The 58819-nt window shown below is 42.8% G+C and overlaps 1 protein-coding gene and 1 pseudogene across 1 annotated transcript; both read left to right on the plus strand.

Annotated features, from left to right (window-relative positions):
* The first annotated feature begins 26160 nt into the window (after positions 1–26160).
* On the plus strand, positions 26161–37460 carry LOC136457154 (uncharacterized). Its single transcript, XM_066457198.1, has 11 exons — positions 26161–26407; positions 28363–28519; positions 28701–28901; positions 29059–29181; positions 29342–29379; positions 29465–29579; positions 29660–34132; positions 34944–35063; positions 36124–36231; positions 36314–36456; positions 37057–37460. The coding sequence occupies exons 2-11, from the start codon at positions 28442–28444 to the stop codon at positions 37286–37288; spliced, it is 5631 nt and encodes a 1876-aa protein (XP_066313295.1). The 5' UTR covers positions 26161–26407; positions 28363–28441; the 3' UTR covers positions 37289–37460.
* A 1545-nt stretch (positions 37461–39005) lies between these two features.
* On the plus strand, positions 39006–43484 carry LOC136457157 (CBS domain-containing protein CBSCBSPB3-like; annotated as a pseudogene).
* The last annotated feature ends 15335 nt before the right edge of the window (positions 43485–58819 follow it).

Below are 58819 nucleotides of genomic sequence, written 5' to 3' on the forward strand. Positions count from 1 at the left end.
GAAAAAGACCACAGAGTGGAAACTTCGCCTCGTCGTCCTGCCCGTGCGATCCCACAAGTCTGACGCCCGTACACCGGTCTCCTCGCGACAAGAGGAGAGAGCTCAAAAGGAAACCTCGCTCCCATGATTCGTCCGCCCGGCGGCAGTTTCGTGATACCACCGATCTCGCGCGGCCATCATCGCCATCGTGCGGGCGCCCTTCTCCTCGCTCGCGCCCTCGCTCCATGCATGGCCGGCCACAATCGTCCGCATCTGTCGCGCCCCCATCGTCGCCCTCAGCTCGCCGCATCGCCGTTCCATGGCATCCCCTTCCCCCACCCCATGGATCGGGCGACGCCCCCAACCACGCGACCTTCCCCCACCCCGACACGTGGCCATGGTGGCCCTCCCCCACCCCGACGACGGCAGCGATGGCCTTCCCTCACCGTGACGGATGGGGCAGCAGGAGTCGATGGGCCGGCGGCGAGCGTCGTCGAGGCCGGTCGCCGGGTATAAGAACAAGCCCAAGCTGGTGGTCACGCGGGACGTGGATCCCGCGGCGGCCATGCGGCCGCACATGCTCGAGATACCCAGCGACGGAGCGCGCGCCGCCGCAACATCGGGATCTACGTGCTTGTGGGGACGGCCACCGTCACCGACGTCTCACTCCGCCACCCGGGACAAAAAGGAGCCCTTCTGCTTCCTCTGCCACATTAGAAGGTGAGGCATGTGTGGTTGTATTTTTAATTTATGCTCAGTGTACGATTAGTCACCGATTTAATATCCTTCGGTCCTCCAGTGAATCTCTCAATATATGAGTGTCGAGTTTCATTCGTTTTCAGTGTTTTCAATTTCAAAGAATGAAAATGCATTTGCCCCCTATGTTGGTTTTGGTGTATTGATGACATCCAAATTAGGGACTAATGTGATCTTAATGAGATATGTTGCAGCTATTAGTCCCATGAAAGATTCAAAGAGTTGATAAAGATGAAATGGTATCTCTCAATTCTTGAAGTTGTAAAGACGGACGAACTTAAAACGATCTCCAAAAGTTTTAATTTTGTTTTTGAGTTTAGGATCCGCCGCACTATAAAGAGGGATGCAAGTTTAGTTGGTCTGAGGAATATAGAGTGCTCAAGCATTTAAATAAAATCAAAAGAGTCACTCTAGCACTTCACGAGCACATAGAATAATTTTCTGTGACTTTCGATGTCGAAAGTTCCAACGTAAGTCGGAACTCCCGACAGTCGGAAGTCCCGACCTAAGCCAGGAGTCCCGGCACCTGTGCTTCTGACTGCTCGCTGTCTGTGCACGTCGGAAGTCCTAACATTCACCGAGAGTTCCGACCATCAGAACTCCCGACATTCGCCGGGAGTTCCGACACTGACCTGACTCAAGTCGGGAGTTCCGGCATCAGCGGTGCTGGCTGTTTGTTTAACTGTGCACGTCGGAAGTCTCGACGAACATCGGGAGTTTCGACCATCGGAAGTCCTGACGTTTGCCGAGAGTTCCAACACTGACTTTCACCCGTGGACTTCTGACCCGTTGTGAACAGTGTTTTATGTTGATGTCGGAAGTCCCGGGATCTGCGTCGGGACTTCCGACGTAGATCTAAACGGTTGGATTTTCACTTGGAGTATAAATACTCCTCTCTTTACTTCTAACCGTTATGGACTCATTTCACAGTTGACTCACTTCGTGCTGAATAGCTCCTAAGCAACTAAAGCACCTCTCTCCTTCTTCCTTTGCTCTAATCTTCGATTCCCTTAGTTTTTGAGTGAAAGGAGAGTGGATTAAGTGAGAGCATCACTTTGGAAAGCTTGAGCACTTGATTTCTTCGTCAAGCCGGTTGTCTTTGCGTCTATTACTCTTAAGGCTTTGCCCCTAGCCGGCTAGATGTTGCCCAAGAGCTTTTATCTTATGGAAGAGCCTTGGGAAGTTTGTATCACCCTTCGATTTCTTAGTGGAAAGCTCAAGTGACCTTTGTGGTCGCTTTGAGAGAGGCAAGGAGGTGGAAAAGACTCCGACCTTAGTGGTCACCTCAACAACGAGGACGTAGGAGCTCCTTTGTGGGGTTGTCAAACCTCAAGATAAATCCTTGTGTCCCGCGTGCTTGTTGTTGTTGTGATTGCTTAAGATTACTTGTATGTGTTTGTCTCTTTGTCTCCAAAATCTCCATTTTAGGGTTTGGACTCGATCTATGGTTTGGAGGCATTATGGCGTTAAGGGAGTGACCCAACATCTTCACCAAACCACTAGGAAGTGAGGTTGTAAGATTATTTATCTGCAAAGTTAAATTTGGCACTGCTTTTGTAGTTCACTTAGGCGTCGAGACTGCTGACGTTTGCGTTGGAACTTCTGACAACGTCGGGAGTTCTGGCCCAAACGTTGGGACTTCCGACAGTGGCTGACAGATTTGAACTTAGCATTTATAATAAATTTTTAGATACGCCTATTCACCCCCCCCCCCTCTAGGCATTGTTAGATCCTTTCAATTGATATCAGAGCAAGGTCTTCTCTTTGCGTTTCACCACATGAGAAGAAACAATGTCGGAGACCGACAAGATGCAAGCTGTTACCATCGAAATGGCCAAGAAAATAGCTGAAGAGTTGATGAGTACTCAAGTCAAGCTCTTTCAAGATGAAATGAAAAAAGATGCAAGATGAGATGAGCAAGTTGAAGGAAGAATTGAGCTAGAAGGTTGATGATGCAATAAGTGGCAAGAATGATATTAGTGACAAGAATGAAACAAACAAAGATGCCGCTAGTGATATTGGAGCCGATGAGCATGCTCATGGAAAAGGAATATATTCACACATGAGTTTTGACTATGGACAAATCATGAAAGGTTCAACACTACATACTCCGTCCGTCAATATTGGCAAGCCACCTCACTTTGATGGAACAAGATACACCGATTGGTCTTACAAGATAAAGATGCATCTAATAGCCGCAAGACTTTGGGAAGTTGTGGATGTTGGTGTGATGATTCCTACCGATGAAGATAGAGAGATAACTCCGGAAGAAGTGCACAACCTCCATCCAAATGCACAAGTCGTAGCATTGCTTGTGTCAAGCCTAGCTCCGGATGAGTTTAGAAAAGTGAATGGAATAGAAAGTGCAAAGCAAATTTGGAATACTTTGAAAGTATCATTTGAAGGAGATAAAAGTGTGAGAAAAGGCAACATAGAGTTACTTCATGGTGAATTGGAAAGATTTGTATTCTTGCAAAATGAAACAACACAATCCATGTTTGATAGGCTCATGGCATTGGTCAGCCGCATAAGAGCTCTTGGTAGCAACAAATGGGATGACAACAAAGTTGCTAGAAAGATGTTGAGAACCTATAGAGCCAAGAACAACATGCTAGCGTCCATGATCATGGAAAGGCCCGGTTATGATGAGATGACACCTCAAGAAGTTCTTTCAAAGCTCAAGCATCATGAGTGTCTAGATGAAGATGCAATCAATGCTCACAATCAAAATCCTAATGCAATGGGATTCAACAAGAGTGCCGCCCTTAAAGCAACTCAACAACATGAAGGTCAAGTTTCAAGTCAAGAAAAGAAGAAGAAAGAGAAGGATGATTCCTCAAGTGGAGAAGAAGATTCCGATGTGGATGTTGCATTTGTGATTAGAAATCTTAGAAAGTTTATGAAGAAGAAAAGCAACCGCAAGACCTATGGTGATGATAAGAGAAGGTTCAAAAAGAGATTTTGCTATGGATGTGGTCAAGTTGGTCACTTCATAGCCGATTGTCCTAATGAGAAAAAGAAACACAAGTATGACAAGGATGAAGATAAGAAGAACAAAGGCAAGAAGAGAGGTGAAGCTCATCTTGGGAAAGAATGGGAGTCAAGTGATAGTAACTCAAGTGATGATGAGAAGAAGAAGAAGGGAGCCGTAAACATCGCCATCCACCACTCTTCTTCACCGACCATGATCTTCCTCGACTCAACTTCATCACCAAAGCTCTTCTCCAACCTATCTTCACCACCGAGGCTCTTCTCCAACCTCATCGACAATGACTACTATACACCAACTTGTCTCATGGCAAAAGGGGAGAAGGTACATACTACACCCGTTTCCTCTAGTGATGAGTATGATAGTTGTGATGATAACATAGAAGAAATTGAAGTAACCATGATAAAGAAATTTGGTAAAAAGTCCTTCACTAAAATAAAAATGCTAATGAAGAAACTAGAGAAGAGGAATAGATGCTTAGAGTTACAAGGAGATATAATTACTCAAGAGAGAGAGAAAAACCTTGCACTTAAAGCATCTATTATCGAGGAAAAGATGAAGGTTGAGAAGTTAACCATTGAATTGTCTTTAGCCAATGACTCAATTGGGAAATTGACTAAGGAACATTCCTCGATTAATGATCAAATAGCTAGCCTTAAGAATGAAAAGAGTATAGCTCAAGAAAGCCTCACAAGCTTGAAAGAAAAATATCAAAATCTTGAGCTAAACTATAGTACTCTTTGGGCTAGCACTTCAACTTCTCCTAAGGCAACTGAAGTCTCTAATGTCTCCACTAGTGATGGTTGTAAAAGATGCTATAAAATTAATGTAAATGCATATGCAACTAATCTTATTGAGTTAGAGAAGAAAAACAAGGAGATTCATAGGTTGGAGATGATATTGAAGAATGGGTGTAAGTGTCAAAAGCAATCTAACAAGACTATATACAAGTCATCAAGGCACCCATCAATCAAGGAAGGCATTAGCCACAATAAGTATGATGGAAAGGCAAATAGAAGGAATATAATAAATGGTGTGCCTTGTATGAAGTTCAACAAGGGTGTTGCTCTTGATGAGCTTATATGTAAGGCCAACAACAAGGTATACATTCCAAAGATCCAACCTACAAATACCAAGACAATCAAGATAAAGCAATCTGATGTCCTCAAGCCACAAGCACCACTTCTACGGTGCTATGCTAGTGACTATATGTGTTGTTAGGGCAAGGATGGCAAGATTGTGGTTAAGTATGTTGGTGCCCAAAAGAGAAAGAAAATTATGAGGAGTGTTTGGGTGCCCAAGTTTTATGTGACTAACCCCTTAGGACCCAAATCTTTTTGGGTACCTAAAACAAAAGCTTAATTTGTTTTTGTAGGAATATTCCTTCGGTGGAACAAGTTGGGTGTTGGATAGTGGATGTACCAATCATATGACCAGAGAGAAGGACATGTTCACATCATTCCAACCAAGTCATGATCAAAGTGGAAATATTGTGTTTGGTGACAATGGAAAAGGTGAAGTACTCGGTTTGGGTAAAATTACAATATCAAATGATAATTCTATTTCCAATGTCTTACTTGTGAATTCGTTGAGATACAATTTGTTGTCCATTTCATTACTTTGTGAGATGGGTTATAATTGTCTCTTTACGGATAAGGGTGTGGAAGTCTATAGAAGGGAGGATTCCTCTATTGTATTTACAGGTCATTTAAAGGGAAAACTCTATCTAGTTGATTTCACATTAAATAGAGTAAATCCCAAGACTTGTTTAATGGCAAAATCTAGCATAGGTTAGTTATGGCATCGCCAACTTGCCCATGTTGGGATGAGGAACTTGGCCAAACTTCAAAAAGGTGAACACATCCTTGGACTAACAAATGTTTCTTTTGAGAAAGATAGGATTTGTAGCGCATGCCAAGCGGGAAAACAAGTTGGAGCTAAACATCCCATCAAGAATGTTGTGACAACAGAAAGGCCATTGGAGTTGCTTCACATGGACATATTTGGACCCATCGCTTATATAAGCATTGGTGGTAACAAATATGGCTTTGTAATTGTTGATGATTATTCTTGTTTCACTTGGGTATTCTTTTTACGTGAAAAGAGTGAAGTCCAAGGAATCTTCAAGAAGTTTGCGAAAAGAGTCCAAAATGAGTTTGATGTCAAAATCAAAAGAGTTAGAAGTGATAATGGGATGGAGTTTAAGAACACCAACATTGAAGAGTTTCTTGATGAAGAAGGAATCAAGCATGAGTTTTTGGTTCCATACACTCCACAACAAAATGGTGTTGTGGAGAGGAAGAACCGAACGCTCATAGAAGCCGCAAGAGCAATGTTAGATGAGTACAAGACTCCAACCAACTATTGGGCAGAAGCGGTTAACACGGCATGTCATGCCATCAACCACTTATGTCTTCAAAAGATAAGAGAAAAGATCGCCTACAAACTTATAACCGGTAAAAAGCCTAAGGTGCACTACTTTAGAGTTTTTGGATCCAAGTGTTTCATACTTAACAAGAAATCCAAAAGTTCTAAGTTTGCACCAAAGGTTGATGAAGGTTTCATGCTTAGTTATGGTATTAACGAACATGGATATTGTGTTTTCAATAAAACCACCGGTTTGATTGAAATTGCGGTAGACGTGACTTTTGATAAAACCGACGGCTCTCAAAAAGAGTAAGTCAATGTTGAGAATGTAGGTAATGAGGAAGCCCCACATGAAGTAATCAAGAAGCTTGCTATTGGTGAAGTAAAGCCCATTGAAGACGAAGATGAAGACCATGTTGTGCATGATGATCTTGATCCAACCATTCATCATGTTTCATCAAATGAACATGGTGAAGCTTCTGCAACAAGAGATAGTCAAGATGGGAGATCAAAAGAAGCACAAGGTCATTCTCATGAAGATGGTGTCAACAATGGAGAAAGTAGTGAGGTCAACCCTCCACAAGCTCATGATTGTGATCTTCCAATCGATCATGACCATGATGATGATGATGATGGCCCTATCCAAAGATCAACTCAAGTGCTGCATCCTAGAGTGCATCAATCCATTCAACGGGATCATCCTGTTGATAACATATTGGGGAGCATTCGACGAGGGGTAACTACACGTTCCTGTTTAGTAAGTTTTTGTGAATATTACTTGTTTGTTTCTCCTTTAGAATCTCGTAGGGTGGAAGAGGCACTTGATGATCCAGATTGGATGATAGCCATGCAAGAGGAGTTGAATAACTTCACTCGGAATGAAGTCTGGTCCTTGGTGGAAAGACCCAAGCAAAATGTGATTAGAACCAAGTGGGTTTTCTGCAACAAGAAAGATGAGCATGGCATGGTAACAAGGAACAAGGCAAGGTTGGTGGCTCAAGGATTCACTCAAATTGAAGGCTTGGATTTTGGGGAGACCTATGCACCGGTGGCTAGGCTAGAATCAATTCGTATTCTACTTGCCTATGCCGCCCATCATGATTTCAACAACCACCAGGCTTTGAAGACCCCAAGTATCCAAACCACGTCTACAAGCTCGACAAGGCGCTCTATGGGCTCAAACAAGCCCCTAGAGCTTGGTATGATTGTTTAAAGGATTTCTTACTCAAACAAGGTTTTGAGATAGGAAAGGCCGATGCTACTTTGTTTACTCGCAAAGTCAATAATGATATCTTTGTTTGCCAAATATATATCGATGACATAATATTTGGTAGTACTAATGTGGCTTTTTGTGAGGAATTTAGTAGGATTATGACAAATAGGTTCGAGATGTCCATGATGGGAGAGTTGAAGTTCTTTTTTGGATTTCAAATCAAGCAACTCAAGGATGGCATGTTCATAAGTTAAACCAAGTACACTAATGACATGTTAAACAAGTTTAACTTGGACAAGGCCAAGCCCATCAAGACACCCATGCCAACCAGTGGACATCTTGATCTTGATCAAGGAGGAAAGGACATCGATCAAAAGGTATATCGCTCCATGATTGGATCACTCCTTTACCTTTGTGCATCTAGGCCCAATATTATGCTTAGTGTGTGTATATGTGTAAGATTTCAAGCTAATCTAAAAGAATGTCATTTGATGGCCGTTAAGAGAATTTTTCAGTATTTAGTGCACACTCCTAATCTTGGCTTGTGGTATCCTAAGGGCTTCACTTTTTAGTTACTTGGCTATTCCGATTCGGATTATGCCGGTTGCAAAGTAACCCGAAAGAGTACTATCAGAACTTGCCAATTTATTGGTTGTTCCTTGGTGTCTTAGAGCTCTAAGAAGTAAAATTTCATTGCTTTGTCCACCGCCAAAGCCGAGTATGTGGTGGCCAGCGCTTGTTGTGCCTAATTACTTTAGATGAAGCAAACACTAAAGGACTTTGGATGTGAGTTAACCAAGATTCCACTTTTGTGTGACAACGAGAGTGCCATTAAGTTGGCAAACAACCCCATAAGCCACTCTCAAACAAAGCACATAGACATCCGGTATCATTTTTTGAGAGACCACAAAGCCAAAGGAGATATCGCCATTCATCATGTGAGCACCGAAAAACAATTAGCCGATATCTTCACAAAGCCCCTAGATGAGTCAAGATTTTGTGCTTTGAGGAGTGAACTAAATATCATTGATTCTCGTAATGTGGCTTGATCCCTTGCACACACATTTTGTTTGATCTAGTTAGGAGAAAAGAATTGTGAAAACATTGTGTGTCACTTTCAAAATCTATTTTGTAATTTTCATGAGTGACTATTGTTTTGTATTGGATGAATGAAATCTAGTCACCCGTGAAAATATTAGTGTCCATCATATTTTTACCCCACATGGTAGAGCGAGTGCAGGTTAAGGTGTTTTTCTGTTTCCTTGCATCGAAAGTCCCGACATTCGTCGGAAGTCTCGACAGCCAAGAGTCCCAGCTCGCGTCAGAAGTCCCGACCGCTGGAAGTCCCAGCGTACGCCGAGAGTTCCGATGCAGATCTGACTGCGCCGAATCCGTTACCCGACTCCTTTATAACCGGCCCAGTCCTATTTTTTTTACTGTAGTTTCTCTTCCTCTCCCGACGTCGACGCCGCCTTGGCTCCTCCTCGCGCCGCCCCATCGCGCCCTCCCCTTCCACCGCCGCCCTACCTCGTGCTCTGGCCTCCTTTCTTCTTCCACCGCCGTCGGAGGTCTTGCCGGTAGTGCCGATCGCCCTCCCTCCCTTCCACCACCCATGCCCTCATTTTCTTTGGATTGTGGTGGTCTTGTTGTTGGTGTGGAGGAGATTCCATTAGTGGAGGAGATTGTGCCCGTGGATTTGTTCGTCGACGACTGCGATTCATTTCTTTTCATCTCTTCCGTTCTCGTTTCAAGGTACTACCATGGTGTTCTAACCCTAAATCCAATGTACCTTATGTTTTGCCTCTATTCTTTCTTCCTCTCTACCCCTCTATCTCCCTTGTTTGGATGTGTGTCGTGATTTGAAGCCCCATGAATGGGATGGTCACCGTGTGCGCCGAAAGTCCCGATGACCGTCGGGAGTTCCGACCGTCGGAAGTCCCGACGTACACCGGAACTCCCGGCTGTCGGAAGTCCTGACTTCTGCCGAGACTACCGACCCTATGGTGACCACTCCATTCCCGTTTCTTCACTTCTTGATGTTCATTCACCACTCCTTGTATTGTTTCTTAGTTCCTTTTTGTGTTCTACACAGTCATGGATGGTGGTAATAGTCCTTCGTGCCATTGGGAAAAGCGTTCCAAGAAGACTCAAGATCGTGCCGCTGTTCCCAAGCCACCTGGCCGCACCAAGGCATCTTACTCATGTGGTGGTGCTGGTGGTTCCCGTGGCCATGGCCGTGGCGACCAGGGGTCATCAGCCATCGCTCCTCCTCCTGCTCCTGCCCCTCCTCCTGCTCCTGCTCCTGTTGGGGCTGAGTCGATGGTTGATGAAGAAGAGGAAGTGTTGGACCATGCCGAATGCACCCTTGCTGTTCCACCGCTTCACACCCCGACTTGAGGTCCATCGGGGACATTTTAGCTTGTTCCATTCACCGGTGTGTCGTCGGTCATGAGGGAGCCCTCCATGGCTCCAAATTTGGCTGGTGGATGGACTCCTCCCCTTTTAGTGAATTATCGTCACCGAGTCAAGGACATCTGGTACAACAGAGGAAGGAACCTGTATGTAGAGGATGAGAAAGATCTCCGCCTTGAGTATCATTTCTGGCACCTCTTCCATTATGATTTCTATGATTCCATTCTTTATCGAAAGTTTTTGACGAAGGAGCCATTGGTCCTTCAGATAAAGTGCATTGATGCATATTCTCTTGGTAAGTACAAGGAACCCAGCTGGAGCAGATGGTTTGAGATATACAATTAATGGGGCTATCCTACCTGCTAGAGTTTCGAAAGAATTGGAACAATGAGTTGATTTATCAGTTTTATGCTTCTTATCATCATGAGAGAGACCAGACCGGTGCTGTGGACATTATTCATTGGACCACAGAAGGCAAGCACTATAAGGTGGACTTCGTAAATTTCTCTCGCCTTCTAGGTTTGGGTCACAGCGACCGGAATGCGAATGAGTTGACTGAGTATGAGGATCTTGCTTTGGAGGAATATCAACACATGTATCTTGAGGGTCACAGAGCTGATGGACAGACCATATTTCTAAAGCCATACTATTATGTTCTGAACAACATCTTGAGACAGATATTGTATCCGAAGGTAGGTGACTCCACCTTCCTTCGTGATGATTCACAGAAGGTGCTTGTGAGATTTGGAGATAAGTTTGAGAAGTTCTCCATCAGCCGCTATATATGGAATAAGATTCATGATGCTACTGAGGATCCGGTAAAGCATCTTCCCTATGCACCGTACATCATGCATATCATAGAGCATGTATCCAGCATTCGTTTTCCCTATGACTCTGAGCATAAGGTCCTCAAGATATCCAACAAGACCTCTATCATTGCTGCTAGAGAACTCAAAGAACAAGCTAAGGCAGCCCGTACTAGAGGGAAAGGTCCTTCATGTTCTCGCTCTCACCGTGGTGCTACCACCACCACTACTGTTGCTGCTCGCTTATCCAGTGACAAGCCCCTCTCTTCGTCCTCCTCCAAAAAGAAGCCCAGCAAGTTCAAGTTTCTAATGACCTACATGTTTGGATAGTGTTGTGCTAGTGCTCAGTGTGAGCATGACATGCAAGAGAGGCTATATCGATTGGAACAGCAAGCAGGCATTGTATCTTCTCCTCCGCTACCATTTGTGCCTCCTCATGATCTGTTGGCTTTATACAGATTGCGGATCAGCTTTCACCAGCATAGAGGGTAGCTATTGAGCAGGTTGAGCATCGACATGGTAGTCCAGCTAGGACTATCATGCTTGAGGGACGCCGTGTTGCTTTGGAGGAACCTTAGCCTTAGGGGGAGCCACAGCCAGCAGAGCAGACTCAGGAGGGAGAGCAGGCAGAGGAGACAAAGCTGGCACCATAGCTTTGTTGCTCTAGTCATACCCGTACCTAGGTGACACCGAGGCTAGAGACACATCATAGGGGTTCTTGTCTGCCTCCTAGACCATATGGTCCATCTCCAGTGACTCATCTATATTTGAGGACTGCCACGGCCAAGCAGGTGCAGCAGCTTAGGTTTGTGTAGTTCGAGGAGTGGTTCCTACCTAGGAGGGATGAGCGTGCATCAGAGGGCTTCTACACACCACTATAGAAGGATTTTTATAATGCATATCTTAACAGTGGGGTAACATTAAGGTCTTAGAGGATTTGTTCTATTGAGGCCATTATAGCAGCAGCTGGAGAGTAGATTTGCCCTTACCTATCTTACTTGCTAGGGCTGATAGACTTACTCGGACGGATAGACAGATATGTTCCATCTTGGGTTTGAGAGTTCTATGCTACACTTTGGATTGACCCACAGCACATATTCATTCACTTTGCTTTCAGAGGCAGAGATTATAAGCAAATAAGCTTTAGGGTAAGGGAGATTCTTAGGCTTTAGGAGCAACCCATCTGGCTACATGAGGTGTGCTATGGTCAGACAGCGCCTCCTAGATGTCCACATGGCGGTCTTGTGCCTTCTACTGATTTGGTCCACCATTGCTTCACAGAGCCATTCAGCGAGGGGTTGAGCAGGACACCTAGTGACCTCACTCCTAAAGCTAGAGTGCTTGATGCTATCATGAGGAGGACCCTACTTCCAAGGATGGGATATCATGAGGGGTTGACTTGCATTTAGTTATGACTACTGAACTCTCTAATGCAGCGGACTATATTTGATATTTAGGATCTCTTACTATCAGAGATGGAGGATACTATTGCAGAGGGGTTCAGAGGTCAAAGGTAGCTACCATATGCTCACTAGATTATATTCTTGATTCATAGGGCAGTTATAGTGAGGCCTCCTAAGATGTTGATAGAGTATTCTAGTGCTACTACGGAGTTTCCAGCTTATAATATGACCCAGATGCTCTATGACAACAGGCCAAGTGCATCTAGCCAGTCACACCGTCGCCCAAAGGTGCCTGAGACTGTAGCCCAGCAGGATGAGACCATCAGGGGTATAGCAGCTATAGAGGAGAAGGAGCTTGATGCTCAGCAGGAGGGGATGGTCGAGGGTGACCCAGTGATAGTTTAGATGACGACTACCAGGATATCCCTCAAATGCCTCCTCGACGTTATGACCATGAGGCCGGTAGCTCCAGTTCAGCTCCACCTGCACCATAGACAAACCCCGCTCTACTTGCTATACTTGAGCGGATGAGGCAAGATCAGGCTCGCTAGGCTCAGAAGACCACTGCTACATTTGCACAGTTCCAGGCCAGATAGGATGAGTTTTAGCGACAGCAGCAGGTGATCCAGCAGCAGCAGCTCCTCATGCAGCAGTAGTTACTTAGATTTATACAGCATGTAGTTACTGCTATTGGGGCTCCACCACCACATCCTTCACCCTAGATCAGTTAGCCTGCCACCACTTCAACTACTCCAGCTTTATAGCCCAGTGGGCTTCAGAGTCAGGGATAGCCAATGACATAGTTTCCTTCACCTACAAAGCAGGTGTCCTAGTGGTTTGTCTCGCTAGTGCCAGCCTTGTAGTTCTCACCTCTTTAGATGGGCTTCACACTAGCTCAGACTTCCTCACTGCTTGTGCCAGATACCTCAGTCTCTAAGAGCCTTGGTGCGACCTTTAGTGAGTTGATAGGGCAGCCTACTCTGCCATATCTATATGTCCATAGTCCTTCCATAGTTGCACCTATTACTAGGACTACAGAGATGCTCCTTTCTTTAGTTGCATCATTAGAGTAGTCTGCTATAGTTATACCTGTAGAGTCACAGGCCGCACCAGTTCCTGATCTGACCCAAACCACTTTAGCATCGCTTCCAGCTACATATGGTAATACAGCTCAAAGCTCAGGATCAGATGATGATGGCACACAGTTCCAACTCGCTCCTCGCACCTCCACGCCTGACTCATCCGCTATAGCCCCGCCGACCGACCCTTAGGTTTCGGTGTTTGACGCCAAAGGAGGAGAGGGATTAAGTATGTTAGACTTAGGGGGAGTCTATCTATTATATTTGGTTTTTTATGTGTGATACACTATTATGCATTCATGTGTCTACTTTCATGCATCGAACTATATTTATGTGATAGTGGTATCTACGTGATCGTGATATTCATGTGATATGTGACATGTGTGCTCTCTACTTTGAATTTTTTATATGTCATATCACTTGTGTTATGCTCATTTGCTTTGCTTCCATGTTTAACTCCGATGCAAATGAGCTTTATTACTTGTACTCATGCTTATTTCATATCTATTGAGTACATCATGTTGGCTTGGGTCATATAAGCTTGCCTATCTCTTTCGTTCTTATTGTCAAAAGCTTATATGAACCAAGCATGTTGAAAACCTTATCTCTTTTACATACTCGAGGTTGTATTGTCATCAATCACCAAAAATGGGAAGATTGAAAGCATCTAGGCCTCTAGTTGGGTTTTGGTGATTAATGACTACGTGATTATTGTGACTAACATGTGTTTTACAGATGCAATTAAGTTAGGTCATGGTAATGGCAATTGATTAGGCAATCATGGTTGTCATGCTCCTGTGATGGAAATCGTTTTGGTTTTCAAAGGATGGACGACAAGGTTAAGGATGGACTAGTTCTAAGTGTCATTTGGTGCTGAAGAGATACTTAGAGTAGTTTAGGACTTTGTTTTTCCTTTGACCATACTATTAAGGGGGGTATGGATGGGTAGCTTGATCTAGGTAAGTCTAGTGGGTTAGGTGTGGTGCACACTTGTCAAATCTAACACTAGGTAGCTCCTAAAAGCCCTTAGATCAATTGGAGTAAACTTCATTCACATATGATTGCCAGTTGGAAGTGAATGGAGGCTCAAATATTGATCGAACGATGGTTCCAGTGTGACCGAACGCTGGCGTAGAGTTTGGTCAGTTCATTTGATCAAGGTGAAGTCTAGATGCGACCAGACGCTGAGAGGTGAGTGACCAAACACTGGGTGTCAGAGTCTGATCAACTCCAATAAGGTTCTAGAGAGGGAGAATCCTGATCGAACGCATCCGGTTAGTGTTGACTAGACACTGGTAAGGTTCCAGCTACTAACCGAACATTGAGCAGCAAAGTGACCAGACGCTGGGTTCTAGAATCTGGTCAACATCAGTAAGGTTCTAGAGGGCAGTTTTTGTGACCGGACACATCTGGTCAGTGCTGACCAGACACTGGCAGTGTCCGGTCACAACTTAAACTGTACAGAGGCGGGTGAACCGACCAGAGCATCCGGTCACCCCACAAAGGTACATAACGGGTTGTTTTGAATGAGAGGTTATAAATACTTCCTCTATGCACTCAAGGGATTATTTTTGCTCATTCCAACAGCTGAGAAACACCCTTGAGAGTGCCAAAAAGAGCAAGGTCCTAGTGGGATGATTGAGATTTGAGAATCCAAGAGAGAGGCCTCATTAGTGAAAGCAAGAGTAGCAAAGTATGCATCCACCCTTCTCATTAGGCTTGTCGTGGTCAAGTGAGAGTTCATGCTTGTTACTCTTGATGATTGCCATCACCTAGCTGGCTTGGTGGTGATTGGGAGCTTGGTGATCATTCGACGGAGCTTGTGGATGACCCAACTCAAGTTGTGAGCGGTTGTAGATGATTCACCACGACGGAGTGTTGAAGAATCAACCCATAGAGAGCACTTGATCCTTGCATGAATCAAGGGGGAGCTACACCCTTGTGTGGGTGCTCCAACGAGGACTAGTGGGTAGTGGCGACTCTCTGATACCTCGGCAAAATATTGCCGTGTTCCTCCTTCTCTCTTTACTTTAAGCATTTACTTTGAGCAATTCAATTCATGTCTTTACATTCATAGAATTGCCATGCTAGAGTAGGATTGTAACATAGGTTGTTAAACTTTTGTGTGTTTGAACAATAGAAACTCTTTCTAGGCACAAGGGGTGAAGTGGGCTAACTGTAGAATTTAATTATTGCAAAGAATTTTAGAATTAGCCCAATTCATCCTCCCTCTTGGGCATCTTGATCCTTTCAGACGGGTTCCCGCCTGGCCTATGGGGGTAGGCAGACTTGTAGGCACTAGGCGACACTAGGCGGTGCTAGGCGTGATTAGGCGGCGTGGAGGCAGACACACGCAAAATTGCCGCACCGCGGGCAAGCGGGCACGAGCGCGCGAAGATTTCCCTCCTGGAATTTGCAAGCGCGCGGAAGGATAAGAGCGACGTGCGATTTCCCTCCTGCCATTTCCCCTCCGTGCGGGATGCACTCCTCCAACCGAGCTCTCCCCTCCCACCGGCCTTGCTCCTCCCCATAGTTCCCGTCGGTCGTGCTCGTCCCTGCCTAGAAGTTCATCCTCGCCGACGCACCCCTATCGTGGTCCCGCCTAGAAGGTTGTCATGTTGGTGCACCCCTCCCGCTCCAAGGTCAGTCCCCTCCCCCACCGGCTGCTCCCCTCCCCTGCTCCTCTCCCCCCCCCCATCGGCTATTCCCCTCCCCTGCTCCTTTCCCCTGCTGTCAGCAATACTACTAAAGTATTCTATTCTGTGAATCTATGATTGCCTAAATGTTAGATTGTTAGTTGCCTAAATCTGTGATCTGCTCCTCTCCCCTGTTGTTAATTGTGTTTTGCTCTGAATGCCTACTCTGAATGCATGAATGCCTAGATGTTATTCTAAATGCCTAAATGTAGGATGTGTGACTGAATGTTTTAGCTAATTTGCTACATGTATGTATTGGTATTGCCTGAATGTTCACTGAACTGTGATCTATGAATGTATGCTCACTGACTTGAATGTAGGATATCGACAACAGAAGCTTTACCTGCACTTGAAACTAAAATTGAGGGAGCGAATGTCCTAAAAAGGAATTCGAATGATGTCGAATGGGAATATGGGGTTCTTATTGATCCTGCCAACAAGGACAAGGTGAAGCGCAAACTCTGTGACAAGGTGATGCAAGGAGGGATTTATCGGTTGAAGCAGCATGTGACCCATGAATGAAAGAATGCGACGAAATGCAAGGCCAGAACATCGAAGGCTCTGGAGGCTAAAGAGAAGTGCAAGAAAGCACTAAATGATGCAAAAAGAAAGAGGGAGGAGAAGATTGTTCGTGAGCTAGAACTTAGAGAGGAAGTGAATGTTTCTCGGGTTGGAGGTGGAGAGTTAGAGGAAGTCACTTGTATTGGAAGTTCCGAGCCTCACAAATTAGGACCCATTGACAAATGAACACGTGCTATTGATCCTAAAGCAACCAAATCTGAATCTTTGACTCAATAGAAGCTGAACAAGGAACTTTGGAAAGAAAGAACACACGAGGTGCATAAATATATTGCAAGATGGGTCTATACACATGGTAATTTCCTATTCTATGTTTATATTTTAGAATGCATTAGATGCTATTATGGTTGTACTGAACACTAATTAACCTTCTTTTTTGTAACATTGGCAGTAACCATTCAATGCATGTGATAATGATGAGTTCAAGCAAATGTGTGAAGCAATTGGACAATTTGGGGTTGGACTTGAACCTCCAACTTAGTATGATCTACGAGAGAGATTGCTGGAAGAAGAATATGCAAGAACCAAGAGTTTGCTGTAAGAATGTGAAGCCAAGAAGATGAAAAATGGGTGCTCTATTATGACTGATGCTTGGTCAGATAGGAAGAGGAGAAGCATAATGAACATGTGCATTAATTGTGCTGATGGAACTAGTTTTATCAGCTCAAAAGAGATGTCAGATGTGTCACACATAAGTGAAGTCATCTTTGAACTAGTGGACAAAGCAATTGAAAAATTAGTCCAGATAATGTGGTGCAAGTAGTAACAGACAATGCCTCTAACAACATGAGAGCAAAGAAGCTATTGCTTCAGAAGAGACCATAGATATTTTGGACCTCTTGTGCAACTCACACAATCAACTTGATGCTCCAAGAAATTGGCAACATGGTTCAGTTCAAGAAGGTGATTGACCAAGCAAAGCATTCACCATATTTATCTACGGGCACACAAGAACATTGGAATGCATGAGATACTTCATAGAGGGGAAAGAGATAATAAGGTTAGGAGTGACTAGGTTTGCTTCAACCTTTCTCACTTTGAACAGCATACAAGAGAAGAAGGACTAGCTAAGAAACATGGTGCTTCATAGTAGGTGGGACTCATTGAAGGATGTGAAATCAAAGAAAGGAAAAGATGCCACATCAATTATATTGAATCCAACCTTTTGGAAGGATGTCAAGCTAACATTAACTATTTTTGAGCCATTGGTCAAAGTTCTCTGTTTGGTTAATGGGGATGTGAAGCCATCCATGGGTTTCATTTATGGAGAACTACTAAAGACAAAGAGAGTGATGAAGGAGGCCTTTGGCAATAAAGAGTCTCATTTCAAGGCGGTAATTGCTGTTATTGACAAGAAGATGAAAGGAAGACTTGATTCTCTATTGCATTTGACAGCTTATTTGCTGAATCCACACTATAGTTATGCTAACCCATCAATCTTTTATGAGCCCACAATAACAAAAGGATTTATTAGTTGTGTGGAGACTTTTTATTATCATGATGAGGATAAGCAAGATCAGGCTGTCAACATTGAACTGAAAAAGTTTTAGAATAGAGAAGGACCATTTAACAAGAAGCTTGTAAGGACTTTTGAAAACTTTGATTACAACCCAGGTAGAGGTACTTGTTATTACATGATTGTTTGTTGTTTTCATCTAACAATAAATTTGTTGTAACTACTAACTAATAGAGGTGTTTTCATTTATTTCAGCATCATGGTGGCAGCTATATGGAACTGAAACACCAGCTTTACAGAAGATGGCTACAAGGATCCTATCTTTGACATCAAGCTCTTCTAGTTGTGAAAGAAATTAGAGTGGGTTTGAAGGGGTTAGTACCTATCTGGTGTCAACATTTCAGCAGCATTTCAATTAAATTGCAGACCTGAAAATGCTCTTATTTTTAATTTATAGATACACACTAAGAAGAGAAATAGGCTTACTACAACCCGCCTCAACAAATTGGTCTATATTTAATTCAACTCCAAGCTGATTAATAAGAAAGAAAAGATCAAGTCAAAGAAGATCAGTGATGTTATCTTGTCTAATGATACAACTGAAGCTTAAGGTTTTCTACATGAGAATAGAGATGATTGTGCATTAGTTGTCTATAGCAGTGAGGAAGAGGAGATGGAAGGTACATGGATACCTTGGTCTATTATTGGAGATGCAGTGGGAGCAGAAGAACAAATTGAGCGGCGTAGAAGTGCAAGAGTGAGACAACTTTATGAAGGAGAAGAATTTGAGTCCGAAGAAGAGTTTGATGAAGATGGGATGATTATGTGGAACCCTATTGAAGAAGAAAGATAATATGGTAGTGGGGCTTTTTTACCATGTCATGGTTTATCTTTTATGATGCATTCATGTATGTCTTAAACCTATGAATTGTGCTATGTGATTGTGTTTTTCTTCTTTTATGAGAACTATGTGCTCTCTGAACAAGACCTTTATTTATGAATTGTGTTGTGCAATTGTACTGTTGTCCTGTCCACTTGTTTGTGCTTCAAATTTTGTAATTACTAGCTGCTGATATGGTCTGTTTATGGATGGGAGATGGCTGAAATCATTCAGATAAGTGTCAATTTGCTATTTTTCTATTTTTTTTGATGAACTGCTTGCTGTCTATTAAGTATTTACAAGTTGTCAATCCTTGCTGTAGGAACTAGGAATAAGCTGTCTATTGATTATTGAGCCTAAGCCAGTAAGCCACTAAGGTATGTCTACTTCCCTCTCTTTTATATACTGTATTCAGCTACTCTATGCTTCTATTTAACTAATTTACTCAACATTTTTTGCTATATATATATATATATATATATATATATATATATATATATATATATATATATATATATATATATATATATATATATATATGTTGTGCGCTAAATTGGCAAAATGCCTAGAAAAACACCTTGAAACGCCTAGGCTGGCATAGGCTAGCCTAGACGTTAGGATAGGGGTCAGTGCGCGCCTAGCGCCTTCTTAAACTTTGCTCCTAGGGCCGTAATAGCAAATGCTCTTAGGTACAGGTTGTTTGAAGGGAAGGATTCCATAAAAACAAATGCTCATAATAGCAAAATGATATATGGGCTTGTTAGAGAACAATTTGATCAGCTTGATTTTTTTACTATGTAGACATATAATTTATCTTGTTTGTTTGCATACAAGTATAAGACCTAAACATGTCTACGAGCTTTGGTGCCTTTGATGTTTGAATTCATTTTTCTGTAGATTTAGGAAAGCCTAAATGCTCGCTATCGTTTCTTGAGATGCTTATTAGTGTTGCCTGAGAAGAGATTTCAGAAGAGAAAAAAGTCCACAATAAATCATCCTAGGATCGAGCTTACAATGGTAAGCCAGTGGAGAGCTCTAATAGCAGGATTATTTGTTGAGATTATACAAAAATTGCATTGGGCCCCATGTTGGATTATTTGTAAAGATGAATTATAGGACTTCAAAATTTTGAAATATAAAGATGCCTTATTTTGTGTAATGCCTAATATGCCATTCACATTTTATACTGATGTTCTTTGGCCATTAATATCTTTTGATAAAATTATCTATGTCATAGGAGTTGCATCACAATTATCCATGTCTGTTTTAGTTGTTGACTTGTTGTATTGGAATATTTTGCACCTGTTACAATGCACGAACATGAACCTCTGGCGTATGGCTATAGGGGTGCACTGTAGAAACGTGGCGGCGCGCGTGCCCCATGAGTTATCTCCTCCCTCTTCTTTCTTTCCCAAATCAGCATAGGCACAAGTATGGCGGGGAGGGGGCGATTTGGCCAAGGGAGCATTCTTTGGCTATAATGGATGGGATCGCGAGCTTTACCACCCTTACACCACAAGGATGGTTTTAATCTGTCTCGTGGAGGTCAATAGTGGGTCGGCCATGAGAGTGCTCGTTCGGCGGTCGATGGCTGTTAGGTGGAAGACGATGGTGAAAATAGTGGGTCCAGTATAGACTTGTTCCAAATGCGTGCGCACGGGTACAAGGGGACTGCGATTGACTCAACCGCGCTCTCATTGAAGTAGTGATGGCCTACATTGATGGAAACTACGATGCACGTGAGCTCAAAACTTGACTATTTCAAATGCAGTAGGATGGGCTAGGACCTCTGACACGGTTTCTGTGCCCAACGAGTGCAAAAGCTAGAGGAGAGAGATAGATTCAGTAGGAGCTCGTTTCTAGGACATAGGTGAAGCACAAGGCATAGTAGGTGCTCTAATGGTGGTGGCGAGCACTCGAGGAGAGAGTGAGCAAATGCATAGATGTCCGGCTTGAGAGAATGGAATTGAGGGCAGCACGTTCGGGGGATAAACATGAGCTTGGCAAATTTCATGTCATGCTGGCTGTTGACTCCACATTCCACGTTAGATCTAAGGGCCAAATGAAGATGTATGGATCTATAGTGAATCACTTAAAAAGTTTATGCTCTTAAAAGTTAAATCTAAAATTTATGGACATGAAAATCAACTTAGAGTTGATGGACGTATTTGAAACCCCACATAAGTTAATACTAAATTTGTTGAAGCCTTATGTAATATTAAATTTCCAAACATCATGCTCCAAGTATCATTTTTTGAATAACAGTACAATTCATGTTTAACTTATATTATTGTGATATTATTTCGTTCCCGTTGCAATGTACGGGCATTATCGTGACGCTGTGCTCTCCGTGACTGAGTTAATTTCACGAGCTTTGCTTTTTGGATTAAATATCACTTTAACATCGGTATTTAATTTCACACTATTGTTATTTTATCATGTGATCGTGTGTTTTTAGTACAAAAGTTTAATTATTCTGTAGCAACGCATGGACATGCTACCTAGTCTGAGAAACGTGCGGGAGAGGAAGAGCCGGAGGCGGCGAGCTGTTCGTATTTCTTCCATGATCATATAATGTAGTTGATTTACAGGATTTGTTCCATGATCATATACAGCCTGTTTGGTTTGGAGATTGGATCCGCATGGGTTGGTCGTGCACCGGCTCGTCCGACGTTTTTTTTTTTTTTTTTTTTTTTTGCGGAACAACCTCGTCCGAGAGATTAGCTGCTGTTGGTTCACGGAAACACCGCATGTGGAATAGCTTCACGACGGGACGAGTGGATGACATGCCGCAAACCAAACGTCTCAGCTAGGCTCGGATTTTGGATCGGATGATTCCAGACTGCTTCGTGACTTAAACCAAACACGTTGATAATGTAGTTGTTGTGCAGTACTCAAAATTGAAATTAAAATTCACTGGACGGTGGTAATTATGTACGGAGTAGTTTATACATATTCCAATTCACTAAATACATACTAAAATTGCTAGGGTATTGTAGTGGGCATAAACAGCGGTTGGGCACAGCAGCATTAAGTTTGCTTATAGTTCATTGATTTGGTATTTCGTGCATTGTGCCTAAAATTCAACTACTTGTAATAAGTGATCAAGCTACTGGTCCTTCTACCTATATGCATGAGCTGGTTTGAGTTGATCTCTGAAATGAGGTAGTCCTAAACCGTGCTTTCAATCTTTAGTTACTTCTCTTCAGTGGTGGATCTAGGATTATGTCTAAGGGTATGCCTCCAAAAAAATTTGATATACAATTCGATAAAACTATTTTAGTAATTCGGTAATAATTATAAAATTGACAACATGATTCGATATATATGCACTAAGTAACACAATAAGGCTTAAATTTATGGATTAGGTTCAAACCATCCACTAAATATAGTCTAAATAGTTCAAAAGCCATGCCGATAATTAAAATATAGGCATAAAAGAGAACCGGAAACTTACAATGCTATTTTTTTACTATTTTATTCGATGTTTTCGAAGGGACATAAATGTCTTGATTATATCATCTTCGTCAACTTCAAAGAAAATATCCCACTCAATGAAAGTGACTAGACAATCATCCAAAAGACTATCTCCCATCTTATGTCTTAACTTTGTTTTCACTAAATCAATCACAGAAAACACCCTTTCAACATTTGCCGTTGCCACGGGTAGAAGCAATCCCAATTTAAGGAGCTCATAAACCATACCATATACTTTGTGCCTCCTTGTTTGAACAAACTTAACCGAGAGATCAATAATATTGTCTAAACCTTTGAAGCTATCATTCTGTCTAATGTCATCAATATAATTTTGTAGCTGCAATTCAAGTTTGAGCAAATTATTATTTGAGAACTCTTTTGGGTAGAACTTATCTAGTCTACGTAGCTTCTGTGCATCAAAGAAGCAAATGAATTGGAAGGACTGGAGGCTGACATACAAGACAACAACTCCATATTAATCTCGTCAAACCGATTATCAAGTTCTTGACTTATTTGATCAATGACATTAATATATACTTCTCTTCTGAAGTGACATTAATAAATATAATTTTTTTGTATATAGTTAGGTGGCTTATCAGCCATGGTACAATATTTTTCTCTCACAACAAATCGAAGAAAAATACTTTTCAACCTGGCTTTTCAACGAAGCGAACATGGCCTAAACGTAAGATACCTTAACTTGTACTATGCTATATGCTAGAATTGTATTCTTTTGTAGATAGAGAGAGTACTAATTATTAGTAGTGATGAATTAACTTATTCAATTCCACCGACCAAACAAAAAAGTTTAAAAAAACAAGCGAGGACATGGGCTACCTTATTCTCAAATAAAACAACATCTGTACCTAATGTACAAGCTCTCGTTGAAATAGTTTCAATGAAAAACTTATTAGGAGTCAACAATTGTCTATAACTGATTCCAAACAATTAGCTATTAGAGTCGTCCAAATACTCAAATAGTTAGTTTTTTTTCGTGTTTGTGGGGGTTATTGGTGGCCGTTGAAATACCCAAACGATCCAAACAAAGATATGGAAGGATGGATCATGCAATGGTTTATATATGTCCATGCCAAGTTTGAGCTTAAACAAAAAAGTTGTGCAAGGAGAAACAAAAAAGATATGTTATTGAGAACGAGCTCTGGCTCAGTTGGCAAGCCGTGCAGGTGAGCACGCTGCCCGCCCACGTTCGAAGCCTGGCTTCGACGCCGGTGTCTCACCCGGGAACAGTAGTTCCCTGAATAATTTCAGTTGCCTCCCGCGCAGATGTGCCACAATGGTCAAGTGACGTGCCCGCCACGCTCGGAGTCTGATGATCTTCGAGTATCTCTCAGCTGCGCTCGTTGTCTAGGTATAGTTGTAGGTTTGTTCGTATACCGTGTGTGTGTGAGGTGCGTGTGTGTGGTGGTGGCGTGTGTCTGTATCCGAACAGATTCTACAGCTGTACTTAAGATAAGAGACAAAAAAAAAGATATGTTATTTGTCCCCCCTAGTTTCTCATTACACAATTTTTTATTCAACCTTAAATTTTTACATAAACATAAATGCTTCATTCACCCATATCCATATTTTTCCATGAAAAAAATCGCGCGCTATATAATTTAGCGGCGGCCACTCCTGGGAGCTATGCGCCGCTATAGCGTCGCTATAGCGCCGCTATAGCCGCGCTATAGCACCACTATAGCGCCGCAGCGTGAGATAGCTGCTCACGCTATATCGCCGCTATAGCGCCGCTATAGCGCGCTATTTATATACAGGCAAAAAAATAATAAAAAGTCCAAACAGGCAACATATTCATAGTTTCATACTTACATACAGTCTAAACATCCATAAGGTTCAAATATTCAGAAGCTAACATGAAACAACAATAACGGAGGGTACTCTGGATTAGGGTTAGAGGGCTCAAGATGGGCCTAAATCTGACTCTGCCTCGTTTTTTTTTGTCAGCACATGAAACAGCAATAGCGGCGATTTAGCGCGCTATGGCGCTATAGCGGCAATAGCGGCGCTATAGCGCGCTATAGCGGCAATAGCGCGTATAGCGTGAAAATGCAAGATATCGTCGCGGCGAGCTATCTGGGACGCTATTAGCGCGCTATAGCGGCAAAATAGCGCGCTATTTTTTTCGTGGATATTTTTGTTAGAATTTTCATACACTTATAGATGTGGATTAAATTTGCAGGAGCGCGGGAGAAACTTCATATTCTGTCCTTACTAGCAGTGTTCCACATGAATTTGATATGAAAACACCGTTTAACATCTAGTTACTACTATTATCTTTGTGTGATACTAGTGAAATGTAAAGACTACGTGTCGTGCTATATAAAGGATTGGAAATATTAACTATACTGTTTTCCAGATATTATATAGTCCGTTTCATATTCTTATTTGTATTTGCCCCCGAGCTCCATTTCAAAATATAAGGCGTGGTTTTTATTGAGCAAAAAAAATAAAAGGCATGGTTGTTGCACTTGGCACAACGGTCTCCGAAACACGCCTCAGGGTCCAGTCTCCTGCCCCAGCCCAAGCGACGTGGAATCTGGGCCTGGAGGCATCGCGACTGGCGAGTAGCCCATTGTCTAGATGGGCCTCGTCATTTTTCCTTTCCCGTTTCCCTGATGCGTCTCACCAGGTAAGAAAACTGAAGACACTAGATTATTTGCTTTTGGTAGTGGTTTGGAGTATTCTTCTGTCCCAACAAACTTATTGAGGGAAGGGTATTTAGTTTTACTTATTTATTAGTTTATTATGTTTATTATCAATGTTATTTTTTCGAGCCTATGAGAAACCTATATTACTATCAGGTTAGTGAGCCATTAGCCCTGTTTAGAGGGGTTTCTTCCTGCTTCGGCTCCTTTACTATAGCAGTACTATGGCGGAGCAGGAAGAAGCCTCTCGCATGCTGCTCCTCCGACTTCTCCTCTTTCTAGTTCATTTTTGGAGGAGCCGGAGCCGTTTTTTCTCAAAGCTATAGTGACGCACAGTAAAAACAGTAACACACAATATGTTGGGAGCCGGAGCCGGAGCATCCCGAGTGGCACCAAAAGGGGCCTAAGTACATCTGTGCTACTTTTACCGGGTCACGAAAGAATCGACTTGCCGCGTCGAGAAGACGGAGGCTTACTATAGAGAGGTCCGCAAGCTAGAGGAGCAGTTCGACGAATTCAAGCTCCATCACATTCTTTGGCGTGACAAGGAGACAGTCAAAACTGGTCTACACCCGGGGCAAGGCTGCATCAGGATTCAGGAGTCTTCCTCGATGTACTTTTGGCCTCTTTGATTCGACTCGAAGACGAGCTCACCCCGAGACCGCCCGCTGATCCACACGACGCCTCACCCAAATTACTGGCTGATGGTCAGTGGGATAAAAGGCGAGAGGCGATGGTCATTGACAATGACTTGACACACCCCTTCCTCGACTTCTTGAACCACGACATTCTCCCCGGTGGAAAAAACCGAGCGAAATCCTCGGTTGTGTACTGGTGTTGGAGAGTCACTTGCACAAGTGAAGCCCCTCCAGAAATCGAGCGCGCCAAGTTTGGCCCTTGCACCAGTATAGGTTCACGGACTAGTTTGTTCAACTTAGAGGACGAGATCAGCTTTATTTTGTCTTGTGGCGCATCCTTACAGCAAGTTCTCACAAAAACATCGCATAAGGTTAGCGGGTTACTTTTAGTTTTTTAAGCGACTTGTTCTCAAACTAGAAAATTCACAAGCAATACTCTGCAAGTCAAAGGTACGCGAACTTACTGTTCTTATACACACTTCCAGTCTCCCATAATGAAAGTAACAAATTGTTTAATGATGCGATAAACAAGTATGCAGCGACCAGACGCCAATCACGCCATGATTCATGATTGTGCTGCTGGCGCCTAGTGCCCGTGTGTCTTTGCCTGCTTGCCTCACTGACCTGCCTGCCTGCCCCGGTAAGCAAGCAACCGGCGGCGCCAATCTGCTTAATCTATAATCTCATCGGAGCCCCCAAATCACTCGGCTTAATTTGGCGGTCTGTCTTACTCACGTCTTTCTCTCTCCTATGGTCATTGCTGCTAACACCAACCCCGAGTCCCCCACAATCAGTACTTGCCTGCCTGCTCCAGCTCCAGTAATCTTTCTCTCGCTCTCGCCCAACCACCCTTTAAACCCGAGCTACCAGCTAGGCGCCGCGGCGCCGGAGGGCGCGGCGGAGGCAACTGCGTTCGCGCCGCCGGCATGCTCCAGTGTGGGAGAGCTGTCTCGCGTGCTGTACTGTGTCCAAGAAAGGAGGAAGAGCGAAGCTGATCTTCCGAAAGCCAAGGTTTGCACGAATGCTCTGATTTCCCTCTCCTCTCCTTTCCTTTCCCCTGGTGAGATCGATGGGAACCGAGGCTACTCCTTCCAGTTCGCAGCCCCAGAGCGGGGGGATGCTTTTGGATCCGTCGATATTTCCGCGCAAATCTTTTCTTCCCTGCCAAATGTTCCATGTTTCGGGGGTGCGGCGTTATCTGCGGCGGCCCTCCGTTTCTGCTCTCTGGATCCTTGCAAGAAAAATTCGAGACCTTGTGGTTGTCATTAGCAGGTTGTTGAGATTAGACGGAGTTTTTTTTTTATTATTCCCCCCTAATTGATTGGGGTTTGCTGCTATTTCCGGTGGATCTGAATGCACTGCGCACATTTCATTTTCGTGAAATCTCATATCGTTTTGGGCAACGGATTGTTGGCAGATGTACTGGTAAGCTGCTGGGGAGCTGTTCAATGCAAAAGGTGCGGGCTTCTCCCAGCAATTGTCAGCTGTCAAAGTAGATAAGTTTGTTTGGTCCGAGTGTTTTCTTTTTGGGATGGCCAGATTTGGTTTGTCAAAGCTACCCTTGTGCAATGCGCATCCGTGATCAATATTTAGGGCAAAGGCCCAAAAGTCGCAGGCAAAATTTTCTTGTACCAAAAAGCTGTCTCCACATTGAAAACATTTGCATCTTTAGTATAGAGTGGGGGTGGGGCTTTTATTGGATTAGGGCATACCGTTTTAGTATGCTACATTCGTAGCATTCAATCTTGTAGTGGTGCATTGGTTCAGGTGCTGTGTGAGTTGTAAATTGGAAACCTGCCTTGGCTTTTGGAGGGTTTGGTGGATCTGAGTTGATTAAACAGAGCTTTTGTTGTTAGTTGGAAATGCTTTTGGTTGGTCATTTGTACAATGCTGATGGGCTTTATTGTTTCTGGGGCCCCTAGAATACACACTCGACTCAGTAATATCTTTAGTGGAAAGACGAGGGTTTTTTGGAGCTAACATTGAGTTTCCAATATTTTCCTTATGATTCAATGGATCTTTTGGTTGGATGTTCTGCTTTAATGGGTTAGTCAGGCATGGCATTTTTTAAAGTACAACTTTTTTTTTTCCTGATTCTTTCTTCATTGAAACATCTGAACTCCTGGACAGAATTGGATTCTTTCTTCTTCTTTTCGAGAGTGGGAGCTTTGCAGCTAATAACGGTAGTCTAGTTTTTCTTGGTTTGTTAATTTCTTCTGGTTGGATCTGAGCCAAGTCACTGGTGCTTAGTTTTTTGGTCTATGCACATTGTCTTCCCAGTGTAAAAATGCTAGCAGAGAAAATCTGATCGCCCATGGCAAGAGCGAGGACCTAGAGGAGTTGGGCATAGCGGTATGAGCAGAGAGGGGCGATTGGGGGCTTCTGAGTGATGGCGCTGGGGGGGGGGGGGGGGGGGGGGGGTGGCACTCCACTGGCGCAGGTCGCTCCACTTGATTCCTATCAGGAGTTAATTGATATAGGCATATAACGCAACTTGGCCATGCTCCTCAGATTCTCATGGGGAAACTGGTTTCGAGAGCGGTACCAGACAGACCCTTAGTGTAGGTAGATTTTCATGAAGTGGTTCTTTTATTGATTCTTTTCTGATTTTATATCATGCTTTACACTTGAATGGACAAACTGCACTGTTGATAAACTGGCCTTTTTCATGAAGGGACTGATGAAATCGGAAGGGGCGTACAATATCAACATAATCTTTTTTTACTGCTGTATAGAAATTTACCAGCCATTTGTGTTTCTTGCTTTCGTTAGCATTTGTTATTCACATTAGCTTATACTGTGAATATGGCAGTTATTGTTATTGTTTCATCTTTTCTTCATCGTCAGAGTATGGTCCATGTTTGATTGTTTCTTGTTTGCTGTGTGAATTTTATTCCTTTTTGTGTCTAAAAGGAGATGAATTACATTCATTGATGTGAAGAAGTTTGTGTTGCTTTTGCTTTCAGACAAAAAGAATGCTACTCCTAACTTTGAGAGACGTTTAAACTGAAAGCCTTTTCTGGGAGCTGTCATTATACTGTCGCAATGTCAAGGGTACCAAAATGGAAGATCGAAAAGACCAAAGTTAAGGTTGTATTCCGGCTGCAATTCCATGCCACAAATGTGAGTTCTCATACATTAATTCTATTGTTTCTTCTTCTCTTGGTTGTTCGCAGGAAATTTTCTTTTAGCAAATTATACTTTCTTTGTTACTAGACTTGCTTGTGCAGTATGTGTGAGCATTATTACTTATTTCTCTAAAACAGGCTTGCTTAATCTGTTACACTAATAATTTTGGTTGCAGATTCCATCAACAGGGTGGGACAAACTATTTTTGTCCTTCATCTCTGCTGATACGGGAAAGGTGAGCGCAAAAACAAATAAGGCAAATGTCAGGAACGGGAGTTGCAAATGGCCTGATCCCATCTATGAAGCAACACGGCTTCTTCAGGATCCTCGGACTAAGACATACGATGACAAGCTATATAAGCTTGTTGTGGCCATGGTGTGTTCCAGAAATTGTTTAATGCTGATCTTTGTCTTGCTCTGTCTCTCCCAATGTTCTTTTAAATTAAGGTGTTGATTTCTGTCAAAAAAGCACTGGAAGAATTTACAAAATAACTGATGTTTACTGTCTTTCACCATATTCGTGGAAATAACAGGGGACGTCACGGTCTAGTATTCTTGGTGAGGTTGATGTCAATCTTGCTGAATTCGCAGAAGCACTGAAGCCGACTTCAATAGCACTTCCTCTTCGTGGTTCTGACTTTGGGACACTGTTACATGTATGTATCTTAAAAAATTCTTCTTTTCGTATACCAGGAGTCACCAGAAGCTGGTATTATGCCATGATGAGAAGTAGTTGAACAGTTTTGTCCTCTTTTTTGTGGGGATAGCAGCTATTTTTTTTTTCTCTGATGTGGTTCTTTGATAAAACCATTTCAGATCACAGCACAACTTCTCACTACAAAAACTGGTTTCAGGTTTGTTTGCCATGCAACAATATATATATTTCTTCAACAAAAGAAGTTATTGTTCCTAATCCTTCTAAATTCTTGTTTGCTACAGAGAATTTGAGCAGCAAAGAGAAACTGGCACCAGAAGCTCTCAGCAGTTATTGAACCAAAGAAGTCATGATCCTGCTGAAGTTGCTGCGGCCTCATCAGACATTGGCATTGATAAGGTTGGTGAATAATATGAATGATGTAGTTGGCATTATTTATGTTCATTTGGTGATAGACTTTCCTGTGTCATGCTGAATAGGTTAATTCGAGGATTAAGCTAAAAGAAAATTCTCTGGGGTTCCCCTTGGCTGAAGATTCTGCAGGATCAACAGATGACTATGAAAATTCGTCACATACTTCAGATGGTATTTTTACTGAAAAGAATGATCCACATGGTGCACATGAAATCAGTAGCTTTAGGAGCTCAAGTGACTTACCTCTTTGTTCTACCAGTCGAAGTCGTACACCAGAAAAAGGCGCCCGTTGGGGTAAACACCTTTCACCGCAAGGGAGCAATGATTGGACTCATGGCTGGAGTCCTGAGTACTGTGCTGATAAAGATTTAGCTGCCGCTCATGATGAGAATAACCGGCTCAGAACCAGATTGGAGGTGGCTGAGTCAGCGTTTTCTCAGCTTAAGACAGAAGCGACATCTCTGGAGCATGTTACTGACAAGTTAGGCACTGAGACACAGGGCCTTGCTCAACAGCTTGCTGTTGAACTCATGTCACGGAATCAACTCACTACTGAAGTGTCCTTGCTAAGAACAGAATGTTCTAATCTGAAACAAGAGTTGGAAGAAATAAGATCTTCTAAACTCTCGCAGAACAAGTTTGACGTAGAAGGTAAAACTATGATTAAGTATGGTAACGATACTCTTGCTACAGAGTCCATTCATCATCTCCAAACTGAATGGCTGCAAGGCTTGCTACTTCTTGAAAGTAAACTGCAGCAGACCAGAAACAATGCTCTCCATGGACTACAAGCAAGTGATCTTGATTTTCTTCTTGCTGATCTGGGGGCACTTCAACGTGTCATTGAGAACCTCAAGCAAGGTGTTCAACCAGGACAAATGAAAGAAAATCACAATGCAGAACATTTGGTTCCACTTACTGGTTATCTATCAAACTCAGGACATAATGATACCCTCAAGAAAAATTATGGTGGTAATACAGGCACAATGGAGGAGAAAATGTGTGAGCTCCTGCAGAAGCTGGAGGACTCAAAAACTGAGAAGGAGAATCTCCTGGAGAAGATGAGCCAGATGGAGCGTTACTATGAATCTTTTATCCATAAGCTTGAGGAGAGCCAGAAGCAGACAGCAATTGAATTAGAAAATCTCAGGAAAGAGCATAACTCTTGTTTGTACACAGTTTCTGTCCTCCAAGCCCAGAAGCAAAAAATGCACGAGGAAATGAATGATCAACTAATGAGATTTGTGGAGGACCGAACAGCTTTAGAAGCTCAAAATAAGGAGCTTGAGAGGAGGGCTGTTGCTACAGAAACTGCCCTCAAGAGGGTTCGATTCAATTATTCTGCAGCTGTGGAACGTCTACAGAAAGACCTTGAGTTATTGTCGGTTCAGGTTCTCTCTATGTATGAGTCAAATGAAACTCTTGCCAAGCAATCATTACTAGAAGATTTTGATAGTTTACCTGAGGAACACTCTGCTGTGGAAGATTTATGTGGCAATAATGAACATGAGCAATACAGGCCTGGTGTCAAACAAATCGGACCTGAAGGTCTATATTCAGAGAAAGAAACTGATAGCCAGAAAAATCCTCTTCGGGCACTCAAGATTGAAGAGCTCCGTGCGAGATCAGAGTTTCAAGCACATACTGATTCATGGGGGAACCACTCAAACTTGGAAGGGCCAAGAAGGGCCTCTAGCGCTATGGAGTCTGAGCATTTAGAAATGTTTATTTCCAACATCAAGTGGCAGATATTTTCTGATGTATTACGTGAATCTCACTATGCTGCATTGGATATCATTAAATGCATGCAGGGAAGGTTGCACATGTTAGAAATGCAGCTTCAAGACTCTAATGATGCTAGGCAATCTCTAGTGCTCAGGTTGAACTCTGCATTGGACCAAGCCAAAAGTGTCAAAGAAAGCGAAGCAGGATATGTTTTGAAGTGTGATGATCTGACTGTAAAGAACCAAATATTAGAAGCAAAGCTTCATGATATTACAGTTGAAAATGCTTTGTTTATGGAAAAGCTCACGGAGTCTGAAAGACTTGTTCAGGAACATAAAACTTGTGAAAGCAAGTACAAGGTCTGCGCTGAGGAAGTTATGAGATTGGACAACCTTTTATTCAAAGAAAGTCTACTAACCAACCAGCTTAAGGATGAGCTCGCGTCACTAAGAGAAGGTTTTGAGGCCATGAAAGATGAGTTAAATAAGCAATCCTCCATAAACAATGATATACAAATGGTTTCTACATCCCTTCAGGATCAACTGGGTGACCTATGCTCTAAAATTGTATCTTCTAACAAGGAAGTCAACATTTCAGCCTTAGAAGAGGCATCTTTGCTGCATGAACTTGAGAGTAAGAATTACACTGCTGTGATGAAAAGATTGGAATCCTTCCATCAGCAAACATTTGACAAGGTACTTCATCTTCTTGAGGAGAAGGAAGTACTGGAGAAAATGTGTGATGCTCTTCAGAGAAGGTCAGAGGAGGCTGAGACAAAATTGCATGGTATGGAGCAGAAGTTTATATGTGATATGGATGCCACAAAGCAGAAGCTAAACTTGTCTGAGGAACTTGTAGACAAGCTTCAGCAAGAACTGCAGGACATGGCTCACAAACTTAGGATTTGCTCTGATTCTCAAGAAAAATATTCTGTTACCAATGGTGACTTAACATCAAAATTGTCACAAATGGAAATTGAGCTACAGCATGCAACTAGTGAGAATGAGGCTCTTGTTGAAAAATTGAAAGAGTTTGGTGTTACTGTAGAGGAACTCGAGAGGACCAAAATATATCTTGCTCAACATGAGGAGGATAACCAGACCTTGACCCAGTCATTAGAGTCTAAACATGAATTGTTAGTGCATATGGAGAGTGAAATAAAATGTTTACGTGATGATCTGATGTGCACTGATGAGAATTTTCTAAGAGAAAAGAGACTTAAGGAGGAGCTTGAGTCTGCCCTTGCTAGTCTTACATCACAGCTTGGTGAGAAGGATCAAGTTCTACTTTCTTTTGATGAACACAAAACAGAGCTCATTCATCTGAACGGCCAACTTTTGGACATGGAAAAAATACATAGTTCAATGCAAGATTCGCTCTCACAGAGTGAACAAATCCAAAGGGACCTCAACTGTAAGAATTGCTCTCTTCAGTCCCAACTTTCAATTCTGGAAAACGAGTTAGGAACAGTTGCTGAGGCCATGCTTTCCAGTGAAATTGAAGCTAGTTATATGAGAAGTCAGGTAAGGGAGGCTGTTGTGCAGCTTAATATGTTAAGAAATGAGTTTGAGAAACTTCAACTCAAAAGCAAAGAGGCTGATGAATTATTACGGGCACACATGTCTACTGAAGCAGAATTAGCCGATAGAAATAGCACACTTGAAGCAGCTATCCATTCTCTTGAAACCAACCTTAGCAGTGTTATTCAAGAGAAGGAAGGTCTTGAGGAGCTTATGAAAGGACATGACGAAGCATCAACTCAAGTTAGTAACAACAAGTCTCGGGATATAGCAGTCAATAACAGTGACAGAGTATTGAAGGATCAAGATGAGATTTCGCAGCTTAGAGTCTTGCAGGCAGATCTTGAAGAGCAAGTTGATAATTTGAAATCTACAAAAGATGAGACCGAAATTTTAAACATGATTCTTAGGTCAAAATTGGAGGAGCAAAACACTGTGATGTTATCGTTGCTCCAGAATCAAAGGCATGAGTTGATAAATTCAATAGAACAGAACAAGGATCTTACTCAAAAACTTGCTGAACAAAGTCTGAAGGCAGAAGAGTTCAAAAACTTGTCTATCCATTTGAGAGAGCTAAAAGAAAAGGCTGAAGCTGGAAGAAAGGAGAAGGAAGGATCGTTACATGCCATGCAAGATTCCCTTAGAATTGCATTTATTAAGGAGCAGTATGAATCGAAGGTCCAAGAGCTGAAAGGTCAAGTTTTTGTCAATAAAAAATATGCTGAAGAGATGCTGCTGAAGCTGCAAAGTGCTTTGGATGATGTTGAAACTGGGAAGAAAAATGAGATTGCTCTTGCTAAGAGAATTGAAGAGTTGTCAATGAAAGTTTCTGAAATGGAGGTGGAGATGCTTGATTTATCAGCTGATAAAAGAGAATTGTCAAATGCATATGACAGCATGTTGACAGAACTAGAATGCACAAAACTAAACTTAGATTATTGCAATGAAGAAAAGCAGAAGATTGAAGTCTCTCTTGAAGAGTGCAGCGAGGAACGTAACAGAATAAGGGTGGAACTTGACCTGGTTAAGAAGTTATTGGAGAATATGGCATTAACAGACAATAATGCGTCACGTGATAGTTCTGAATCATGCACCCCTGGAACCACATCGATTGGGCATATTCTTGGAGATGGCAAGGCTGAGTCTGCATCAAAGGCCACACCAAATACAACAAAAATGGATTCAGGGTTACAGGAACGTGAAATTCAGAGTAGAAGTTTATCATCAAATTTGTCTCAAGGAGCAGAGGATGTTGTGAAGTTTGGTGATAATGAAGAGAGCAAGAACTTGGAGGTAATCAATCTACAAACTGTTTGCCTTTTGGTCATTTCACTATTTGTCAAGTTTATGGCAGAACCTTGAAAGGGTATCATATAAATTTTTTGCTAGATTTGTTGTATAAACCGTGAAGCACATAGCAACTCTTGATATATAGATCGTGGCTTACAAACCACATTGTGATCTTGAGGTGTAGGGAAATATGATCCAACCTATGAAATTTTAGAATGACTCCCATGCGTAGCGCATAAAATAGATCTTTATTTAGTATGCAAGAGAATTGGTCAACATTCTGACATGCCAAAAAACTGTAACATGATTGCTCAACATTTTGGTTAATTGGACCGTGTTATTTTTTTGGGGTTAATTTTACTGATTGGAAATGTAAGTCATTTTGTCATTCCTTTCAGTCAAACTTTTTTAACTCTGACTATCAATATGTAAAGAATTATGTAGATTGGCAACATAAGGCTGATTTCACTAGCTTCATCATGAGAAACACTTTTGCAATTTGTAACCACTTTATCTCAGAATATCATATTTAATGGAGAGGACTAATCAAAAGTGTCATATTGTAGCCATGTTGATATCTTAAAACACGTGCATCTAGATAATGTCAGAGACCACACGTTTTATGCTTTCACCTTTATCCTTACTGACAAAGCAAATATGTTAGATATTATCATGTGGTCAGTTTACATTTTCAACACCAATTCGTTACATCTTTTGTTCTTTGTTGTTTTTTCCATGATGGATAACATTTATAGTGGTGAGCTGTTGACTGCTTAGTCAGCTGACTTTATTTTGCTGTTGTGAGTTGTGACAGAATTGTGATGAGGAAATGGAATTGTCAACAGAGAACAATTTGAATGGCAACAATAGCATCAAAGATATTTCTCAAGAGCATAAGAAATTAGCAAATGAATTCAACCTTTTCCAGAAGGAGGTAATGATGGAACTTCTCTTGGTGCATTATTTCTTTCAGGTTGTAACACATACTATGTTTGTGAAAAGCAAATTTCACTTGGAAAAACGTCCGACATTTTGGGATTGTCACATATGCCGTTTCTTCCCCCATGCTCCTAAAGGAAGACAAAGATACATATGCTAGTACATCTGTAGTGTTAGGACTTGTATTCAGGGTGCTGCGATATTACCATATTATATGAATTACAAAAATGAAGTGATGTGATTAGCATACTTGCTGATTTGCTTGAGCTCATGATGGACAAAGCTTGAATTAGAAATTTACTGGCTTGCCATATATGAAGTTATGAACTATGCACAACTAATGCAATAAGGGCTTCTTTGCTTGTATCTAGGCTTGTGCAGTGTAGGCTCTTATGTAAGCTTGGACAGTGCTCAAAGCTGGCCCAATGCAGCATTAGCTAGTATACTATATTTAGTCGTGTTAGGCAAGTTGATGGGCCACACAAAAGTGAAATATTCTCACCAAATCCACCCCTACAATTCCCTCCGTTTCAAATTATAGGTCACTTTGACTTTTTTGGTTCATCCATTTTGCTATGTATCTAGACATATTATTATATCTAGATGCATAGCAAAATGGATGTAGCAAAAAGGTCAAAGCGACTTATAATTTGGAACGGAGGAAGTAGAACATAAGACCTCTACTAGAATATGGAGGTGACTACATACAACCAAACACAATCTTACCAAACGCAACCTGCTTATGCAAAACAAACAAACACCAAGACATTGCATACATTTATACTGGCTTGAGTTATGATGCATAAGATCTATTGTAGGCTAAGACTAATGCAAGCAACCAATCACACCCTAATTGAATTAGTAATATGATCTCAACGTCAGTGTCACACGGATGAGTCTTCAGCATTTATAACTCAGTATATGAAATCATGAAGGCTTATAACTCCTGTTAGACAATTTGAGAAACTATATATCTCTGTACATCTCAGTAATGAAACAATGTGTGGCATGATATGGAAGGAGCTGATTTCAATGGAAATTGTTTTTGTATGCAGCTGGAAAGATTGAAAAATGAGAATCTGTCTCCTCTTCTTCCCCTAGATGTTAATCTAACTGACCCATCACTCAGTGGTTTGGAAAGGACATTATCACAACTTGATATGGTATGAGTCCTGTCTGTATAGTAAACGTGAACCTGTACTATGATATATCTCATTATCATTTTTGCATTTGTTACTACTTTAGGCAAATGAGCATTTGCAAAGTATTTTTCCTTCATTTAAAGAGCTTCCTGGTTCTGGCAATGCCTTTGAAAGACTACTCGCTTTGGAACTCGAGCTTGCAGAAGCTCTCCAAGCAAAGAAGAAAACAGACATCCTTTTCCAGAGGTAACTAGTACATTCAATGAGCACTGTTATTTCTTTTCATGCCTGATAATCTAATGAAGCAGGTGCTTTTTTTTTCTTACCTAGAGAACTTTATAAATGATGAATAAAACCATTCTAAACATTGAGCCATCGTAGTATGAGCGTAAATAATGCTTTTGTCATTTTCTTCTTTGAAGAAATACTAGAGTTGCTTTTGCAATGAAACTAACTAGACAAATGTAGCATCCACAAATTTAGTTTTTTAGACTATAGCTAACTCCCATGCCAATAAGTTTGGCATTCAAATTAACAAAATAGAATCTGGGGACAGCTGCCACATTCAGCTGCTAGGTTTCTGAAGCTAACAGTTGCAGCAGTTTTTTCCACCCTTGAATGGGCAGGAAAACTGCATGCCATTTCATTAAATTGAGAAGGAAAAAAACCCAATTGTGCAACAGCGCCACACGACATACACACCAACAACACTCGGCACCTGGAAATCTTTCAGATCCAAACTACAATCTTCATTGCAATACAAAAATTAGTAGCTTTAGTAAAAACACATCAGTCAAATTTGACTAAACACTAGTATATATTTTGATTCTCTTTGCTCCTTGTTAGTTCATTCTTGAGGCAGCACAATGATGAAGCAGCAGTCTTGCAAAGCTTCAGGGACATCAATGAACTGATACAAGATACTATCGAGTTGAAGAGGAGGCAGATGGCAGTAGAAAATGAGCTAAAAGAGATGCAGGGCAGGTATTCAGAGCTCAGTGTGCAGTTTGCCGAGGTGGAGGGTGAAAGACAGAAGCTCGAAATGAATCTGAAGAACCGAACACCATGGAGATCATAGGGAATCAATGAGAAAACTAACGGAGAAAAAAGTGTCCGCCAGTTGCTGGCTCTGTAAACAATCTTGTTCGACGGCAATGGAATACAATTTGTAATGTAAATATCAGTAGAATCTCAGCATCTGTATCTGTCAGATTCATAATCCCACGGTCCCTCATGGACCGGTTTCCCAACAAAGCCTCAATCCAGCAGAAACGTTGCGAACGACGTGTAACTCATGGGTCGGCCCAAATACCTAAACGACAGTCAGAAAGGTGATCTAATCTCTTTTTGGAAGGCCTGGCCGAAGAGGAACGGCGTCCGTTTTCGACTCCGGTCGCCTATCCGATCGGAAGGTCTCACTAAGGAGGAATAGCGCTTGCTATCGACTCCGGCCCGTCTCTGGACGGCCTTTTCGACTGGAAGGCCTGGTCAAACACTACTTCCGACTTTGACCCGCGTCTTCAACCGGGGATGTGCTGAACACATGCTTATAGCTCTTCTTCGACTGCACGTAATTAGAGCCGATTGGGACCAACCGATCGGGGACGCCCGCTTGGTAAGGATCAGGAAACAGCAGGGTACTTAAGTCAACCGCAATAACGAGGGGACAGTACCCTGCAACATTCCTGGCATGTTAGAACCCAAGTAGTATTGTGGGCGCTGATATTTTTCCTACAGTGTTGTGGGCGCCATTAACTCTTATACCAGACAAACGTAAGGCTCCTCCCACGTGCCTCTGGGCATCAACAGTGTTGCGGGCGTTGACATTTACCATACCAGATGAACATGGTAAAACCCCGTACATGTCTCTGTGCATCAACAGTATGGCAGGCACCGACATCTGCCATACCAGAAGAAGAAGACGCAACCTCCCACATGCATACGTACACTCTCCTTCTCTCACTTGTAAGACCATCCCCTTCATCTATAAAAGGGGATGCGCTCTCTCCCAAAAGGGGAGATCGATCAGTCCACTACAACTCGAACAACACACACGATCCGAACGACCAAGGATCCCAACGAACAACCAACGTTCGAACACTTAGCATATAGTGGAGCTCCCGTCACTCTCGGCCCTTCAGACCAGAGTCCGACCGGATCTCTTTTACCCCATCTTTCTCCCTTTCGTTTGTAACCCCATAGCAAACTTCGAGCACCTGGGCTCAGGAATAAAGTCACCGACCGACTCAAACTGGACGTAGGGCACGTTGCCTGAACCAGTATAAACCTTGTGTCATTGAGTGTTAGGCCACATCCGATCACAACGTACTGCAAAACTACAAGTATTTACGTGTTGATCATTTTCTGCACCAACAGTATCAATTGTAGAATTGTAAGTGATATTATGCATAAATGTAACACAACACCTTGTACAAGCGTCTCCAGCTCAGAAACAAATCTTCTTGTTAATTGTTCTTTGCCAACAACCAGCAGCCTTTCAAGGGTGGGTGTATTCACGTTGCTGATTGTATGTATTTTACAGTTATTTGTATAGATCTTTAATTAACGTTGGCTGGAACCACTCCTTGTTCTGATGTTGGTACTGGCAATTTGGCAAACAAGAATGAACCTTGTGATATTCATTCATTTTCATTTGGCATGGACCTCTGGTGCATATCATTCCTGGTATGGTCACTGACAGACCTGGCCCACAAACAGCTGCAAACCAACTGTTAACTGCTCTGCTCGTCCGCTGCAACACGCGAACGCCGAACGCCCAACGACGACCCTTCTTGTCTTGCCTTGCACTCCTTTTCAAATCAAACCCCAGCCGGCCGCCGCCTCCATCGCCAGTCGCCACCCACCTGCGGGCTGCGCGGCCGCGTCGCCTCTCTATCTCCTCAATCCTCCGCTGGCGGCGGAGGCGATGGCCACCAAGCCCGCGCCCAAGCCTCGCCGCCCGCCTCCGGCCTCCGGCGCCGCTACAGCGAACGGGAAGGCGCCGTCCTCGTCCAAGCCCACCTCTCCGGTCCACCCTCCGTGAGTGCGCACCACGCGCCAGGCGCTCGCCCTTCACCTCCCTCTCTAATCAAATCACTCTTCTGTGTTGGTGACGTACTGATCGCGGTGCTCTGCGTGTGCGCGCGTGCGCAGGTCGGCGGCGGAGACGCCGGAGAGGACGGTGAAAAAGCTGCGCTTGGCGCGGGCGCTCACGCTTCCGGAGGCCACCCCAGTGTCGGAGGCGTGCCGGAGGATGGCGGCCAGGCGCGTCGACGCCGCGCTGCTCACCGACGCCAATGGGATGCTCTCGGGCATCCTCACAGCCGAGGTACGAGACGAATGAATCCGGCCATCCGGGAGGTGGAAAGGCGTCGTGGCACCTGTACTGTAGCTGGAAAAGAAAGAGGACCGAAAATGTGTGGTCAGATGTACAGAAAATATTCGATTTTTGGATGAATGGTACTGCAAGTTTGCAATATTCTTCAAATTCCGGGCGAAGTCTGGGCACCGGTACATTGAGCTAAAATGAGTTGAATCTTATGCCAGTTCCAGATGAGCTAAATATCTCATTTTCTGGGAGGTCATGCATTTTGGGTTTGGGAGGAACCAGAAGGGGAATATTGGGTGGTTAGAGGAATATTTTGTTTGTCTATAATAATATTTTTCCATTTTCCCTAATGATTTTTGATGGGATTGATCACGAGCGGTGGGATCAATACTAGGATTAGTTCTCAACTGGGACTTTGGGCCTTTGGCACTTGTTTTTCATCTCTTTGTGTAGGACATTGCGGGACGGGTAATAGCTGAGGGTCTCAAGCCTGAGGAAACGCATATGGTGAAGGTGATGACGCGGAACCCGGTTTTTGTTATGTCCAATTCATCGGCCATAGAGGCACTGCAGAAGATGGTCCAAGGTTTTCTTGTTATATATTTTGTACCGATTCCAAACATAAGTATCTGCTATTAGTTTTACCTTTGGTCATGACCATTATTAATATTTTCGCTGAAGATGATCTGTATCTGGAAAGAAGTAGTGTTGTGATCTGTGGAATGGGAGAAAACCACTGCAAATTAGCTTCTCATGATTTAAATTATCTGTGCAGTTATCTACTGGTGCTTTGGTAGTGAAATTCACTTAGTACTACACCTGATTCCAAATGCATTTACCAGTGAAGTAGGAAGTAGCAGAAGGGCAATTGTAGTAGTGCAGGGAATAAAAGACACCAAATTAGAAATAAAACCAGGTACAAACTATTGCATTTTTACACTGTTGTGGTTCGAAAAAGGTACTATTTGAACCGTGTAAATCTTCACACATCTATGTAAAGACCAAATAAAGTTGGGTGAACCTGTCGTTATCGTAGGATTGCATATGATCAAAATTTGGATCATGTAAAATTAGACATGACAAAGAATTTGGATGAACATCTCTTTCATTGACATGGTTTTCTTGCACAGGCAAGTTTAGGCACCTTCCCATAGTGGAACATGGTGAAGTCATTGCTATGGTGGATATTAAGAAGTTCCTTTATGACGCAATTTCAAGAATGGAGAAGGCTGCAGAACAAGGCAGCGCAATAGCAGCTGCTATGGAAGGGGTTGAGAGACAATGGGGAAATGATTTTCCAGGTTTGTTTGCTTTGCTAACTTCGAATAACATTAGAATCAACTTCTCAAATAATATTGAACTGACCTATATGTTAAGATCAAGCTTGATGCATACCAGCTCTCTTTTGACAAAGTGATGTTGTATTTTGATTCTTTTTGCTTAGGACCACATGCATTCATGGAATCTCTTCGAGAACAAATGTTCAAGCCTTCCTTGTCAACTATTATAACTGAAAATAGCTGGTACATTTGCTACTACCAGTAACATCTATTGATTTCGCAATTTACTCTCACTGATTCTTTTTTTTAAAACGTTTCTTTTTCCTCTTAGTGCTCCAGTGGTATGTCCATCAGATCCAGTTACTTTAGCCGCCAAAAAGATGAGGGAACACCGAGTTAACTCAGTTGTTGTCATGACAGGGAATGTGTTGCAAGGAATTCTCACGCATGTTTCTGGCAAGAAATCAGTTATGCTTTTGAGTTTTCCTTTGTTTCAGTTGTTTATTCAGTGCTAACTGCCTGACACTAGGATGATGAGTTGTGCTGCTTTATGTATGTAGTTCCATTAAATAGGGGTTAACTCATCTGTATGGATTTTCCTCTTTTGAATGTAAAACTGGCATGAAACGCATGATTTGTATTAATATAGTAGAGTTAAAGGCCTAGGCCAAAAACAAGATATGAAAGAAAAACAAAAGAGCATCAAGGATTGATGTATCGATTATTCTCTATGGATTTTCTTAAGTTCCAAGGATCTGGTCCTGCGAGTACTGGCACAGAATTTATCGCCAGATGCAACTCTGGTAGAAAAGGTACACATACAAATTGAACCATTCATATTTTCTTCTCATGATTTTGCTCTTTATCTGTTCACAATTTGTTTGATTATGTTCTTATGTATCTGTATCTGAAGGTTATGACTGCAAACCCTGACTGTGCCACATTGGACACATCAATCCTAGATGCTCTACATTCGATGCAAGATGGAAAATATCTGCATATTCCCGTCGTAGGCAGAAGCAAGTACTGAATCCTAGTTGCAAAGTAGCGATCCTTTTTAACTGTGTAGCTAACTTAAATATTTGGACAGATGGACAGATTATTGCGTGTTTGGATGCTCTACAGCTAGCCCATGCAGCCATATCCATGGTGAGGGCAAAACCTTTTCTCACTACAACACTATACTGGACACTTCTTTGCTATGGTAATAAGTAATATTTTATCTGAACAGAGCTGAGATTTCAAGAGAATGAGATACATTATTAGGCTTAATTGGGAATGACAAAAGTAAATTTTTGTATTTGTGGAACTGAGATCTGAAATGCTTAGATAAGTTTAAGCTTCTGCCTTGTATTAGCAGCAACTTAAATTTTTATCACTACATAATCCTTATCTTTTGTTTTCATTAGGTTGAGGGAACATCTGGAGCAAATGATCTGGCAGACGGTATGATGCAGAAGTTTTGGGATTCTGCTCTTGCCATGCATCCTGCAGAAGAATTTGATGCTCGTAGGTTGATCTTTTTTCTGTTTGCATGTTTGCTTTCCACTTACAAAAGCTCCTTTTTTTTCTTATTACTTGCTTAAACCTGTGTAGCTATGAGTCTCGAATGGTGGCATCAGACAGTGCTGACGGGAAACATGTACATCCTCCTCATGTTAACAGTTCTTTCTGTTTTAAAATTGGAGACAGAAAAGGGCGTATGCACAGATTCAGTTGTGGTTAGTGCTCATTGCTCTTTCTTGATTTTTGTTTCCTGACGATGCATCATAAGGCTGTGCTTCCTTTTCTGTCTACACACAGTTTCAGAAAGCTTAGACGAGCTTGTCTCTACTGTGGCATACAGGCTAGGAACGGATGGTGAAAAGTCGAGCATCAACCTTCTGGTAAGATGTGGATTGTTGTCGAAGCACACACATGTTAATTGGACAAGATGTAGGTCCTCGAAATTTATTACACAATTTGTTGGTAATGCACTCACCTGAATTGTTCTTCATGCTCAACAGTACGACGACGATGAAGGTGACAGGGTTCTCCTGACTAGCGATAGTGACCTTACTGCAGCAATCCAGCATGCCAAATCAGCTGGGTGGAAGGTAATTATCTTCCTGTTTGGCCCACTGAACTACCAAAATGCCCTTCCCCCCATGCAAAGCAGATATTCAGAGTTTGCTTTCCTGTCTCAGGTTCTGAGGCTGCATATGGACGACTCCCAGGTTATGACTGAATCCACCGTGCCACGAGCGAATGCCTCAACCTCACAGAGAGCGCAGAAGTCCCTCCGGTTCGGCGTCATTGCCCTCGCCGGCGTCGCGGTAATCGTCTACCTGAAGCACTCTCAGCTCTGAAGCGCTCCACAGTTAAGTGCTCGCACCACACTGTACAGATTACACTCATCGACCACAAGGTGAAACACAGCAGGTGGTATACGTACTTGGAGATACACAAGTCACACGACAAAATAAGGCTTGGTCTTTTTTTCCCCTCTGCCACCATGCCAAGGCTGTACAATAGAAACAAAAACACTCAGGCCTCAGGGTGTAAATAGGTGTTGATTTAAAGTAACTTATCCCAGGTGTTTTGTACAGCAACGGTGCTTTATTTAAGAATATATAAGCAAGATAAGACACCTTTGCCATCTTTTGTACAGTACTGAAAGTACAACAGAAAGAAGCTCTCGTAACTGGTGTTTGGTTTGAAAATATCTATAACCTGTGCTGTGCAGTTGAGTGCTGAGTTCCAAAGCTTGTTCAGGGTTTACATAATTGGGAGGTATAATTACTAGACCACGTAAGTCAAAAAAAGATTAAGTTCTGAATTTGAATTGAGTCAAACTTCTTAAATTTGACTGAATTTATATAAATATTAGTAATATTTATAACTCCATGTAGGTATAATATAAAAATAATGTATCCCATGATTGATTTCATGATAATGATAGGACGAGGACGTCCGAACGGACGGATCTGACCGACGCCGCGCCTATATCTGTACCCCGCCTACTCCGGTACCCGGACCTGATCTTCCCGCGCCTTTACCCCGACCCTGACACGCCTGCGCCCGCGTGCGTGCCTTAACGGACACCGATCCTCTCTCTCATGCCTCCAGCGCTACTCTCTCCCTCCCTCCCTCTCTCTGTCTCTGCGGTGCAGGAGAGCGTCTTGGCATGGCGGTGCAGCGGCCTCGGCATGAGCGGGCCATGATGAGGACACCTGAGCGACTGTGGGGGTATGACCCCCGGTACCCACAGGACAAGACATGGGCCGCACCATCAGAGGTGGTCCAGCCCACAAGATCAAGGCGTGCGACGCACGACACTGGTCGGCGTGTTTAACAGAACCGACCAATTATACGAAATTAAGTAAGAAAATCACCCGCTAGAGCAGACGATTTAGCAAACTTAAGCCCGTATAACCCGGTAGTCCGTGAAATCACGAAGGATTTCAAACCAACTCACATACCAGCCAAGATCGTAATAAGTTTAACGGTCACCATCACATATTACATAAAAGTTCGCATCACAGGTACATCGGAGTTTAAACATAGTTATTACAAACCGAGTTCAAATAAAAGTAGCGGAAGCCATTTGTTCAAAACCACACACACTCACACGGAGTTCAAATACAGTGCCAGCTGATGATCATCTCCAACAAAAGCATTAGACGAGACGTAAGGAATGACCATGCCCATGGTCCTAAGTATCACCCATCGCAGGATAAAGGCAGTTGATACAGTAGCCATAATACATCTGCCCATCTGCAACAAGTGGGAACAAAACCCTGAATACGAGAATGTACTCAGCTAGATTTACCCGACATAACCGAAAATAAAGTGACATCAAGGATTATGAAGGGCTTTATAGTAGGGTGGCTGACTCATTTGCAAAAAGGCATTTTTAGCATTTCAAGAACCTTTCCAAAAGCATTATTGTCAAGTTAATTATTATTAACATGTCGACTACATTTGCACCTATACTAGAGCAAGCATGTGATTAAGCAAATAATGATAACCAATGATCATTAACAACTTTCATAATGTCATATCCATTATAACTGTCCAAGTGTTCCATCAACATTACTACGATGAAGTAACTCAAGTCAAGTGTTCACTATCCAGTGAACGATGACGATTCGAATCGATTATTAACCAGCTGGCAATTTATTCCTTACACAAACCTCACTCACCCGCTAAAGTGAGGTATCGATCACCGAGTCAACTATCCAGGAAAAATCTCGAGTTTGCCAGAAAACACATGTACCCGGGGGCCGACCGACTGCCTTTCGGTCTTATCATCGCGCCTCCGTGTCCTACCACACCTGCTCCGGTATAGTGCGCTGCGGGCAATCCACTCGGCCCGAATAATCTCCCAGCTTCGTGGTCGAAAGGTACGTTATTCGTCCAGCTAAATGTAAGGCATGCGTTCAATATGACCCGAGACCCAACAACGGTCGGTCCTTAATCGACACAGACGGAAAGCACTACAGTCCAAAACCCTGTAAGTCTCCGTCCGGTCTCAACTTCAAATTAACACTTAGTTATACTATGACTACATAGTTATCCGAGCAGATCCAGGTAACCACCTATAGCTCGCAGGTGACAGAAAATCATCCGACTTCTACCGGTCTAAGCCAGCTAAACATTGACTCGACTGCGGATACCAGGGTAACAAGGATATAGTATAACAAAGGTAGACAAGGTATAATGCAGCAACGATTGCAAATAACTCCTGAACGTAATGCATCAATTAAAGTAAAGCATTAATTAATAATCGCAAATCAGGGAGAAAAATGCTCCGGGGCTTGCCTCTCTCGAAGGAGCTCGGGCGATGATCGGGGCACTCCGAAAGTTCCTCAACGTCCTCCTCGTCTACTTCGGTCATTTCTTGCGGCTGCACCTCGAGCTGCTCATCGGGCAACTCGGGTATTACGACCGGGCTCTCGGTTTGCGAACCTGTATGATGCAGGTGCGTAAGTGCTTATGCAAAAGGTGCATCGGATGAAATGAACACAATAAATATGCTTGCATGCAAGGTAGTCAACATCATCCAAGAACATGTACTACAAGCACATGTCATCTACTGCATTCTCTTCTACTACTAATATGCTAAGTTAACACATCTTATTAAATGCTTCAAAGATACACCAAAGTTTCACTAATTTCTTAATCATGCATAAAGCAACAATTGATTAAACCCTAATTAATCATAGGTTTGAATAGCAACATCTATTTTTATAGCATAGAAAAATCTTAGAAAATTACCATAGCACAGTACTACCCTAAATAGTCTACCATTAAATTTTATGGCATTTGGATAAGTGGAATAGCCTACACAAAAATGACAAGCTTGGACCTAAATATGAGCATGAAAATACTTTGTATTATGAAAAGTGTCAAACAATAGATTTAGTATTTTTCCTAGGTTCTAAATAGTAATTAATCATTGTACAAAAATTATCACATGCATGTTTTATACAATTTTTGCTCTCTAGCAAAAATAACAAAAATCAGCCATTAAAGGCACTTGAACTATACCTCATAATTTTTCTACAGGACATGCATGGTATATATTTTTCCTAGAAAGTACATTACACAAGAAGAGTAACAAACTTAGAATCATATTTTTCTGATATATATAGGATTTACTAAACATTTTATAAGATATCAGCAATATTAAGAATTAAATAAAGCTCTACATTAAAGTATCTCAAAAATGACATGCAATATTTTTATCATGTAGATCTGGTGACAAGGAACCTAGCAAAATTTGTTTCAACAAATTTAGAGCTATTTTGAGCAAGTTATGACTTTTTGGAAACATTTAACATTTTCTGGAAAATCATTTCCTAAATCCTTTTAAAAATCAGCCGAAGAAAACGCTGGGTGCACCCGGTGCTGTGCACCCAGACCCGAGTCAGGGCGCTGACGAGCGGGCCCCCACGGGTCAACGGCCCCCACCTGTCGGTCAGACCAAAACAGGGGCGGAGCTGACCGGCCATTTCTCGCCGACGGTGCGGTCACCACCAGCAGCTCACCCGCGACGAGGCGGACGCGGTGCACCAAGAGAAGGCACGGGAGGAGCTCGGAATGAAGCTCAACAGCGCGCATGGCGGAGCAGTGGCATGGCTCGTCGGTAGTACGCCAACTCCAGCTACGGCAGGGCGCGGGGAGGCGCGCACAAGATTAGCGAGGGCAAGGCGGTGCTCACGCGCGCGAAAGGAAGGAGAGAAGTGGAGTGGAGAGGCGGTATCCACAGGAGCAGAGCTCTCCGGTGAGCTCAGCCGTGCTTCAGCGAGTGATTCCCGAGGAAGGGGAGCTTACCACGGCAAGGTGACGCGAGCACGAGGTGCGCGAGGTGGAGGCGGAGCTGCTGGCGAGATGGAGCGGCCGAAACGGCCAACGCCGGCGATGGCGCTTGTATGGGCGGTGGTGGGTGCATGCGTTGCTGCTGCTTGTGCTGGCGGAAGAGAGGAAGCAAATGAGATGCAGAAGGGGAGGCAGACGCGACGCGACGGGTGTAGGCACGACAGGAGGGGCGCGGGGTAGGCCGGCGGTGCCGCGCGGCGAACTCGTCGGCGCTTGGCGGCCACGCGGCGTGCGCGCTCTGTCGCGGTTGGGCGAGTGTGCGGCGAACGGGCGTGGCGCGCGGGAGCAGGAGTGCGGCGCGGAGGCAGGCCGGGCTGGCTTGCGGACTGGGCCGGGAAGCGAGGCGGCGACCCGTTAAATGAGATAAGCAATTTTCCAATTCTATTTTCAATGAATTTTCAAATATCAGTTTTCGTATACCATTTTGAGCAAGAAAATGACTTGTTTTGAAAATGGCCCAAAAATAAAAGTTGCTTAGAATTTAATCCTCTACAAATTTGCTTTCGGGACCAACTAAAAATTTTGCATAGATTTTGAATTGGGAAGTAAAAGCTAAATAGGGAGGATTTTTGCAATAAAAATTTCAAAAGCATATTTTGTCAAAAGTTTGAATACAAACTTTGCTCCAAAAATTGTGCTAAATAATTCTAGATGATTTACAATTATAGCCAAACATGTTTTATTAGCCTAGCAAGCATAATCAGGGCAAAAATAACTCTAAACAAGTGTATGCAACATTCATGTTTCACGAGCATATTTCATATTTTTCAAAGCATTGTTTCAGTTATTATTTACATGATTAGGCATGTATGATTAGCAGTGTTCGCCTACACGGCCGTGTAGACCGATTACTCGGCGTGTAATCGCTACTCGGTAGCCGAACATGCAGTTTAGGCCATAAACGGTAGGTTACACGGAATTGCCGTGTAAACGGCAAAAAACGGTCGTGTAATCGGTCTACACGGTCGTGTAGGCGAACACTGGGTAATATTTTGAAAATAATTTATCTATGTTATTTTCAAAATATTACAAATGTTTATGATGTGTAATAAGTACCATTAGATTAGTTGTGGAATATACTTTCATAATAAAATTATTTGAATATACAAATATTATCTATGTTATAGGAATATATACACAGGTTATTATAGTTATTTTTACAAATAAAGTAAAAACGAGTAATCCGTGTAAAACCGTGTACACGCTATGTACACGGTCTAAACGCTACATGAGACCTCGCCGACTGTCTACCGTTTACCGTTTAGGAAAACATTGATGATTAGGATGCTTGATGATGCATAATATGCATGATTTGCAGTGCCTAAATGCTTGCATAACACCGGGGTGTTACAGCCCTCCCCCTTATAAAAATCTCGTCCTGAGATTTGGGTTACGAACCATTTATTATAAAAATCTTCATAAGCTTTTTGTAGATATTCTCCCATTTCCCAAGTTGCATCCCCCTCATCATGATGATTTCACTGTATCTTGTATGTTTTCACCACACTATTCCGAGTAGCACGTTCTTTAGTGTCTAACACACGGACCGGTTGCTCACGATACACCAAATCTGATTTGAGTTTGATGCCTTGAGGTTCTATTCTTTCCTCTGGAACACGCAAACACTTCTTGAGTTGTGATACATGGAAAACTAGGAAGACGGTACTCATTGTCTCAGGTAACTCTAACTTATAAGCTACTGGACCTCTTCTTTCCAAGATCTTGTATGGTCCTACGAATCTAGCGGCAAGCTTTCTTCGGACTCTAAAACGTTTCTTCTTCATTGGCGTGACCTTCAGATAAACATAGTCATCAACTTTAAACACAAGGGGTCTCCTTCTTCTATCTGCATAACTTTTCTAACATGATTGGGCCGCCTTCATATTTTGTTGAATAATATGAACTTTCTTCTCGGACTCTTCTACAAAGTCAATACCATAATACCTTCTTTCTCCTGGCTCGACCCAATTCAGTGGTGTTCTACATTTTCTGCCATACAAAACTTCAAATGGAGACATCTTGATGCTTTCTTGATAACTGTTATTGTAAGCAAACTCAGCTAAAGGTAACCATGACCCATGAACCCCTAGAAGACAACACACATGCTCTTAACATATCCTCTAGAACAACATTAACTCGTTCAGTCTGACCATCTGTCTGAGGATGATAAGCGGTACTACGAATCAAACTAGTTCCTAAGCATTTGTGCAAATATTCCCAAAAGTGAGCCGTGAACCGTGGCCCTCTATCAGATACTATAGTCTTTGGTATACCATGCAACCTTACAATTTCTGCAATATACTTCTCGGCATATTGAGGTGGTCGATAATTTATCTTGATAGGTAAGAAATGAGCGGTCTTGGTAAGACGATCCACAATCACCCAAATTGAATCATGTCCCTTTTGAGTAGTGGGCAAACCCGAGATAAAATCCATACTTATATCATCCCACTTCCAACTAGGTACGGACAAAGGTTGCAACAAACCGATAGGTTTCATATGAATAGCTTTCGCTCTACAACACATGTCACATCTGGCAACATAGGCTGTAACTTCTTTCTTCATCTTGGTCCACCAATAACGAGGTCTCAGTTCTTGATACATCTTACTACTTCCCGGATGGATAGATAGCTTAGAAAGGTGAGCTTCATCCATGAGTTTATTCTTAAGCTCTCGATCCTTGGGAACCACAAGACGGTCGTCAAACCACAACACGCCCTATTCATCCACTCTAAAGTGCTTAGACGGCTCTTCTTTTATTTTCTCCTTGATGTGAAATATTCTCTTGTCTGTTTTCTGGCCTTCTATTATCTTACTCTCCAAAGAGCAACTAATCTGAATACTATGTAACACAGCAGGATGCATCAGGTCGAACTCATCTTCAAGTAATGGTTGCACATTCAAGCAATATGACTTTCTACTCAAAGCATCTGCCACTACATTGGCCTTTCCATGATGATACTGCACATTCAAGTTGTAATCTTTGATCAATTCTAACCATCTTCGCTGTCTCATGTTCAGCTTTGGTTGGGTAAAGATGTACTTAAGACTCTTGTGATCTGTGAAAATATTGCACACATTACCAAGTAAATAATGTCTTCAAATTTTTAGGGCATGCACAACCGCAGCAAGTTCAAGATCATATATCAGATAGTTGACCTCGTGCTTTCTCAACTGACGTGAGGCATAAGCAATGACTCTTCCTTCTTGCATAAGAACATAGCCCAATCCAGTTTTCGATGCATCGCAAAACACATCAAATGGTTTCTCAATGTCCGGTTGTGCTAGAACATGAGCAGTGGTCAACAGTTTCCGCAAGGTGTGGAAAGCTGCTTCACACTCCTCTGTCCATACGAACTTGTGATCTTTCTGTAGCAGACTTGTCATTGGCTTGGCAATCTTTGAGAAATCTGGTATGAAACAGTGATAGTAACCAGCTAATCCTAAGAAACTTCTAACCTCAGGAACTGTGGTCGGTGCCTTCCAATCCATAACCTCTTGCACCTTACTTGGATCGACTAAAACTTCATTTTCTGATAGAATGTGACCAAGAAAAGGAACTTTCTTCAACCAAAATTCGCACTTGCTAAACTTAGCATACAACTTATGATCTCTAAGTTTGGTCAAGACAATTTTCAGATGCTCTTCATGATCCTTCTCGTTCTCGGAGTACACTAGAATGTCATCAATGAACACAACCACAAACTTATCCAATTCTAGCATGAAAATTGTATTCATCAAAAACATAAAGTATGCAGGAGCATTTGTCAAGCTAAAGGACATGACAAGATACTCATACAACCCGTATCTGGTGGAAAATGCGGTTTTTGGTATATCTTGTGGCCTAATCTTGATCTGATGGTAACCGGATCTCAAATCTATCTTAGAGAACACCTTAGTCTTGGCTAACTGGTCAAACAGAACATCAATATGAGGCAAGGGATACTTATTTTTTATGGTTACAACATTAAGTGGCCTATAATCCACGCACATTCTCAACATGCCCTCTTTCTTCTTCTTCACAAACAAGGCGGGACATTCCCATTCAGACTTGCTTGGCCGGATAAACCCCCTTTTCGATAACTCTTCTAGTTGCTTCTTTATCTCAACTAATTCATCCGGAGGCATCCGATAGGGTCTCCTTGAAATTGGAGCTGTTCCAGGGATTAACTCAATTCCAAACTCAATATCCCTATCTGGCGGAAGACCAGGTAACTCATCTGGGAATACATCCGGAAACTCACACACCACCAGAATCTGATGAATAGGAATAACTTCAATAGCACATATCACACTTATAAGGTCCATTCTCTGAGGCAATGGTACTTGGAAAGTACCCTCACCCTAGGGATCCTTAAGGGTAAGTACCTGACTTCCCGTATCTATAACTGCTCCCCAATCCTTCATCTAATTCATCCCTATAATGACATCTAGAACTAGTCCAGGCATAACTATCAAGTTCACTCGAAACTTTCTGCTACCTAATTCAAGGGTTGCCTCTCGAACCATCTGATTGGTCAAAACATCAGCCCCCACTAAACTTATACGGTAACCATAACCTAATTCTGTGCATAATTATTCACGTTTCTGTGCAAATGCTTGACTTATAAAAGAATGTGAGGATCCAGAATCAAATAGAACAACTATAGGGTGTTGGTTCATAGGAAACTTACCAGCGGTTATGGGCTCTCCCTCAGGAATCTCATCCACAATCATACTATGCACCTGAGCAGTATAGGTCTGCTGCTTCTTCTTGGGCAGATAAGGACAGAACCTTGAGAAGTGACTAGGTTGATCACAATTGTAGCAGGGTCCCCTTACTGTACTAGCAGGTCCCACAGCTCTCTTGGAACTGCCCTATACCGCAGTTGTGGCTACCTTATTGGACTGCACTGCCATCTTGTAAGGCTTCTGTGGTCCCCTAAAATTCTGACCTCTCTGCTGTGGTGGCCTGAACCTAGCGCTAGGTGCAGATAGATGATAGGGAGGACGACCTCCTGTAGGTGCTCTTGCTTGGGACGAACCACCTTCTAGTGCTCTCTTGCGAGTCTTGGCTGCGGTACTGGCGTTGTTGTTCTTTTCCTGCTTCAGACAATCACTGATAAAGTCATTGAATCTAGCGCGGGTATTGATACCCACATGCTTCATCATCTTTGGATTGAGTCCTCTCTTGAAACTGGCGATTCTCTTAGCATTAGTGTCAACCATGTCGGGAGCATAACGGCACAAGTTGTTGAAAGCATGCAAATATTACGTCACGGTTTTGGTGCCCTGATTCAATGCCAAGAACTCTCCCAACTTCATCTTGGTCAGCCCAGGTAGAATATACACTCTACGAAAGGCCTCAGTGAACTCTCTCCATGTAATCTAAGCATTTGGAGGGAAGGTGGTGCGATGGTGCTTCCACCATATTCCCGCTGGCCCTTGCAACTAATGTGTAGTATACTCAGTTTTCAATACCTCAGTCGGCCTCAACACACGGAATTTATCTTCCATAGTGTTGATCCATTCTTTAGCATCGAGTGGTTCTGTTACTTCCTTGAATATTGGCGGCCTGGTGTCCATAAAATCCTTGAAGTTGCTGTACTGATTCAACCCATTGCCACCACCCTGATTGTTATCGCGTTGAACATTGTTGGCAATGGTACGCAAAAAGTCCTCCATGTTCTTCTGGGATTGTTCTGTGTTGCGCTGACTCCCGAGCAACTGTGCGAAGAACACCTCTGGGGTGAGCGGGGGAGGAGGTGGCAAATGTGGCTCATGGGGGGCTCATTGTTGTTGACGTTGTTTCCACCACTTCCACCTGTCCCAGCACCATTACCACCTGTCTCAGCAGCCTCATAAATAGTACGGCGAGTATTTGTCATCTGCATATTTTAGCAACAAGTAATGATTGAGTGAAGCTGTAATAATTGTGAGTGAATGAAAAATTATGTCGTACTGAATTTACTGGAGAGAATAAATTCATACAATAAAATAGAGACACAATAATCGCATCCCAATTAAAACAATATCACTAATTAAATTACTTCAAATGCAAATATCGCGTCCATACAACCGAATTGCCAGCATACCTACACTGGACTTTTATGCATTTAGATATCGCATTACTAGCCAAGTTCCAATCACATGCCAAGTCTCATAAGTTCAAAACAAGTTACATTAGGTTAAATGCCGACAAAAGAAAGGTCATCGCGACAGGTCCTAAACACTAGTGCAAGGCAACTAGCCTACTCCTCGGGGCTATCGTCGGGGTTGGAGACATCACCATCGCCCCCAGGTGAAACTACAGGCTCATCCTCGTCGTCGTCGTCGATGTCCATGCCAGCGGTGTCTGGAGGAGCATATGGGCCAACCCTATTGTAGAGCGTGTGAAACTCCTTGTGCAGGTTGACGTTGTACTCCTCTAGCTCATCGACCCTCTACAGCAGAAGGTCCCTCTCGTTCTAGGCTTCATTCCTTTCCTAAACCAACTGTCCAATCATGCGGTCTGCATTGTTGTTGGCCTGAGTCAACGTATGCACCCGCTGCATAGCTCTATCACCTCTCTCTACCGCCTGGTCCCGCTATAAGCTCATATCAGCCAACTGCTCCTGCAAACTAGCTATAGCATGCACCTGCTTCTTTTTCTGCTTTCTTACCTTAAGTCTATCATGACCACGCAAGCCAGTCAAAGTCCAGTAGGTACACTCAAGACCCTGATACGCTCTGATAGCGGCAAACATAGCACTCATAGCATGGTTGTCGCTAGCCTATCCCTCAGCTGGACCTCTGACCAAAGCACTTCCCTGAGGCTAAACCCAAATAGCATCATGAGGATCATCCCTAGGAAAGGTGCCAGCTAGAGCTGCTGCAAGCTCACTGGGAAATCTACTCATGATGTCCATGATGACACGAAAAGCTACTCCCTCTGCACCCTCAATAGGAGTGCGACCCTCAAACTCCAAGTGCCAACCATCCCACTCTAGAGCATCACTAAGAGCAGGAACTGTGATCACTACCAATGCAAGTCCATCCTCTGCTAACTGGCTCTCATTCTAAGAGTACACCGGCTCTTGACCCTCTGGGTACCCCACAACATGGAGCACTCTCCAAAGCAAGGTCGGCATGCCAAACTCGCTCAAGAAGGTGTCCGTGGTGTGGTGCTCCCTCAGGGCCAACTAACATCGAGGTGCTCTTCCTTCGGTGGACTTATAGGTAGTCTGCTTCATGTGGGCCATCTATAGCAAAAAAAATTTATTACCCCATGAGAACATATTTTAGGTGATACCACTTTTATCAAAATGACATAATCAATTTATAAGGGGAGGAATGCATGACATAAATGAAATGCACAAGTAATATGATGTATGTACATGCCATACGTTCTCACAAACTTATGAAATAAATAATTTCTAGCGATGAATTCGGTAGCATACAAACGATCTCTCAAATACGTATCTAATACGTTCTACACGATAACGTTGTTATGTACCTGTAGAAGATTCATTTCAGCCTAATTCACAATGAATGCATAAAATCAGTAAATTTTTATCTACACGAATCCCCAGATACACGTACAATGGTAGTAATTACCTGAACCATCGTCCTATTGACGGCATCGCCTCAACGGACGGAATACCCACACATGAGATACCTTTGTAAAACATGCGTAGAACATGTAATTACTCTAGCATCATATAAGCATCCACCCTAGATCGGCGGTGTATCTGATCATGCTCTCACAACTCACATTTACCGAGGCGTAGAGGCAAATGATCCATACACTACCACTCAAACAAGTGGCACTCATACAATAGCACGCCGTATGAGCAACGAAAGAGAAATATGATACAAGAACCCCAAGTCAGTACTTAATTAAGCCACCTAGAGTCCTTAACTGGGCATAAAGGATATGACCACTGGCACACTTTTTAGTTTGAAACTCACGTTTTTCAAACGCCTTTTTATTTTAAATACACTTGTGAACAGTAACACACTAAACCATGCTCTGATGCTAGCTGTAACAGAACCAACCAATTATACAAAATTAAGTAAGAAAATCACCCGCTAGAAAAGACGATTTAGCAAACTTAAGCCCGTATAACCTGGTAGTCCATGAAATCATGAAGGATTTCAAACCAACTCACATACCAGCCAAGATCATAATAAGTTTAGCGGTCACCATCACATATTACATAAAAGTTTGCATTACAGGTACATCGGAGTTTAAACATAGTTATTACAAACCGAGTTCAAATAAAAGTAGCGGAAGCCATTTGTTCAAAACCATACACACTCACACGGAGTTCAAATACAGTGCCAGCTGATGATCATCTCCAACAAAAGCATTAGACGAGACGTAAGGAATGACCATGCCCATGGTTCTAAGTATCACCCATCGCAGGATAAAGGCAGTTGATACAGTAGCCGTAATACATCTGGCCATCTACAACAAGTGGGAACAAAACCCTGAGTACAAGAAGGTACTCAGCTAGATTTACCTGACATAACCAAAAATAAAGTAACACCAAGGATTATGAAGGGCTTTATAGTAGGGTGGCTGACTCATTTGCAAAAAGGCATTTTTAACATTTCAAGAACCTTTTCAAAAGCATTATTATCAAGTTAATTATTATTAACCTGTCGACTACATTTGCACCTATACTAGAGCAAGCATGTGATTAAGTAAATAATGATAACCAATGATCATTAACAACTTTCATAATGTCATATCCATTATAACTGTCCAAGTGTTCCATCAACATTACTACGATGAAGTAACTCAAGTCAAGTGTTCACTATCTAGTGAACGATGGCAATTCGAATCGATTATTAATCAGCTAGCAATTTATTCCTTACACAAACCTCACTCACCCGCTAAAGTGAGGTATCGGTCACCGAGTCAACTATCTAGGAAAAATCTCGAGTTTGCTAGGAACCACATGTACCCGGGGGCCGACCGACTGCCTTTCGGTCTTATCATCACGCCCCCGTGTCCTACCACACCAGCTTCGGTACAGTGCACTGCGGGCAATCCACTCAGCCCGAATAATCTCCCAGCTTCATGGTCGAAAGGTACGTTATTTGGCTAGCTAAATGTAAGGCATGCATTCAACATGACCCGAGACTCAACAACGGTCGGTCCTTAATCGACACAGACGAAAAGCACTACAGTCCAAAACCCTGTAAGTCTCTGTCCGGTCTCAACTTCAAATTAACACTTAGTTATACCATGACTACATAGTTATCCGAGCAGATCTAGGTAACCACCTATAGCTCGCAGGTGATAGGAAATCATCTGACTTCTACCGGTCTAAGCCAGCTAAACATTGACTCGACTACGGATACCAGGGTAACAAGGATATAGTATAACAAAGGTAGACAAGGTATAATGCAGCAACGGTTGCAAACAACTCCTGAACGTAATGCATCAATTAAAGTAAAGCATTAATTAATAATCGCAAACCGGGGAGAAAAATGCTCCGGGGCTTGCCTCTCTCGAAGGAGCTCGAGCGATGATCGGGGCACTCCGAAAGTTCCTCAATGTCCTCCTCGTCTGCTTCGATCAATTCTTGCGGCTGCACCTCGAGCTGCTCCTCAGGCTCCTCGGGTATTACGACCGGGCTCTTGGTTTGTGAACCTGTATGATGCAGGTGCGTAAGTGCTTATGCAAAAGGTGCATCGGATGAAATGAACACAATAAATATGCTTGCATGCAAGGTAGTCAACATCATCCAAGAACATGCACTACAAGCACATGTCATCCACTGCATTCTCTTCTACTACTAATATGCTAAGTCAACACATCTCATTAAATGCTTCAAAGATACACCAAAGTTTCACTAATTTCTTAATCATGCATAAAGCAACAATTGATTAAACCCTAATTAATCATAGGTTTGAATAGCAACATCTATTTTTATAGCATAGAAAAATCTTAGAAAATTACCATAGCACAGTACTACCCTAAGTAGTCTACCATTAAATTTTTATGGCATTTGGATAAGTGGAATAGCCTACACAAAAATGACAAGCTTGGACCTAAATATGAGCATGAAAATACTTTGTATTATGAAAAGTGTCAAACAACAGATTTAGTATTTTTCCTAGGTTCTAAATAGTAATTAATCATTATACAAAAATTATCACATGCATGTTTTATACAATTTTTGCTCTCTAGCAAAAATAACAAAAATCAGCCATTAAAGGCACTTGAACTACACCTCATAATTTTTCTACAGGACATGCATGGCATATATTTTTCCTAGAAAGTACATTATAGAAAAAGAGTAACAAACTTGGAATCATATTTTTCTTATATATATAGGATTTACTAAACATTTTATAAGATATCAGCAATATCAAGAATTAAATAAAGCTCTACATTAAAGTATCTCAAAAATGACATGCAATATTTTTATCATGTAGATCTGGTGACAAGGAACCTAGCAAAATTTGTTTCAACAAATTTGGAGCTATTTTGAGCAAGTTATGACTTTTTGGAAACATTTAACATTTTCTGGAAAATCATTTCCTAAATCCTTTTAAAAATCAGCCGAAGAAAACGCTGGGTGCACCCGGTGCTGTGCACCCAGACCCGAGTCAGGGCGCTGATGAGCGGGCCCCCATGGGTCGACGACCCCCACCTATCGGTCAGACCAAAACAGGGGCGGAGCTGACCGGCCGGCTCTCGCCGACGGTGAGCTAGCCGACGGTGCGGTCACCAGCAGCAGCTCACCCGCGACGAGGCGGACGTGGTGCACCAAGAGAAGGCACGGGAGGAGCTTGGAATGGAGCTCGACGGCACGCATGGCGGAGCGGTGGCGTGGCTCGTCGGCAGTACGCCGACTCCGGCCACGGCAGGGTGCGGGAAGGTGCGCACGAGATTCGCGAGGGCAAGGCGGTGCTCACGCGCGTGAAAGGAAGGAGAGAAGTGGAGCGGAGAGGAGGTGTCCACGGGAGTGAAGCTCTCCGATGAGCTTAGCCGTGCTCTAGCGAGCGATTCCCAAAGAAGGGGAGCTTACCACGGTAAGGCGACACGAGCACGAGGTGCGCGAGGTGGAGGCAGAGCCGCTGGCAAGATGGAGCGGCCTACGGCGAATGGGAGCAGCCGGAACGGCCAACGCCGGCGATGGCGCTTGTGTGGGCGGTGGCGGGTGTGTGCGCTGCTGCTGCTTGCGTTGGTGGAAGAGAGGAAGCAAATGAGATGGAGGAGGGGGAGGCAGACATGGCGCGACGGGTGTAGGCGCGATAGGAGGGGCGCGGGGCAGGCCGGCGGTGCCGTGCGGCGAACTCACCGGCGCATGGCGGCCACGCGGCGTGCGCGCTCTGTCGCGGTCGGGTGAGTGTGCGGCGAACGGGCGCGACGCACGGGAGCAGGAGCACAGTGTGGAGGCAGGCCAGGCTGGCTTGCGGACTAGTCCGGGAAGCGAGACGGCGGCCCGTTAACTGAGATAAGCAATTTTCCAATTCCATTTTCAATGAATTTTCAAATATCAGTTTTCAAATACCATTTTGAGCAAGAAAATGACTTCTTTTGAAAATGGCCCAAAAATAAAAGTTGCTTAGAATTTAATCCTCTACAACTTTGCTTTTGGGACCAACTAAAAATTTTGTATAGATTTTGAATTGGGAAGTAAAAGCTAAATAGGGAGGA

The sequence above is a fragment of the Miscanthus floridulus genome, chromosome 6 (assembly GCF_019320115.1).
Source record: "Miscanthus floridulus cultivar M001 chromosome 6, ASM1932011v1, whole genome shotgun sequence".
Lineage (NCBI taxonomy): Eukaryota > Viridiplantae > Streptophyta > Magnoliopsida > Poales > Poaceae > Miscanthus > Miscanthus floridulus.

Bases quoted from the DNA above. Each gene is read 5' to 3' on its own strand.
- LOC136457154 (XM_066457198.1), top strand. From the start codon at position 28,442: ATGTCAAGGGTACCAAAATGGAAGATCGAAAAGACCAAAGTTAAGGTT. The intron at 35,064-36,123 runs GTAATGATGGAA...TTTTGTATGCAG, and splicing joins TCAACCTTTTCCAGAAGGAG to CTGGAAAGATTGAAAAATGA. The intron at 36,232-36,313 runs GTATGAGTCCTG...TTACTACTTTAG, and splicing joins CATTATCACAACTTGATATG to GCAAATGAGCATTTGCAAAG.